This window comes from Ascaphus truei, chromosome 14, assembly GCF_040206685.1.
Source record: "Ascaphus truei isolate aAscTru1 chromosome 14, aAscTru1.hap1, whole genome shotgun sequence".
Lineage (NCBI taxonomy): Eukaryota > Metazoa > Chordata > Amphibia > Anura > Ascaphidae > Ascaphus > Ascaphus truei.
In genome coordinates this window covers 35,445,870-35,506,817 of record NC_134496.1, presented here as the reverse complement: position 1 = coordinate 35,506,817, position 60,948 = coordinate 35,445,870, and the positions used below count along the sequence as shown (strand labels likewise).

Genomic DNA, 60,948 nt, shown 5'->3' with positions numbered 1-60,948 from the left:
GTAAATCTACCATATCTGCTTCTAGTAAAAATAAGATCATAAATATTGTATAGTTCATTATCCCAAGTACACTCCATGTAGATGCACAGTAGCTGCTGAATAGATCCAGTCTAATCTCCACAATATATCTCAAGCTGTTAATCACATATGGAATATAGAGCCTATGGAACAATTAGGGGCCAGTTATCTTAGATAGGGACGGATGACTCCAGCGTTAATAACCGACCCTCAGGACAGAAGGGCCAGATGTGACAATGAAGCCCTCAAGCTACAGGAGACACCTGCTTGAAGTTTTTGGGGCCACGTTTAAGTCCTCCATGAGCACCAATGGTCCGCAGGCCACGTATTGAGAGCCCCTGAGAGTGTTGATAGGCACAAGAGACTGCTAGCCGGAATTATCTCGCTCATGTACACAAACACACAAATCTGAGAACTTTGTGACATCACCATATATTGTACATCTATGTATATTATGATAATGCATTTGTAAGTTCCTTGCAACTTGGCGTTACACTGAAGCCTAAATGCTGATGCACATTATCTAGCAGCATGCCATCAAAATCCCTATACCTGGAGTTGTTCCTCCTTCCATAGGCTGAGGCTGTCCGCGTGTGTGCGACGGAGCGCATGGCGTCACGCGCACCTGCAGCAGTGGCGATGTGTGGCCTAGGGGGAGATGCGACGGGAGGCGCGGCTGGGACGTCACGGAGCTGGTTCGCCCTCATTGGCTGAACTGCTCACGTGACCCGACCAAATCAAATAATTTTGTCTGCTCGGCAATCGCGCGCTCTATGACCTGCCTCATAGAGGCACGGCCTTTTTGTTCGCTCCACACGGTTGCACTAAGTATGGACGCAGTCTTAACTTACTCTTGGTTTTGTTTTGTTTTTTTAAAGAGGAAATGCGGCATTCAGTAAAGTTTTTATTTACTCAAAATGTAGTTAATTCAGCTGTAGTCCCCAGATATAAAGTAAAAAGTATTAAGTGCGCGCGGTCCCAAAAATCTTGCAATGTCCCAAAGTGTGTGTTAAAGTCTCTCTGCAGCTCCTCACTCTCCCGTGATCAGCGGGGCAAACAACCGAATATATATACACAGAAAGTGGAGCGCAAAAAAGAGAGAAAAGAAACACACTATTAGTATACATTTTTAAATATTAATATTTATAGTGTAAATAAAATGTAGAACTTACATAAAAATCGGATCACAATGAATCCAGGGAATCACTGTGGGAGCTCGAAGGAGGGGTAGGAGAGGGCACTAGTACAACCACCATAGCAGGGTCCCAAAATGCCAGATGATCTGGTGGGTATGTTATTCTGGCTCAAAATTCAAACCGCATCACCTCGCGCTCAAACACCACAGGGAAAGAACCACAGCCGCCCGAAGGAACGTAATGATGCTTCCTCTCTACTGCATATGACGTCACCTCTACGCGTTTCGCGTCATACGACGCTTCGTCAGGAGGTAAAGTAACACATAATATATACTGTTAAAATAGACACTTGAGGCGTATTGTTTATTGTCATTTTAATCTCAAGTCTGCGATCAACATTATGTGTATATTTCACATTGGGCCCATAAGTACTTATTTTATATACTAAGCAAATAACAGCCACCCCCATGTTGAAAAAGAGGAAACCCACATTATGTTGTGGGTACATTATAACATAGGCATCTTGATGCCCTGTTTCCTGTCTCTTTTATACAGGATTATATTATGTTTTGTTCATCCTCTTCCCATTATTCACAATGCAAAGACACTGTGTTGTTATAACAACATAAGCAATCAACATAAAATGTGTACCTAGAACTTACGAGCAAATGTTTGACAAGTTAAGCAAACACCTCAGACTCTTTAAACCCTCTCACTATCGAATACGTAGATAAAATATGACTTGCTGTCTTTTCACTAACAGCAATGTGATAAACATGCTATCAAGTGTGTGCTTACTCTGCGGTCATTCATGATACAGTGTATAGCAGACATAAAACTTGTGGGCACTTGCCTTGTTTGCAGTTTCTTTAAAGGTTGGGTGGAGATAATTTGCCTGTTCATTTTGGCAGGAAAAACAGCCTCACTAAGTTAAAGTCATTGTGGGAAAGACCCATCCCTTCAGCCCTATTCTTACCAGGCAGTAACAGTTCTTAGCTAGTATCCTTGGCTCTCGGCACTGATGTTGCCTACCGACAAATATTCCCCTTGCTTTGCTGTGCTAAAGTTACACATACTTTCTGCTGTTCGCAAGGTGTGAACATTGGGCTTTTCTGAGGCCAAGAAAATGAGAGTGTTCATAGCTTTCGATGGACTCTGTGAATCTTTTGACATTCTCCATGGCCAGACAGTGTATGATGTGAAACAGATGATAAAGGTATTTGTGTTTCTTATCTTTGTGCTGACAACAGTATAGCTTTGTACTCCACATTGACTCTAATGATTTACACAGCATCCAAAATGCCATCCTTCAGGCTTAAATCTTGATTTAATTAATTCTTCACTGCCAGAGAGGGAACACAGTGCAGAAACTGAAGCTTCAGGCAGGGAAGGGGTTAGGGGCCAAGTCCTTAAATTGCTTTTGGCTTTATAATATTTCCTTAACCGCTTCAGTGCTGGAGGTTCCTGCTTTGTAATCTGTTTATTTTACCCCATTCAGTGCTGTCAACAGCACTGATGAATGGGGTTAATGTACTTAATCATTACGATGCTACAAGACAGAACTGATACTATACTTCAGTTTCTTGGCGAGTCTAAACTATTTCATGATGACTTCCACACATTAAGTAACAAGTTGTATTGTTGTGCAAAGCCTTCAAATATAGCATATCCAGCAGGGTAATTGCTATAGGAATAATGGATGGTTCGCATGCAATAGCCGACTTGACAGGTCATTACCAATTGTAGTATTTACAGCCTATTTCTATCAGTGCTATTCTGTGTCGTTTACATCTCTGTCCACTTGAAGAAGGTATCCAGTTGATTATAAAAGCTATTTAAAATCAGAGACAGAACATAAAACACAGACAGAGCTCAGTTTTTAGCACATCCAGTGAAACTCATACACGGTACAGTGCCTAAATATATATGTATAAATATCGAGTAAAATGGTCTTTTAGTTTAACATTTTTGGCCAAAATTGTTGTAAGCCCCTGAGCCAACTGCACGGCAGACCACAATTCAGGGGTCCCTAACGCTAATATAAATTCTTAATAGCCTGTGTAGTAACAGGAAGAATGATTTATAGTAAATCTGTCAATATTAGTTGCAAAGTTCTAAGTCTGATTGAAGCCTTTATTAACCTGTACATTACCAGGAAAAGCACTCTGTATTAGAGTTGTCACAACCATACTGCAAGCCAGCAAGTTCCCCTGAGTGGAAGATGCTATGGAGTGAGCCCTTAACCATTTAAATGTGGGAGGGGGTGAGCTACAATTAGGTAGGAGGTTGCCACCCTCCAATCAGCCAGGACTAGCTGAACAACAATTGTAAAACATACTGGACACCCAACAAGCTTGTTGGGTGTCCAGATTATAAAAGCTAGTAACAAAGGAGAGATGGAGTAGGGGGTATGATAACTTTTCTTGGACCAACAAGTAGTTGATATGTTACAAGCTTTCGAACCTGTAACGGTCAGGGTAACCCGATGAAGAACCCGGAGAGGTTCGAAAGTTTGTAACAGATCAACTACTTGTTGGTCCAAGAAAAGGTATCCTACCATTTACTCCCTCTCCCCCCTTTGTTACTACATGGAAGACAGCACCAACACGGCTACCCACCCTTCTTTGCCCATTATAAAAGCTAGCATCATCGCATCTCATCCAAATGGTATTATCTTGATATAACCACACACGCCTTGACCAATTCTATCTTCCCCACTTGTTGATAATATGACCCTCAACCACTCCACCACAGCAACTGTTTCTGTGGAATGCCTTTCTATATGATGCTGTTTTTCTATACTATAAGACATCTTTGTTGCTTAGTGTGTATTACGATCTAGCACCACTTAGTAAACATGGCTTTAAAAGTTTCAAACCAACTGTGTCAGGTCCAGATATCCATTGTCTATTACTCTACATCCCTCTTATCAGTGCCACCTGCCTGCCTCTTAGCAGCTGTCACAACAATATTGGGATAAAAATCAACATAATTTCTGTCCATCTAAGTACAAGGCTGAGCAGCTTGTTTATATCAACTGGCTGAACATGTTTATGAATAGCTTCCCCAAACATCCTGTGGTATCTGTCTCAGTCAATGTTACCTCCTGTGCTGCAACGGACACTGATATGGCATTGCTCTATTTAAAACTTTGTCACAATAGTACCCCTTCCCTGCCAGTGTGTGCATTGCAGGCTCATTTAGCAGGGAAGTAGCACTCCTAGCAGCTAAGGTTTCGTGGTGCCTGTGACAGGTTGCCTTGTACTGTAGGTGAGGTCAGATAGGGGTCCACACAGTTGTTCTTTATCAAATGAAAGGATTTTATTTCCAGGACAGGGAAAACAAAGTTACCAAGACACTTAGATAGGCAGTGCAGCACAACATAATCACTCTTAAAGTCTTTATCTTGCTAGCTGGTAAGAGTCCCAGCGGTCTCCCAGTAACCTTTGTAGCAGGCTAGGAAGTACTGCTTTTCCTAGGAAGTCCCTCTGGGCAATTGCTGTCCTGTTTCCTTGTAGGTGTCTCTGTGATGCAGAGTTTTGAATCCCCGCTGTTCCTAAGTAAATCCCTCTGGTAACAAGAAGCCTGGGTCCCTGCAGGCTGGGTTTAACTCTTGCTTCAGGAACATTGACAGGGATCTAACTCTTCACCCTCTCACAGTGCCCCTGGTTCAAGAGATACCAGCAGTTTTCTCCTTGGCCGGTAGGCAAGGAAGTGGTCACCGGGACAGACTCGCCGATGGAATGTGGCGACATTATCTGGAGATGGCGTCGTGACTTTCTATTGGTGACCCGGTGGCAACAATTGTATTGTTTTTGTGTCAAACACCTGCACAGAAAACTCTTGGGAACTGAAGGGCGGGGAACCAGGGGATACCTACCCCTCCACGGATCAGGAATTGCAGGGGATACCTACCCCTCCCATACTGGAATTGCAGATTTAAGATCAATTCAGTGTTATTTTGGCTATACTGTATGTGTCAAGCTCCGAAACTGAACGTGTTGGGTTTAAAATGACCAGTAAAAAGTTTTTTTTTTTTTTTTAATCTCATCACCAATTCTGTCCTCTTTGTAGTTGCAAACATGGGAACTTGTTCCATTGTTATTGCACCGCAATCCTACGTTAACTGACAATCAAGTCAATGGCAGTTACCGCGGGATCGCAGTGGCTCACCGCGCACAGGTGCTTGGTGAATCCCGGTGTATATGGACAGAGCTATAAAGTTAGATCACAGATATCTCCACTTGACTTCAGGTGGCAATTTGTAGTGGGAAGTAAAGTATGGTTCAATTTTAGTATTTTCTCCATTTTTTTTAAATTAATTAAACAACCATGTCTAGGTGTAAGCCTAGTCTACAACCTTACCTGTGTATGGACCTTGAAAAAGGTATTTTTTAAAGGAGCAATTCAAGCTGGCCGTTATTTCTTTTTTACATAGAATTGAAGTATTGGGTTAATGGCTTCAGCTCCGGGACCCCCTGGTTCCCACAATACTTACCTCAGAGTAAGGGGGTGCTGGTATCTGCTGCAAATGTAAAGGTCTGGCTTCATGTAAGCCAATGGTACGCCGCACTGGATGACGTCACAACTTCCTATTGGCTCGCAGGACGCGGGAGCTTTGAAAAGCGGCCATTACGTGAACCCCAGCTAGTGATCCGGAGCAGCTACTGGCACCCCCTGTGGAGTAACTCCGGAAGCAGAGAGTCACCAAAGCTGAAATGAATGGGGTTCAGCTCCGGAGACCCGCCAATTCAATCCTATGTTAAAAAAAAATGGGGGGGAAAACGGCCAGCTTGGATTGCCTCTTTAAACTTTTGCCTCAGTAAACATAACTCAAGCAGCAAAGCAGTTAATTGTGAACATGTAGTTTGGTATCATAATTGTATGTATTTGACACTAATTGTGTCATATTGTCCTTCTGTAAATTCTAGTGACATTTTTTTTTTGGCGGGAAATACTTAAAAACATTTATTTTTCAGGATTATTTTCACATCCAGCTATCAAATGACAAACAAGGCAGACGATATCTGGAGCTCATATATGCAGGCGGAGCGCTGAGGGATGAGTGGGTTCTTGCAGATGTTGGGATTACTCTGTGTTCAACAATTAAATGTATTCTGAAGGTACAGTATAGCAAAATAACCATGACACTTTGACAACCAGTTAAACCGGGGGATCTCAACTCCAGTCCTCAAGACCCCCCCAGCAGGTCAGGTTAAAGATATCCCTGCTTCAGCACAGGTGGCTCCGCCACTGATTGAGCCACCTGTGCTGAAGCTGGGATTTCCTTAAAACCTCACCTGTTGGGGGGTCTGGAGGACTGGAGTTGAGATCCCCTGAGTTAACCCCTTGGCAAAGCAAATGCATTAATAGTTGCATATAGGGTCCCCTTGTGGTCCTTTTCAACATTGTGCTCATTTGTCTGAAGCTGGAAGCGGTGAGGGACACCTATAAACAGTGGTCAACAAATCACCAAAAAATCTACTCTCAGAACAAAAAAATCTACTCGCCACCTAGTACCACACCTGTGCTGCTTGGGTCAATAGGAGCTCGCCACGATGTTAAATCCACTCGCCCGGGGCGTGCAAATGTATAGGTTTGTCGAACACTGCCTATAAATGATGCTATGGGGGAGATTTGCTAAGTGCCAATGCAAGGTATTGCACCGCGATTCTGCATTAACTGCCAATGAAGTGAATGGCAGTTACCGCGGGATCGCAGTGGCTTTCCCCCTCTTTGGGGCTTGGTAAATCCCGGTGTATATGGACAGAGCTATAAGGTATGATTGGAGATATCGTCATGACTTCAGGTGGCAAATTGTAGTGTGAACTAATACAGATACGGAATTTTAAAATGTATGAGATGTGCACACGTGAAATCTGCTTGTTTGGCAGCTGAAAGGGAGTCTATGGTAAAAAGGCAAATGTCTCTTAACTCACCAAAGAAAAACCTTTTGCAAAACAAGTTGAAAATGTAACTAACATCTTCAATAAAACAACGTTATTTTACAGGTGTGGTCCTGCTGATTACCAAAGTAAAGTTATGGTAAATTTACTGGGATCATTTAGAGTGATGTGGTAGCATTTAGTCATAATGTATGTCTGGCTGTGTGCCTGTATGCTTGTGTGCCTATCTGGCTGTATGCCTGTATGCTTGTGTGCCTATCTGGCTGTATGCCTGTATGCTTGTGTGCCTATCTGGCTGTGTGACTGTGTGACTGTGTGCCTATCTGGCTGTGTGACTGTGTGCCTATCTGGCTGTGTGACTGTGTGACTGTGTGCCTATCTGGCTGTGTGACTGTGTGCCTATCTGGCTGTGTGACTGTGTGCCTATCTGGCTGTGTGACTGTGTGCCTATCTGGTTGTGTGCCTGTGTGCCTATCTGGCTGTGTGACTGTGTGCCTATCTGGCTGTGTGACTGTGTGCCTATCTGGCTGTGTGACTGTGTGCCTATCTGGCTGTGTGCCTGTGTGCCTATCTGACTGTGTGACTGTGTGCCTATCTGGCTGTGTGACTGTGTGCCTATCTGGCTGTGTGACTGTGTGACTGTGTGCCTATCTGGCTGTGTGACTGTGTGCATGTCTGGCTGTGTGACTGTGTGCCTATCTGGCTGTGTGACTGTGTGCCTATCTGGCTGTGTGACTGTGTGCCTATCTGGCTGTGTGACTGTGTGCATGTCTGGGCTGGCAGTGTGCCTGTGTGCCTATCTGGCTGTGTGACTGTGTGCCTATCTGGCTGTGTGACTGTGTGCCTATCTGGCTGTGTGACTGTGTGCCTATCTGGCTGTGTGACTGTGTGCCTATCTGGCTGTGTGACTGTGTGCCTATCTGGCTGTGTGACTGTGTGCCTATCTGGCTGTGTGCCTGTGTGCCTATCTGGCTGTGTGACTGTGTGCCTATCTGGCTGTGTGACTGTGTGCCTATCTGGCTGTGTGACTGTGTGACTGTGTGCCTATCTGGCTGTGTGACTGTGTGCATGTCTGGCTGTGTGACTGTGTGCCTATCTGGCTGTGTGCCTGTGTGCCTATCTGGCTGTGTGACTGTGTGCCTATCTGGCTGTGTGACTGTGTGCCTATCTGGTTGTGTGCCTGTGTGCCTATCTGGCTGTGTGACTGTGTGCATGTCTGGCTGTGTGCCTGTGTGCCTATCTGGCTGTGTGCCTGTGTGCCTATCTGGCTGTGTGACTGTGTGCCTATCTGGCTGTGTGACTGTGTGCCTATCTGGCTGTGTGCCTGTGTGCCTATCTGGCTGTGTGCCTGTGTGCCTATCTGGCTGTGTGACTGTGTGCCTATCTGGCTGTGTGACTGTGTGCCTATCTGGCTGTGTGCCTGTGTGCCTATCTGGCTGTGTGACTGTGTGCCTATCTGGCTGTGTGACTGTGTGCCTATCTGGCTGTGTGACTGTGTGACTGTGTGCCTATCTGGCTGTGTGACTGTGTGCATGTCTGGCTGTGTGACTGTGTGCATGTCTGGCTGTGTGACTGTGTGCATGTCTGGCTGTGTGACTGTGTGCATGTCTGACTGTGTGACTGTGTGCATGTCTGGGCTGGCTGTGTGCCTGTCTGGCTGTGTGGCTGTGTGACTGTGTGTATTTGTGGCTGTGTGTCTGCGTGTCTGCGTGGCTGTGTGGCTATCTGGCTGTGTGACTGTGTGACTGTGTGTATTTCTGGCTGTGTGTCTGTGTGTCTGCGTGTCTGCGTGGCTGTGTGGCTATCTGGCTGTGTGACTGTGTGACTGTGTGTATTTCTGGCTGTGTGTCTGTGTGTCTGCGTGACTGTGTGTCTGCGTGGCTGCCCCTCTTGTGTTGAGCTGGCAGTGTTTTAAATAACTAGGAGAGAGATTTCCAACCTACAAGAAAGTGATCGTTGTATAGCATGACATTACAAAGGCCTAGATACACTAAACTCAGTTACAATAGGAAACATAACATAAAGTTACCTAAAACAGGAGCAGACATTCTGTTCCCTTAGTTACCGCAGTATTAAGAAAGCTAATTATGTGCAAAAACAATGTCTTAACGTCATCTCATTACAATAGGGCTAAAGACACACGGGGTAACATTGCGTTATCTTCCGCTACTGTGACGTTATGTAAGTCTTGACATTACTCCCATCCTGACACTGAAATACAGTACCTGCTGGAGTGGGGAGTGAGACGAGGAGACGGAAATAACACCAGGAAATAACACCATGTTATTTAAATCATGCACTACACCCATTCAGACCTTGCAAAATCTCTGTTTCAGGGTCTGGATAGGAGTAAGACTAAGTTTAACTCTGACTTAAATAGTGTAACATTAAGTCCCTGCGTTAACCTTAACGGGCTTTACGTTATTGTCCTCAGGCGATACAGTGTTACTATTACATAATGGTAACGATCTTAGTTCATCTAGGCCTAAGTATCTATATACTGTACACTTCCCAAAGCTCACTGTCCGCTAACCCAGACGTTCTCAACTCAAGTCTTCAAGACCTCCCAACAGGTCAGGTTTTTTAGGATATCCCAGGTTCAGCCCACGTGGCTCAGTCTTTGACTAAGCCACTGATTGAGCCAACTGTGCTGAAGCTGAGATGTCCTTAAAACCTGACCGGTTGGGGGTCCTGAGAACTGGAGTTGATCATCCCAGCGCTAACCCATAATTATACCTAGTACTGTAGGCTGTTTTCTTTAGGTTGTATCAACATTTGATTTCACTAGTTGAATGATGTTCTATTTATGAGTGATTGTAAATATATATATTTTTTACTATTTTAGGAAGAAGATAAACCAGCAATGTATGTATTCAATGCCGTGACCAGGGAGCAAGTCCCCATAATGGGGAGCGTTTATCTCCTAACTGCAGCAGTTTCAAAACTAAAGACTTTAATATCCCTGAAATGCGGATTTCCAGTTAGCGTTTATTGTCTGAGGACTCTGCCAGGCAAGGAAATGTACAACTGCAACGCCCTCAGTGATTACAAATTAGATCTAGGTATGGAATACATCATTTAAGTCAAGTCCAACTCCTTCACAGCAATGCAGTGCTTGGCAAACTGTTGCTGCCCCCATTGGTAACAAATGGTTCATCTGTTGGTGCAGTTGTAAGCACATTTGCTATACGATGGGCCATGTGGGAAAAATAATGAAATATTAATGAGTCAAACCGTTTACATGGCAGAAAAGTACAATGTATTCCAATTATGTTTCACAAGGGAAAGAAATCTTACAGACTAATCGGCATTTCTCCCTAGTTTAATACTCTTCTTGTGTTTCAACCTGTTCAGCACATCCGTTGTATACCTGTTTTTCTAAAGCAATCTCTTAAATGTACCTTCCATCACTGTCTCCGGGGGTTGTAACCTTTTTGTTTTGGACTTTTCTTTGCGGCTTGTAAAAAATCTTATTTTCTCTGATCTCCATAGATAACCCAAAATCTCAGTGGATGACCTTTGGTGAACTGAAGTATTTTGTCCCAAAATATTTCTAGTTTGTGCTTTACTGCATGAATGTGTCGCTTTGTTGTGTGATTGTGTGATTGTGTGATTTCAACCTACCTGGGAATATAAAACGCCTACTCCATCTAACTTGACATTTTCTAACTAAATGGCAGGTATTGCAAGTCCAATCGAAGCATTTCATCAGTGTTGCTCCTCTGGCACCTAAGGCTGCGTTTATAGTAGGCGCGACGGTGCGTGCGATTTCGCGCTCTGCGAGAACAAAGTGCCGCAGTTGATACGGGCCGGCCATAGTGCGCGTGAGCATGATGTTGAGCAACCGGGCGGCAGATTTTTCAAAAGACAAATCATTTTGCTTTTTTCTTCGCGCGGAGGCCGCGTCACGTGAGTGGTTCAGCCAATGAGGGTGAACCAGCCTGGTGACGCCTACGCCACGTCTCCCCAATCGCTGGAAGCTCAGTTCACCCATCGCTCAGGCGACAGGTGTGCGCGACGCCATGCGCTCCGTCGCGTGCGCCTACTATAATCTCAGCCTAGTTTAGATCAAGCATTTAGACACCTTATTGGCACCTACATTGTTTTTCAAAGGAGCATTTTTTTCCAATGGATTTCTAGGTGTAACCTTGAGAATGGATGTGTGGGACGGGTGGAAGGAATTCCTTAGTGCCTGCATTATTGGGCACACGCACAATGTTCAACGTTACTTATCAAGGGAGGAAGCAGTGCTCAGGTATGGTAACTAATACATACGTTTATGGCCTTTATTCAGTATACTGTGCAGTGAAAATGTTTATTCCCCATGCTGACAACGATTCTAGTCACATTATTTACATGGAACTTATCTCTTCTTCAGGATTGTGACGCGTCTTCACAGCGTGTTAGATAGGGGCCTATGTATGGGCTATATTTTATTTATTTATAAAAATGTTTTACCAGGGAGTAATACATTGAGAGTTACCGCTCGTTTTCAAGTATGTCCCGGGCACAGAGTTATAACAATACATGGTTACATTAAAAGGACAGGGTTATACAGTCAATTCACAGACATTTCATGGACAGATTGAGTTGGAAAATTGGGTACTAAACATATGTTTAGTGGGTGACTTTACTTGATACTTTTGTTTCCAAGTTTGTCCCAACATAAGGTTCAAATGTGTTCACTGAGAAATAGGTTGGGCTGGTCAGCAGCTATGCCTTTTATTTATAGCTCCCTCTTAGATTAAAATGCCAGAAATTGTTATTTCAGGAAATATGATTTGATCCTTCTATTTCCTCAGTACAAGAAGTAATACTACAAATACCAGAATGTATTACAACATGAGAAAATGGTGCTGGCTCACCATCCTACCCACTTACAGCCATATGTCCACTCTCAATTATCCTATTCCATGTATAATTTGACACACAGTATTGTCAGCATCCTACTTTTTGTTTTAAGTTCTGCAATGACGTCTGCATTTTTGTCATTTACAACACAGATACCAGCAGAAAGTGGCCCTTTACATGGCGGCCTATTTTGGCCATCTGGAGCTTGCTGAATGGCTTCAGAAACAAGGTATTAGGGCAGATGAAGCAATTGGTGTCCATCCTTATAGAGAATGGTGCTGTGAGACTGATCATCCAGACATAGCCAAATGTGCCATCCACGCAGCTGCAGAAGCAGGTCAACTTCTTATACTGAAAGCCTTTGTTGCTCGCAATGTTTTGTGCCTTCTGTGCCAAAATCCATTAGGTCAGACACCACTGAGAATATGCATTCGGCACAGCCGTAAAGACTGTGTTTTATATCTGATCATGAAAATGTGGTCAGTGGTCTCCTATCCAAAAATCTCTCTTCCTATGAGAATCTACATTAAGGTTAAAAAATGGCTTTTTGTGGTTCAAAAACACATTTCTACAGCAAAGAACTTGAAGTGGGCTGCAGAATTCAAGACACGTGTTGGGGACACTGTTGTTGTGGATGGTTTCACAGAACCTAAGATGACATCTAGAGGTCTACATGGTCTACATCAAGATCAGTGGAAGAAAGTGATGGGGAAGTCCATCAATTTGCCGTTCCTCAATGATCAAGCATTTGGTAGCAAGGTATTAGGTCCTCAATATATCACTGTGAGAGATAGGAAGGGGGAAAAGTTAAAGTTGCCACCAGTTAAGCAAAAATCAACATATCCTGCCATAAAGAGCAATAAAGTAGCATGGAAATCTAAAGACGATGATATATTAAAAAATGTTTGGAACGCTCAAGTTCCACTTCCTCCCATTCCCAACACTTGTAACAATCGTCCTCGCCATTTAACTGCTCCTCGTGCTGCTTTTCTTCTGACCTCATCTCTGGAATCCTTCTCAAAGCATTGTGGAAGAACGCCAAGAGAGAATGCAATACACTGCTTGTGTCTAGCCAGGTAACTGTGCATTTTCTCATTGGCTTATCAGCTGCCAGTTTTGGTTATTTCATGTTGTCTTTCGTTAGATATTAACCAAATTATACATGGTGAGTTCTAAAATGGAGTTACGGAGAACGTTAGAATATGTGCTGATCCCACCCTGAACAGGGAGCTGCGGAGAAAATTTACGTTTGTCTCATCTACATTTCTTTTTCCTCCCACCTCCACCATATACATACCCGCACACTGATTCTAACACACACATACAGTATCATGACCAAGCTCTCCAGCGCACTCCAGACATCTTCTCCAACCTTCTTCTCCCCACTAACTCATGGCCTCCCCAATCATTATAGACCAGTTACATATAAGGCAATACTGCTAGCAGTATTATAGACAAGATATCATAGGGTGACCAGATGTCCCGGTTTAGCCAGGACAGTCCTGGTTTTTTCTGGCTTTGTCCCGATTTTTTGGGGCTCTGTCCCGGTTTTAGGATCCCCCCCTGGCTCTCGCCGACTGCGTATTTGCGAAGAGCACTTGCCAACTGTGCATCCGCGATCGGCACTTGCCGACTGCTTGTGTGCATGCGCAACCGGCAAGTTCCGATCGCGCATGAGCAACGGGCAAACACCGTTCGCACATGCACAGTTGACAAGTGCCGATCGAGCATGATGCGCACTAGCAGCCAGGAAGTGCCGATGGAGCATGTTGCGCACGTGCAGCCGGGAAGTGCCAATCGAGCATGCGCGGTCAGCAAATGCTTTTTGCGCATTTGTCCCGGTTTTTGCCGGGACAAATCTGGTCACCCTAATCATAGTATCACAGTATCATAGTCATATATTATATAGATCTATGATTATATTATGGGATATATTGTATACAATGCAAATATTTGGGGGTGGGGCATATAATTATGAGAGCACTGTATGCCAGTGATAAATACATAAACATACTTCCGTTGAGGGGATAAACATGCAATGCTGTTTCAGTTTCTTTATTTTGAGTACAAAAATAACCTTATTAACATGTTACCCTCTTTCCAGTGAGTTTAAAGAAAAACCATGGCTCCAGCAACTAGATGTGGCCAGGACACTAGCAAAGAAAACCATCTCCAATTTGTAAAGGTGACAGTCAAGAAAATACAGGGATGGAAACAAGTCTGAATGACTCATGTGTTTTTGGTTCATAACCTAAATGTAGTCCAAGGAACTTTGTACATGTACTTTGTTAAGTGTTTTCTTGCCATATTTACAAAGATATGCAATAGGATTGTTATAACATTTAAAACATGTCAGCCCTACAGTATGTAGAATGTTATACATATATATTTTACTGATGGACTAAATAAAGTGTATTGATTTCATCTGCTGGAGTGCCACGGAATTCTATGTGTGTGTATATATATATATATATATATATATATATATATATATATATATATATATATGTGTGTATATGTGTATATGTGTATATGTGTATATATGTATATATGTATATATATATATATATATATATATATATATATATATATCTAATGGAGATATGGTACCTGCTGATGTGATACCACCACCTCATCTTTTACTTTTATATATTTGCTGACAGCGCTTTACAAAGAATTTTACAGACACAGTCCCTGCCCTGTAGAGCTTACAATCTAATTTTGGTGCCTGAGGCACAGGGAGATAAAGTGACTTGCCCAAGGCGACAAGGTGTAACGAGTGCTCACCACAAACAGGAGGGGACCGCACGGCTGAGGTGGGGATGTTAGAATAAACCGACCAACAACTGCGCAACCGTGCCCGGATTGCAGAGTCGTAGTTGTCTAGTCGGGTCAGGGTAGGAGAGGTCAGAATAGTCGTGATACTCGCCGTGGTCTAGGATAGGAGAAGTCGGATGGTCGTTGTGCGTAGCCGGGGTCCAGGAGTAGAGAGGTCAGAATGGTCGTTGTGCGTAGCAAAGGTCCAGGGACCAGAGAAGGTAGAGGTCCGGGTACAAGCTGAGGTCAAAAGGTACAAGAGATCAAGCAGAATGCACTTCGTACATAAACACAAGTTTATCCTCAGCCAATTTGCCTAAGGGCTGGCTAAGCATATAAAGCACAGAGAGCCAATGGGAAGGCTGCAGGCAAAGAGTCATCACAGGTAGACTGTGTACTGATAGGCAGGGGAGGAGTGAATCGCAGCTGTGGAATAATTAATGTTGTTAGCATTAACACCTCGAGTGTTTCTGGTCATGCGACGCCGACGTGTAGTGGAGACAGGAGCGTCCTCAGTTGCGTCACGGGACGCGGGGTGGGGGCGGAGCCTAAGTACGATGCCGGCAGGAGTACTGCGGTGCTCGCACGCAGTGCACGTGCGAGGGGCGTCGCCCAAAGCATCACGGAACGCATCACGGGGGCGGGACTGAGGTCCAATCCTCACACAAGGAAAGGACACTGGGATTCGTATCAGGTTCAAAGCTTCAGCTTCATCATTTATTTACCACTTTAGCCCCGATCCACAATAGCGTGATAAGCTTCATAGCATAAGCTTAACTCCCATGTCCAGTATATGAATGGGAGCCGAGTCTAAAGCTTAGCACCCCTTTGTGGATCTGGGTCTACTTACAGTAGGTAGCTGAGAGTGTGATAGAAAGACTGGGTAGAATGAATTACTGTAACAAATCTGTACTAACTGAGAATACTGTGTTTGATGTCAGAAGTCTTTGCAAATCCCAAAAACAAAGGAAAGCAAAGTATTCTAGTGATGGAATAATTTTAATTATTATACTGTTGAAATGGATGATATGATATATTACTAAAATGGACTGGGGGGGGGGTCTCTGGAGAAGAATTGATGGTGATGTTCTGTTTCCATTTTGTCTGTTCTGTTATGTCTTTAGTGTCCATTTTGTGTGTAAGAATGTGTGTGTGTGGTATCAATGAGTTTCGCTCATAGTAGATTTACGACTGTGCCCAAAGTTTACGCCCACATTCCTGGTATCAAGAAGTACCTGGTTCCTATAGAGAGCTGTTTTAATTCAGTTTTAACCAGGTTTTAATGATCTGTAAGATGATTGGCTTTGAATAAGGGAGTATTTATTAGATTCTGCCTAGTAACCTATATTAAACAAAGAAATCTAAAATGTATAAAAAGCCTGCTTGGGTCCTCCCTTGCCAGAGAGTCTCATTGTTTTTTTGTGTCTATGATCATACTCTGTGTTGTACAGGCAATAAACTACTCATTATCTACGAACCCGAGTTTGCTCTTGTATATTTGGGTGTGCAAACAATGACACTAGTAATATATTTTGATTTGTTCCTTTTTTAATTGTATTCATCCCTAGAAATTCTATCATGCTCTGTAATATATATTGCATAGTACAGTGGTGTCAAAACTTTTTTTGGTTAAGGAATTTGTAGGAGACGCGTGCAGAGGTGAAGACAGGAGACATTTATTTCGTCAAAATGCCATAAACAAAAACATAGGCTTTTCCTCAGCCCAGATGCAGCAAAAACAGGGTAGCAAAAATAAAGCTTCGGGCTTTCCTAGGCCAAAGTTCAGTATCCCAGCGTATTGGAGTTCATGTAGGCCTGCATGCCCTGTGTCCCTAGAAGGCGAGGACACGAACGTGTGGTCTGTACTCAGACCAGAGAAGGACGCAGACTGCAGGGTGATCCAGGCTTTTAAACCCTCCTAACGAGCCAGATGAGAGCTGGTTAATCTCAGCCTGGGAGCAGGCTGAGGTAAATAATCAGCTCACTGCTGCATTCAGAAGCTACACATGTTTTCCCTGAATACTGTAGCTATTAGACAGGGAAACTACCCTGTCACAGAACCCTATAATTATATTGCGAAATTCTACGGAACCCTCTATAATAGCACTTCTGAGATCAGATGCATTGTAAGGAACCCCAATCCTCTCCAATATTGCATCTGAGATCAGATGCATTGTAAGGAACCCCAACCCTCTCTAATAGCGCGTCTGAGATCAGATGCATTGTAAGGAACCCCAACCCTCTCGCCCCATTTTTACTCACAACATCCTCTTGCCATTGCCCACCAAGGCGGCCGACACAGGAAGTTGGGCGTAACTTCTGGCTGAGCCTCACTTGCGGGGCCCCTCCACCACCAGCTAGATCTGACAAGGAAATGTGCACGGAATCCTTTAAGGATGCCCGCGGAACCCCAGTTGAAAAAGACTGGCATATTGAGACTGGACGAGTTGTATGTTTTTTTTCTTGTATTGCCTCTACCCTGGAGTAGAGAGAAACTGAATCTGAAATGCAGAACTGGTTCTTTCTAATTTTCTTTGTTTGTATGAATACAAAACACAAACACATATTCTTGGAAAATCTCCCCAGATGGTGGGTTAGGAGAAGTGTTGTGCGAACTGGTTGCATTCCAGCTTGCAAATCTTTTGCGTACATTTTTAACAATTCAGTTATTTTTAAATTTTGCAACATAAAAGTTCACATGACCTGTGACCTGCACATTGGTCAATTTGAGCCTTCAAATTTCCCCAGGTTCAGAGACTTTTTCGGGAAGGTTACGGGGGAGGAAAAGGGAGATTATTGCGGATTACAGACTTTTAAGAAGATGGTTTGATAGATTTTAAGCATCTGTTGGCTCTACATATTGCTGCCCTAAATGTACTGCTCCCAAACTTTTCTTTCTTGCAAGCATTTTTTTCAACCATTACGTTTTCACCAATTCCTGTTCTAAACGTGTAAAGTTTTTTTTTTTTTTTTTAGAAAGCCGTGTTTGTGTGTCTTGCTATTTCTATGTAGATAACTGTGCACATATACAGAAAATGAGTGACGTATTCTACTCTCATATCGTGCTACCATTGTTGGGCTGGCATGGGGGGTATGGGGAATATTGCCCCGTGGTCAGCTCAGAGTTTGAATAATTGGGCCGGTTGCAGGGAGGAGAGATGCAGTGTCTGTGTGCAGCTCTGTTGCGCTGCAGTGTGTGTGTGTGTGTGTGTGTGTGTGTGTGTGTGTGTGTGTGTGTGTGTGTGTGTGTGTGTGTGTGTGTGTGTGTGTGTGTGTGTGTGTGTGTGTGTGTGTGTGTGTGTGTGAAAACACATGCACTGCAGCAGGGAATCTCAGTAATTAACCTGAGGGAGGGGGACATCTGATGGGTCCAGCAGGGTGAGGAGGTATGTGCTGAAGGGATCCGAAGTTGTGGGGGGCAGAGGGTGTGGGAGAGACAATGATACAGGATAAATTAGCCAGAGGAATATGTTATTAATATATATATATATATATATATATATATATATAGACACACACATTGTGATGCCCACACCACGTTGCAGTCTCTTTTATCCCAATTTAAGGCCGGAAACACTGTATTTTCTATGCAGGGGTTTATTTACAGGGATTAAATCATATACCAACAGGCCCACCGTCCCTTTAAGAAAAAAACAAATAATAAAATAAACTCATATTCCCTTTAGGGAAAGCTAACTACACCGTAGCTTTCGCCCTCACTAACTGCATGGCCAGCTAAGCTGGTTCCCAAGCCAAAACATGCCCTGGCATATGCCACAGTGTAACACAGTCTCTGCATACAACAATAAAGTGTTTTTTCTTATCTGTCAGTCCTTTGGAGCAGACGTCCCTGTTCAGCACGGCCTTGTCGTCCTTCGTTCCTAGGGGAACTCAACCCCACGTTGAGCTCAGAGAAACTCCTCTGTAGGTCCACTGTGTCACTTCCACAGCTGGGGAGACCGCTCCTCTGTCCCCTTCTCTGAGGGAAAACAGCCAGTCTCTTTCACTCTCTGCGATTCTCAGTCTCTCAGCATGCGTCCCTCTGGCAGCAATCTGTCACACATGGCTTCACATTGTGTTTGCCTTAAACACTTCCTTATTCACTGAGGGAGTCCATCCTGATTAACTCCATTAGTTAGCAGCTGCTGCTGGCTTCTCTTTAAGGAATTAACTCTCTGTGGACTGGAAAGTACACTTACTGCACTGTTCCAGCCCCTAAAGGACAGTGATGGCGTCACTATATATGTTTAGGGTGGTAACCAGCTTAGCTACCCACCCAGTTAGAAAGGGCTGGAGTAAAGGTTTAGTTATTCTCCAAAGTGGAGTAGGCCTTTATTTTGTTTGTTTTTTGTATGTTTTGCCTTGTTAAATGAACAGGCGCAATACAACCAAGATATAATTTCACCCTAATCGGTCTCCATTAAATGTACCGCTACACACATCTCTTACAGGCTGGTACAACTACGCCTTGGGGCTGTGGCATGGGGGTCCTCTCTGGACATAGGCTGCCTCTCTGTGAACCGTTAGAGTAGTGTGGGAAGCTATCTAAACAGGGCACTGTCCAAACTAGGCAACAATAAAGAGGATCCTTACTATATACAATACATATGAACCTATACACACTATTCACAGTGAGATCTCTCTTCTTCAACTTCTCCTGGGACTGACCTTCCAGAAGTCTCTTCCCGCTATATATACATCCTGCAATTACATCACTATCACAGGACAGAAGAGCGTGGGGCCATGATTCTGCCGTGTCACCCAGAACCATGTGATTGGGAAGGGGTGTTACTCTGTGTGGGCATACACAGTTAACCCCTTAAGGCCATAGTAAGCCCCAGGGCCGCAGACAGCTTTCCCGGGGCCCAGGACTAATGTTTCTACCAGGGCCCCTATCCATGTTTCGGCGGCCTTGCGAGAACCGCCCCCCTGTTTTCTCTTACACCCCCCATTTTCACACACATCCTCACTCACCTCCCTCTTACACTCCCCCGTCACCCTTTCCTTCCCCTCTCTCTCTCTTACACCCACACCCCCATGTATTTTTCTCCCCTCCCCACACTCAATAACCTCCCTCCCCAATATACGCACACACACAAACACACACAAAGTCACAACACACACACAGTGACACACACCCAGTGACACACACACACACACATAGTCACAGTGACACACACACTGACACACACACTGACACACACACACAGTGACACACACACACACACACACACACACACACACAATAAGCCACCCTACCCAAACACACATAAAAATAAGCCCTTTCCCCCCTTGGGGTGGGTAAGGTGTCTGGGAGGGTGGTATAAGGGGGCATGTGGGCTTACCTGGGGCCCTTGGATGGGCCTGCTGTAGCAGCATGGCCACCACAAGGCAGAGAGCAGCAGGCCCGCGGAGGCCTGGGAAAGGAGGGACAGATGGGCGGTGCCGAGGAAAGGGGAGGGCCCTTCAGTCCTGCAGGAGAGAAGGGAGGGGGTGGCAGCCTGGAAATGGGAGGGCCCTGCAGTCCTGCTGGAGAGAAGGGAAGAGGAGGGCCCGACCTTACAATTGCATTATCACTACTACTATTAAAAATAATCTATGTCTCAAGTTTCCTGGGTTGGGAGTGTGTAGCTGGGTGGGGGGTAGGTTGCTGGGCTGGAAGTGGGTAGCTGGGTGGGGGGTAGGTTGCTGCGCTGGGAGTGGGTAGCTGGGTGGTGGTAGGTTTCTGGGCTAGGAGTGTGTAGCTGGGTGGGGGGTAGGTTGCTGGGCTGGGAGTGTGTAGCTGGGTGGGGGATAGGTTGCTGGGCTGGAAGTGGGTAGCTGGGTGGGGGTAGGTTGCTGGGATGGGGGGTAGGTTGCTGGGCTGGGAGTGTGTAGCTGGGTGGGGGGTAGGTTGCTGGGCTGGAAGTGGGTAGCTGGGTTGGGGGTAGGTTGCTGGGCTTGGAGTGGGTAGCTGGGTGGGGGTAGGTTGCTGGGGTGGGGGGTAGGTTGCTGGGCTGGGAGTGTGTAGCTGGGTGGGGGGTAGGTTGCTGGGCTGGAAGTGGGTAGCTGGGTGGGGGGTAGGTTGCTGGGCTTGGAGTGGGTAGCTGGGTGGGGGGTAGGTTGCTGGGCTTGGAGTGGGTAGCTGGGTGGGGGGTAGGTTGCTGGGCTTGGAGTGGGTAGCTGGGTGGGGGGTAGGTTGCTGGGCTTGGAGTGGGTAGCTGAGTGGGGGGTAGGTTGCTGGGCTTGGAGTGGGTAGCTGGGTGGGGGGAAAGTTGCTGGGCTTGGAGTGGGTAGCTGGGTGGGGGGTAGGTTGCTGGGCTTGGAGTGGGTAGCTGGGTGGGGGATAGGTTGCTGGGCTGGGAGTGGGTAGCTGGGTGGGGTGTTGTTTTCTTGGTGGGGGGTAGGTTGCTGGGTAGGGGGTAGTTGCTGGGCTGGGCGTGGGTAGCTGGGTGGGGGTTAGGTAGCTGGGTGGGGGTTAGGTAGCTGGGTGGGAGTAGTTTGCTGGGTGGGGGGTAGGTTGCTGGGTAACTGGGCTCCTCTTCACCCCATTGTAATGTCACCTGACTACATGACTAAGGCTGGGATGATGAAACTGCTGCAGCAGTGAAACACATATTTCCTTTGAGGAGGGTAAGGGGAGAGAGAGAAAACAGCTGTCTCTTCCTTATTTATGTTCTCCACTAGTTATTTTAAAGAAAAGGGTATTTATTGTAGAAAGTCTCTCTCCTTGCCCGATGTTACAGCATACATGTTACATACAGTATGTGTCTATAGCAGTGATCAGAGTTGCCACCTTCTACTGAAGGCTATCCCAGAGATAACTTTTTTACATTTAGCGCATACCTTCGGCGGCGTCTCCCGGCATCTTTCTGACATCCTCCTGAGTGCAGCGTTGTCGCTGCGACATTTTGCCACCACAACGAAAATTGAAATTTTGTGCTAGTCGCGTGACGTGAGCTGGTTCAGCCAATAATGGCGAACTAGCTCCGTGACGTGTTCGTTACGCCCCCAAACGTCGCGACCCAACTCCTGCAGTTTGAGCAGAGATCACTGGACTGCAGGAGCGTGTGGTGGAGGCGCAAACGCAAGCACGCTGAAGGAGCGGTCAGTCTGAGAGACCCCGACGACAGGTCTGCAACCGTGCCTTTCACCATTATCACCTAGCATACAGTGCTTCCTCCGCAGCAAGGGATTCTGGGAAATTACATGCAAATGAGCACACAATTTTTCTTTTCTAAAGTTATACAATAAAATACGCTGTTAGCTTTACCTAAAAGTGTGTGTGTGTATATACGTGTGTATATATATATATTTTGCAAGAGAAAAAGAAGGGACCCCGCATCCACAAGAAAAGTAAACACAGCTAAATACCGACACTGGATAAATCCAATATACAATGATGTGTCGGTGGTGCTATAAGGGCAGTTAAATAGGATGAGAGAGAAAAGAAGGCCCTAAAAAAGCACTCTAGTATGTGTTAAAGTACAAATCACATAATATTTATTGATGTATTGTCACAGAACAAAAATTGTTAAAACAAAGCACAGAAATAGTTAAAATACAGCATGGATCCCCTGTTCATTACAAAGCTAGACACATCCTCCAAAAAGATGCCCAAAATACACTCAGATAGTGTTCTGAGGTACCTGACAAGATAAACCTGGTGTGACACCCAACGGACTAAATAATCACGGCTAGGGCTTGTGATCATCAGCAAGAAATCAAATATGACTACTATCCCCTGCAGTATGGGGGTTGTCTATGGCGACAAAGAGTAACATGTGAGTAACAGCAGAGATACACAATATACAGCCTGCAAAGCACATGTAAGCCTGTAGCTGAAAGGAGTGATACATCACCTATGGTCAGGTACAATAAAGTCGGTACATGAAGGGGGAGACAAGGAGAGATGCTAGAGCATGGTAACGTGACCCAGAGAGGGGACAAACCAGGGGATCCTGAATGCTAGACCTGCTCCTACGCGTTTCGGCACACAGCCTTCTACTGGTCAGGTACCTCAGAACACTATGACAATACATCAATAAATATTATGTGATTTGTACTTTAACACATACTAGAGTGCTTTTTTAGGGCCTTCTTTTCTCTCTCATCCCGTATATATATATATATATATATATGTAGCCCTGGTAAGAAATGGGGCTATAGTTCTATCCTCCTCCTGGTATAATCCCTGGTAAGGGCAGGTTGCCAGGAGTTATCATGGGTTTCCCCCACTTCAAGCACTGGCCCTGAGTAGTGGAGGTAGGTCACCTGACCCTGCGTCAAAGCAAGAGACACAGGGGCGGTGCCTGCTGAGATCATAAAAGAGCAGTGCATTTCCTATTTAGTGTGTTCTGTCAGTCTGACAGTAGTGATAGTGAGTTAGTGAGGAGAGGAGTGATCAGCTCATGAGTAGAGCTGATATAGCTGTAATCAGTGAGGTGGACCAAATACCTCTCACCCTGCTTAGGGGGTGAGGGAAGAGCCAGCCCCACTCTGGATGACCTTTGGTCCAGAGTGGCGGCAGGATCATCACAAGGGAGAACAGTAGTGGACTGTGCATTACTGTACCTGTCGGCTGCTGCTGCTGCTGCTGCCCAAGAGAATAAAGAGACTGCTGCTTTTAAAGATAATCCTTGTGTGAGACTGGAATCTCTCAATCCCTGGGAGGGGGATTTCTGTGGTAGGGATTCCACCCCGCTTCCCTGGGGCTTACTACAGATGGAGGCGCTGCACCATTTAACAAAGACGAAGGCATCCACCCCAGTAACCTGTTCCTGTTGTCCCCCATGTCATCACGGGAGACTCAGGCCCTCCTGTTGCCAGCAGGTATGCACCACACAGAAACATCTAGCCAGACCCCAGAACACCTTAATGGACCCGATCTGCGATTAGGGGGGGGGGGAAGAGGATATATATATATATATATAGAGGATATATATAGCTATGCATATATGTGTATATAGCTATGCATATATGTGTATATAAACATATATAGGTAAATACACCTGTTATACCGCGAGGTGTCCAGCAGATGGCACTTGTATTCTGATATCACATTGAAAGCTATGTGAGGAAGAAAAAACAGCGGGGAACGCATGACTGTTGGTGCTTGTTTCCGGCCGGAGGACTTGCTGTAGTGCACACTCTGGGCTGGTCAGGTGACACACGGCTGCCGGGATCTCGGGAATATGCGGCTGGTACTGAGCGACGAGCACAGGGAGCACCTGCGCGTGCTGCGGCGCGAGGACAGCGCAGGTGCGTCATGTCAGAGGGAGCAGCACGAGGCAGAGCTGTCACTGTGCTGGGAGCAGAGTGTTACTATCCTGTGTATACTGATCAGCAGTGTGATACCCAGGAGCACAGTGTGATCTTATGTACAGATCTGCAGTGTGATCATATATACAGACAGGTCTGCATTGTGATACCCAGGAGCAGTGTGATATTATGTACAGATCGGCAGTGTGATATTATGTACAGATCGGCAGTGTGATCATATATACAGACAGGTCTGCAGTGTGATCTTATATACAGACAGGTCTGCAGTGTGATCTTATATACAGACAGGTCTGCAGTGTGATCTTATATACAGACAGGTCTGCAGTGTGATCTTATATACAGACAGGTCTGCAGTGTGATCTTATATACAGACAGGTCTGCAGTGTGATCTTATGTACAGACAGATCTGCAGTGTGATCTTATATACAGACAGGTCTGCAGTGTGATCTTATATACAGACAGGTCTGCACTGTGATCATATATACAGACAGGTCTGCAGTGTGATAACCAGGAGCACAGTGTGATCTTATGTACAGACATATCTGCAGTGTGATCATATATACAGACAGGTCTGCAGTGTGATCTTATGTACAGACAGATCTGCAGTGTGATCTTATATACAGACAGGTCTGCAGTGTGATAACCAGGAGCACAGTGTGATCTTATATACAGACAGGTCTGCAGTGTGATCTTATATACAGACAGGTCTGCAGTGTGATACCCAGGAGCACAGTGTGATCTTATATACAGACAGGTCTGCAGTGTGATAACCAGGAATGCAGTGATTTCATATACAGACAGAGGGAGGGCTGCAGGGTAATAACCAGAATAGCACCTTTAACCATTTGCTACCCATGAACATTACTGCATCTTTTTCCCCCGCCTAGCATTGCTTAGAGCAGTGTTTTTAAAAAAAAAACTATTTGGGGGTTAAAGAACCCTATAATTATATTGTGAAATTATGCAGGGAAACCCCAACCCTCTTTCATAGCGCGTCTGAGATCAGATGCATTGTAAGGAACCCCAACCCTCTCTAATAGCGCGTCTGAGATCCAATGCTTCCAACCATCTCTAAGGCTGCGTTTATAGTGCATACTCGCGTGACGCGACAGGGTGGCGGAGGCGTAGCCGTGACGTCACGTGAACAGTTTGCCCCCTCATTGGTTGAACCGCTCACGTGACGCGGCCTTCACGTGATAAAAAAAATCGTGTGCACAGTCATGCACACTGTGTGCCTTCATTGCTCTACATTTATTTTTTTTTGGCGTTGCGCACATGTGCGTCGCCATAATAATTGCGACCTAATAGCGCGTCTGAGATCGGATGCATTGTAAGGAACCCCAACCCTCTCTAATAGCGCGTCTGAGATCAGATGCATTGTAAGGAACCCCAACCCTCTCTAATAGCGCGTCTGTGATCAGATGTATTGTAAGGAACCCCACCCCTCTCTATTAGCGTGTCTGAGATAAGATGCATTGTAAATTCTTTTGTATTTGGTACAGTTTTCAAATAACACACAGAAGGCTCAGGGATTCCGAAAATGAGCTTGCTGGGTTCTGTGTGTTTGTTAACTTATTTTCAGCTTGTCTCAGCTGTTGGAACTTGTGGCTCCTCCTTCCCAGGGTTTAAGCTCGCCCCTCCTCACTTCCCAAGTCCATAGGTCTTTTTCATTCTACTGGATATAGATCCAATGTTGGTCTTTTTCCCTACTAATAGAGGTACATGAGAATTTTAATTATGGTAGAGGTATATTAGTATTTTATCTGGTAGTGTTAGGCCCTGCAAACTGGGTCTGCGTTGACATGGCTTGCAGACTTACGATGCTTTGGCCAAAGGGTTAAACTAAATGACCCTTTTTCAAGAGAATATATAAGTATTTTACTGTGTATTTTTGTCATATTGGATGTAGCATTGGGCTTCGCTGTCGCTTGATGTATACAGTTTACAAATAACCTGAAAATTACAGGGAACCCTTTAGGGATGTCTGGGGAACCCAAGGGTTCCTAGGAACCCCTGTTGAAGAACACTGGCGTAGTCCTGGCCTCATCTATTTTTAAATGAATTTTGTTGTGCAGTATTTTCCTTCTAAATTCCACATAGTTGATTCCCATTTGGCAGCTAAAAAAAATGTGTAAATACAGAGAATAGATGAACAAACAGCACTCGCTGTAAAGCAGCTAATCTTGGTTTCATTAGCTTAACTCTGTGATACTGGTATTAAGCAGAAGTTGGCAAACATCGAAAAATCTCCTGCCAAGAAAGGCAATGTATGGTAGCACAGATATGCGTGCAACATTATACACTTAAGCACAGATTCCTATCTGTGTTTATAGTTTTCTGTGTCCTGATTTAACCCGTTCTACGCATAAAGGCGGTTATTTATTAAACTGCAACAGTGCCGATCATGTCGCACGGAAACGCCGATCGACTTCAATGGGAGTTTCGGTGCAATGGTGCCAGGTCGGCACTATCTCAGTTCAACCCTTAAGCGGTCTCTCTGGTGACTAAATAGCAGCATGGCTGGGTTGAAAAGTAACATCAGCAGTGGGTATCCTCCTGTAACAAAGTACAAGAGGGAGCATAAAGATGTATAGAAAATAAAGTGTTGAGGAGGTTGTGACGGTGAGGGGGTAACCAGGCTCACTAATAAAGGTTTAAGCCTGTTTGGTTACCTCTGATCCATGTATTGGGGTTCAGCAGTGTCAGCTTTTGAGCCCAGTGATTGTAAATGCATTGTATGAAATTATGCGACAATAAAGAATTTGTGTTTTTACCTCTCCAAGAGTGCCAGCGAGCAGAGATTGCTGGGCTATGAGTTTCAAGGGGCGGGTTTAACGGAGAAAGTCTTGTCAGAATGTGTCTAGCTAGCCAGGTTCCAGAGTTGCTGGATACCCCAAAAATGTACCCGGGAATCAGGTCGGATTCTCGGATGCATTGAGACACATTGCTCAGGCAAAATCTCCCCTTGAAAACACTTGTGCGACTCACCGCTAGGTTTCCCTGCTTCAGCACAGACCAGAAAGGTAAATGGGGCATAGGGATGTGTGGTATCGCTGGAACGGTAAAGGGGTCCCTAGTTTAAGGGGGGATGCCCAGGTCACCCAGAACACAGTATAGGCGTTCTGGGGGTCTGGGTGAGTCACTGGGCTACCAGCTTGGTGCCAATGTGTCTATCCAGACATCGGACATGAAAGCCACAGAGGATGCCAGAGGTGTGAAGAGCATTTGGGCAGGAGGTTTAGGCTGAGCACCCACGTCCTGGGATGAATGGAAGTTCTTGGACTACCATTTCCCTTCCCAGACTGAGGAGCCTAAACCAGCGGGTGGCTTCTGCATGCCAAGTGGCTGAGGTGCCAGGTTGGCGCATGCCCTTGGCTGATGCAGAGGATCCGCTTGCCCGGCTTTAGAAGACTGGCATCGCTCTGATTGGCTGGTAGGAAATTTCCCACGCTCAGATTGGCTGTAGTATTTCATGAATGAACTCTGAAATACTATAAGGATCCCTCAGCCAATCTGGAGGTCAGATTGTAAGCGCCAGAACAGCAGCGGCAAATTTGAAACGACCAAAAGATGCTCTTGGAGAAATAGCAGCGAGACGGCTATTTCAAGGCAGAAAAGTCCCACTTTTCAGGGCCAAGTTCTGAGAATTGAACCTAGCGGTTACGGCTAGGATTGCAAGCCGGAACCGGTTCCAGGATGTTTGGGACTAACACCCGGTCAACGGATTTCAGCACCTCCAGAAGAAAGAGTGGTGCCGTCAGGAACTTCAAGACGGTTTGGGTTCCAGGACATTTCGGGCTAAGTCCCGGTCAACTAAAAACTTTGGTTCTTTGCTTATTCAAACTAGGAAAGGATAGTTATTTGCCCCAAACTCCCAGTAAGTGTGTCTTTCTCATGTATTTTGTGTTTCACTGTGCGATAGCCTATTTTAAGTGAATAAATGACAATTTGTTTTGCTCAATGTTATGATAAAAGGTGTAAATGCCTGGTCTCCCGTGACAGAGGTGCAAAACGATATCCCAGAGAAAGATCGGGCATAAACCTCAACAGCTGCATACAAAAAAATTTAGCATCATATATATTCACAAAACAGGAGAAATGTGAACAAATATTGAAGCGTGGATCTGATGAAGGGAGCTGTCCTCTCGAAACATTAGGCCGCGTCATGGATAGTGCTTGCGGGCTGAGGCGCGCTTCCGCTCGGCACTGAGCCCCTACAGCCGCAATGAGAGCGGCTTTAGTAGGGGCTCGCCTACGCTTCCGCAAGCGCGCGGTAGCGTAGGTCTTAGGGAAATTTAAAATTTTCCCGCTTGCCGGAGCGCAGGGCCGGTCACGTGAGCGGTTCGCCCAATGAGGGCGAACCAGCTCCGTGACGTCACTGGCCCGCCCACCGACACGCCCCCGGATGGCACGCTGCCTAAGGCCACGGAAAGCACCCGCTTTCCCTGAGCCTCAGCGCGTCTCCCCCGCCCGCCAGAACCATGGCCGAGGCCTTATACACATTGCTCATGGATTTTGTTTATCTGGTCTGTGTTGCTGCTTATTCTGTACACTTTTTGGTATATTTATTCTTCTGTTTAATAAATATATTTTGAAATGTTGCTATTTATTGAGTGTCCTCTATTAGTGTTACTATTTTTTTTAAATGTAATATTCTGGTACAATACCCACTGGCAGCTCCTTGCGATCATGTCTCGGTCCCGATGTTTGTAAAACAGTAGATTGAGATCTTTGGTGGAGACTTAAGGCCGCTGACGGGACGGGTGACGTCGCCGTTGCCGCTAGCGAAAGTTATATTTCGCTTTGCGGCGCGGGCGTACTGGCATTTGATTCGTTCAGGGGCTGTCACATGAGGCGACAGCCCTTGAAAATCAAATATTGCCAGCTACCAAAATTTACTATAAGCACACGCAACGGTGGCAATGCATTTGTTTTTGAGCTATACACGCGGCCTTATGGTGAATGTACTGCATTTTGTGATATGTAACACTATTTCACAATAAAATATGATACTTTTGTTGCTGTGTCCGGAAGTAGAGTGTGTTTTACATTCCTACGGTGAGATTTCTCCTATGGAAATGTCAGCAACTCTTAATAAGAAAATAAACACTTGTTTACAAAAACAAACCCCATCAGAAATAACTTCCCTTTTCACGGGAGAGAAGCACGTTATGGTGAGTGCAATAAGTGATGAACACCCTCCATCGTACACCACCAGATTTTTTTTTTTATAAAACACACCTATGAGCATATTCACATCTCAGATAGATCCACAACCTTTAGCATACAGCGCTTCCACTGAAGCCAGGGATTCTGGGTAATGACATGCAAATGAGCAGCATGTGCCACTTCCAGCTTCACATTGCAAGGTCGGTAACCATCCTCCATTGATGAGATGTTCCTGGCTATGCACTTTAACCCATGCTGTGCCAAAAAAGCTGTGTAATTCGGCAGGCATAAGCTTGCAAGGTCCATGTATAAGAAGCAAAAAAGTGACAGTGTGTGCTCATTTGCATGTAATTACCCAGAATTGCTTACTGCAGTGGAAGCACTGTATGCTGGGAGATAATGGTGAAAAGCAGGGCTGCAGACCTGTCGGAGATGTGAATGTGCTCACAAGTGATTTTTTTTTCATTTGCTGTATGCTATACGGTGGAGGGTTTTTGTAACTTTTTTTTTCCCACCTTAAATTAAACATGTAATTACCCAGAATCCCTGGCTGCAGTGGAACCATTGGATGCTAAGGCTAAGTCCCCAGTAGTGGATGCTGCACGCGCGCCTGGCGGCACATGCACAGCTTAAAACCGCGATCTGCGGTTTGTGCTAAAGCTGCAGGGGGATAGACGGGGGGAGGGGGACGATGACGTCACCCGGCTGGTTCACCCTCATTGGCTGAACTGCCGGGGGCGTGGCCAGCGCTCCGTCGCCAGTTCTGAATACAATTTCCTAGTGTTCAGAAAATGTGGTCGTGCATCGCGGCGGCAAATTGCGCGCTGGGGTAGCTAGCGGCCCCAATGAGGGGCGGTTCTTGCCCCTGCAGCGCACGCTATAGCGCGCGCTGCAGCAGGCACCGGGGACCTAGCCTAAGAGATAATGGGGAAAGGCAGGGTTGTGGACAGAATAAATGTCATTGGTATATGTTATGTCAGGGGTGCGCAAACTGGAGGGCGTGCCCCCCAGGGGGGCTGTGCAATTTTCTAGGGGGGGAGGGGCGCCGCTAACAGAGGTCCCGCGCTTTCCCCCCCCACAACATTTAAATAAAATGCCGGGGGAGCGTGCAAGGCCTCGAACTGCCTCTTACCTGCTCTCCGGCGGCTTCTGACAATGCAGAGTCAAATGGCGCCGGAGAGAAGGTATGACAAAAGGAGCGGGCTGCTTTGCGCTCCTGGCAGCAGATGGGTTAATGTATGGCTATCTGAGTTGGCGGTTATCGCAAGCCGATGTGCAGAAAGTGAGCTGGAAACCAAGTACTGGAAGAAAGCCTCCTTTGTCTGAGATGTTCCTAGCCAGGAGCTGGGAGCATTTCCTAGGGAAGAAACGCGCAGCAGTAAAAGCAGCAGGATTGCTTGTTACTTGCCCTGCAAGATGTATTATTTTCCCTAATTAAATCAAGGATTTAGGAGGGTGTTTTCATGTCTCCCTTCAAACTGCAGGAGGGAAGGGAGGTTTCTGTCTGGCGTTATTTACCGTTTTCCAGGAAATTAGCAGAAACCCCTCCAAAACACACAGTTCCTAATGCTCCCCAAATGTTCATATTTTTTTTTGTATTCAGTTTATTTAGGCAGTTTTGTATTGGGAACGCTAGCAATATATTATACCTCCTCTTACCCAGCAAAAAATAATTCTAAGGCATATCTGGATTTATAGCATTTGAAAAAAAAGTGTGTATATGTATGTGTTTTATATGTATGAGAGAGTATATATATATATATATATATATATATATATATATATATATATATATATATATATATATATATATATATATATATATATATATATATATATATATATATATATATATATATATATATATATAGCAACTGTAAATATTCCTGTATATTCATTTGCATGTCTTAGACAGGTCTGCAACCCTGTCTTTTACCATTATCACCCAGCAAACAGCACTTCTACTGCAGCAAGGGATTCTGGGAAATGACATGCAAATGAGCACACAGTGCCACTTTTTATCTCATGCTCACATTACATGAGCAACCCTTAGTCAATGCATGCTGCTTTAAACACAGCTTTTAAGCAAGGACTTGGGAGATGCAAAGTCAGTTAACCCACTCACAGACCTGTTTCAACCTTGATGGGTATCATCAGTGTGAGGTTGGCTTGCTGACATTTGCTCAAATGAGATAAGAGTAGGTAATCACCACCACTATTAAGGTCCACAGTAAAGCATATAGGAATATTTACAGTTGCTTTATGCTTTACTGTGGAGGGTTTTAGTAACTTTTTTTTACCCACCATAACCTTAATAGTCGTGGTGATTACCTACTCTTATCTCATTTGAGCAAATGTCAGCAAGCCAACCTCACACTGATGATACCCATCAAGGTTGAAACATGTCTGTGAGTGGGTTAACTGACTTTGAATCTCCCAAGTCCTTGCTTAAAAGCTGTGTTTAAAGCAGCATGCATTGACTAAGGGTTGCTCATGTAATGTGAGCATGAGATAAAAAGTGGCACTGTGTGCTCATTTGCATGTCATTTCCCAGAATCCCTTGCTGCAGTAGAAGTGATGTTTGCTGGGTTATAATGGTAAAAGACAGGGTTGCAGACCTGTCTAAGACATGCAAATTAATATACAGGAATATTTACAGTTGCTTTATGCTTTACTGTGGAGGGTTTTAGTCACTTTTTTTACCAACCATAACCTTAATAGTTATATATATATATATACACTGTATGCTCATTTGCATGTCTTAGGCAAGTCTGCAACCCCTTTCACCGTTATCACAGCACTTCCACTGCAGCAAGGGATTCTGGGATGACATGCAAATGAGCACACAGTGCCACTTTTTGCTTCAATATATATATATATATATATATATATCATGGCACCAGGCAATTTTGGATTCTCTAACAGGAGGAGTGCTTTCTCTTTTGTTTAATATATAATATATATACTGTATATATCCGCTCAGCCAGCAGGGATCAATGGCAGCATTTCAAAGCTCCCACGCCCTGCGGGCCAATAGGAAGCCGTGACGTCATCATGGTTCGGCTTCCTATTGGTCGCTTCCTATTGGTAGAGCTTTAAACTTTGCCGAAATACCGGCACCCTTTTTTGGAGGTCTGTATCTCGGGGAGGGTCCTCGGAGCTGAAATGAATGGGGGTCAGCCCAAGAGACCCCCCCCTGCTTCAACCCCATGTTAAAAAAATAAAATAACAATCATATTTAAAAAAATAAATTAAAAAAACGCCTGAATTGGTCCTTTAAGTGTTCTTATGGCATGTCTTAGATCTGTTGGGCCCATTGGATCTATTTGCAGGAATGCATGTATTTAAAGTATTCTTGGTAATGCAGCTGGGCACTGTCTTGATGCATAACATATGGAATAGTTATACAAGCAATCTGCAAGTCTGTTTTACTTTTTTGTTGATTGCTCTCAGGGTCCCAGTGGCCAGAGACAAACAGCCCATGCTGGTTATTATGCAGAGTTAGCCATATTTCGTTTACGGAGATTATTCTCTCAGAAATATCATGGAGCATATTAGATTGGGGAGGGTTTTCCCCAAAGCCTGCAGTTGCTTGAGGATGAATGGTTCCATCCATATAATATTATGATTGAATAATGCCTATAAAAAGATACGTTGAAGTACTAACTTGTTTTTGTGCTTGTTTCAGTTGTAGGGGAATTTGGCCGAATAGCTGTTGAATTTTTAAGAAAAGGTTCAAATCCCAAAATCTATGAAGGCGCTGCAAGTAAGTAAGCAAAATATCAGAGTTGAATAACTGTTATACTGTAACAAATGTGCAAAAGTCAGTACTCTGCATTTGGAAATCATTGATCTGCTCCACTGTTTAATACTTTTACTAACTTTATTTCAATGATAACTTTATTTAATGTAGTGCTTTTCTCCCAATGGGACTCCAAGCGTTTCACAATTACATTATAGTGTGAGGTATGCAGCATTGTACGTAGGAATGTTACAGACAAAGTCCCTGCCCTGCAGAGCTTACAATCCATGTTTTTGGTGCCTGAGGCACAGGGGGATAAAGTGACTTGCCCAAGGTCACAAGGAGCCGACACTGGGTTTTGAACCAGGCTCCCCTGCTTCAAACTCAGTGTCATTGTTTACAGTCAGTGTCTTGACTCACTGAGCCGCTCCTACTTGAGTTGCAATAAAGTCAAAGCACAGTTTCAAAATGTAAGATGCATTTTGTAAGATGTATAGTTAGATGTATATGTGACTTTTCAGCTTTAGGGCTCGAATCCTTGCTGCATGGAATATACATATACTAGTTTTGGCCTAGTCATTATAGGACAGAGTGGCCTACGCATTCCAACGTTGTAGAAACGATGGTGTCCACAGGTCTCAAGATGCTGGTAAAATCGCGGCGCATTTCTGTAGATGGCTCAAAGCCTGAGGCGGGGTTCTTAACTCCAGTCCACAGGATCCCCCCCCCCCCCCCCCCCCCCCAACAGGTCAGGTTTTAAGGATATCTCCGCTTCAGCACAGGTGGCTCAGTCTGCTGAAGCTGGGGTGTCTTGAAAACCTGACATGTTTGAGGGGTCTTGAGTACTGGAGTTGAGAACACCTGGCCTAAGGGCTTCAGAAAGGGCCATTGTGGAGCAAAATGTTGCTCTTTTCATTTTTGTTGGCCCGCGGATGTTGCTGTTTTTGTTCCATATAAATAAATGTAGGCCAAATTTCACTGCATCTTGATTCCTGTGAACATGTGACCTGGTGGTGGAGTCTCCTTCAATGGATACCAATTACTTCAGCACGGCTGATTATCTTCACGTCTCTTTTTACTAAGGTGCTATTCACTATTTGGGACTTTATATAGGGTCTCCAAAAGTGCAGTTCTGGGCATGAATTCTTGTTTCTTGTGTACGCTAACCAGGGAAGCTGGAAGTCAGCAGTACCACCATTCAGCAAGCTGTGGAGGGCCTAACATACCTTCTTACGGAGAGCTCCAAGCTTATGGTAAGTAGGTCTGTCACATGTGGAAGCTCCCACCTTCTCTGCCGTCTGCTGGGTAGATACTTTCTGCTCTTTATCCACAGATTTCAGAGGTGGATTTCCAGGACTCTGTGCTTGTTTTGGGTTTCCCTGAAGAACTGAATACGTTGCTGCTCCAGTTTTATCTGGACAACAGAAAAGAGATCCGCAGAATTCTGAGTGAATTGGAACCAGCCCTCCCTCACTATCACAACATGGAATGGCGATTAGATGTTCAGGTAGATGATACTCTATCCTACGGGTCCTTAACTCCAACTCCCCCTTCTCCCACCTTCCCCCTTCTCCCCTCTACCCTCCTCCTTCCCCCCCTCCTTCTCCCCCCCTCCCCCCCTCCTTCTCCCCCCCTCCCCCCCTCCTTCTCCCCCCCTCCCCCCCTCCTTCTCCCCCCCTCCCCCCTCCTTCTCCCCCCCTCCCCCCCTCCTTCTCCCCCCCTCCCCCCCTCCTTCTCCCCCCCTCCCCCCCCTCCTTCTCCCCCCCTCCCCCCCTCCTTCTCCCCCCCTCCTTCTCCCCTCCTCCCCCCCCTCGCCCTCCTTGCCCTCCTTCCCCCCCCCTTGCCCTCCTATCCTCCCCCCTTGCCCTCCTATCCTCCCCCCTTGCCCTCCTATCCTCCCCCCTTGCCCTCCTATCCTCCCCCCTCGCCCTCCTATCCTCCCCCCTCGCCCTCCTTTCCCCCCCCTTGCCCTCCTATCCTCCCCCCATTTAACAACAACGAAAGTACAAACCTGAGTTTTGTCCGGTCACTCATTGGTGTGATTGATAAATGATGCTTCTCTTTCTACTTATTCAACAACAAAATAATCTACATTTGTAATAATTACAACCAGAATTAGCTGGTAGGAGGCGCTATCATTTCCTTTATTTATTTATTTTTTAATTTTGGCCAATGGTTTTTTCACTTTTTCCCCCTTTTATTATACATTGAAATATATCACGGTTTGCTGTGCGGTCTTGTCACAATGTATATGTTTGGTTCACATCAAATAAATCAAAAGCCTGCCCTGCTTTCTTCGTGTAACTAGACGTTTTGCAGTATGTTTGCCATCACGGCTTTGTGTAAAACCTTAGATCAGCGGTGCGCAAACTGGGGGGCACGAGACTGACTGCGGGGGGCACGGGCTTTAGAGAGGCCCCGTGCGCTTCCCGAAGGCACTTAAATTAAGTGCCGGGGGAGCTGCAGGGCCTCTGTAAACCTTACTTACCTTGGCTCCGGTGGCTTCTTAGACGCGCTGCCATGGCAACGCGGCATCAAATGACGCCGCGCGGTCATGTGACGTCACATTGCTATGGCAACGTGTCGTCATGACGCCGGAGCCGAGGTAATCGGGGGGTGGGGCACGGAGAGAGGGGAACCATTGGCAGGGGGCGCAGGGAAAAAAGTTTGCGCCCCCTGGCTTAAAAGCTATCATGGTGCTAAACCGTACAGGTGAAATTGTTTGGAGAAAGGAGAAACTGACTTTTCCCCTTTTTTATTATTTGCCCACCTTTAGCTTGCAAGCAGAAGTTTGAGACATCAGATAAAGCCTGCAATTACCATGAAACTCCACCTGCAGCAAAACGATGATCTTAGCACCAAAGTCTTGCAGACAGATCCAGCCACGTTACTTCATCTCATCCAGCAACTTGAACAAGCTCTCGCAGAAATGAAAACCAATCACTGTCGGCGAATAGTCCGCAATATTAAATAGAGGAGTAATATTGGTGTGTGTTACCAAGACCTCTCTCTTAAAGGGGCGTTCACTTTTCCCAAAAACACATACCAAAAAGCCTGTATAAGAATTCCGTGCACATATGTTTAGATAACTTTTGTATTTTACAAATAAATGTCTTTGCTTGCGTATGATTAGCGAACATATTAAAGTAGGCCCAAAAAGTATAATTTAATGCATTTTTAGGGACACCTCCAAAGCGTGCTCTCATTATGTCTGTCTTGCTTGTAAGCCAATGTGAGGCCAAGTTTAGAGTGTGTGGACCAATTAGAATAAGTGTGTGAATAACCGAATGTGTTTGTTTAATATCTCTGCCAATACGCTCCCATATTGAAAAGCACAAGATGCAACGTTTTTAAGCCAGTTCATGCTACTATAATGCTCCCGCCATGTGCCATAATAAACTAAACCCTTGCCTAAGATTATGTAACAAAGTGAGTTTGTATATAGATATCCTTTGTGTATGTGGTCTTCAGAAATAAAATGTATTGTTTGTCCTAGCATAGTATGTACATGTTCAGTATCTATTCTGTAAGATGTTGTTTGTTTTCTAAATATGATTGAAGCGCTCTATATACTGTATAAGGAAAAAAAAGTGGTTTGATTGGAATTTGAAAGCACCAACTGCAAGAAAGATAATGCAAATGATAACTGCTATTTAAGGAGGCAATCCCCCCTCCTAAGACCAAGTAAACTAATTCCAGGGATATATTTAAGGGGTCACATCTTGGTGATTGAGACAATTTTTCTCAAATCGGAAAAGTATTTTTTTTAAACAGATGTGGGAGGGGTTTGATTTCCTCTGGCTCCTCCCTTAGTGACATCACACAATGTTCCGCAAGTGATTGATTATACGGCCAGAGTTCCCCCTCACGTTATTGGTTTATTTATAAGGATAGGGCGGGATCAGGGTAAATAAAACACTTGATTGACAAACACTTCCCCATTCAAAGGCCTCTAAGAAATTCAACTGTCCGACTATGTGGGATTGCATCTTTACTTTAAGGACACTCCCCAGAAAAAGGTAACCTTCTATTTAAGGCGAATACGACACCGGTTTCATGTAGGTTTTGTTTAGTTAATATGATGGTCCAACAGATTTTGTGAAATCAATAATTGGTCACTGTTCAGCAAATCTGGATAGGAGTCATTCTTTTCCAGGCAACTCGTTTCCATAACACTTTTTCCTTGTGCTTTATTTTGAGGGACATGTACATTACAATTTTATTGAAAGCAGAAGGCGCCTCCATAAGTTAGTGGCACAAAAGTTAAAGTAAGGCAATAAAGTATGTATAATCTTTATTTCTATAGCGCCATCCATGTACTTAGCGCTTCATGGCAGTAATACACGTTGACCAAACAATAGGAGACCTAATGGGAATAAGCTCAACAGACCTAAAACATTAGGAAAAGGAGTCCCTGCCCTGAAGAGCTTACAATTTAAGTGGGGAGAAATTTACACAGACTAGGAGGGTGCTCTGTTAAGTGGTACCCCTGTGAATCATACTTCCGATGTACTCAAACAATCTTGTAATCATAAATATCAAGACATTCATGTAATTGGAAGGTAGAGTGTATGCTGCTGAACAGATGCATCAGACGGGTAGGTATATTCTAGACCCTGTGCATTAAAGATGCCATTCCACCTAGTCGGCCAGTTGAATTTCTTAGGGGACCCTGGATTGGGAAGTGTTTACCAATCCAGTGTTTTCTTTACCCTTATCTCACCTTGACCTTATCAGAGAACCAATACAGTTGTGGGGAAGGGGTCTCTCAAAGTAGCTTGAGGCCTATCACAGCCTACAGAGAGAATACACCCTGAATACAGAGGGTAAATGACCAAAAGCAGAGAGAGAACTTGTGCCAGTACAGAATAAGTGCCCACGACCTGGAAATAGAAACAGGCAGCCACAGAAAGATCTGGGAGCCCAGGGAGATGAGACTGCCAGCGATGTGAGCTAGGAGAGGTAGAAGTTTAAACACTTCCTGCTGCGAGCATACAATACTCTGAGGTGAGGAGTGTCCACTTCGGGAAATTCAAAGCTCTTGTGCAGAACTTTAATAATATAGAAGAGAACCAAAAAATAGCGATCCTCTTGGGAGAAGACAAAACCCTCGCAGAACTGGCTGTCACAGACTGCGAGTCCCCCACTAAATCTCACATCCCTGTGTGTAACTTACCCACGTATTGCATACATATTACACCATACCTCCTGTTATTCATGCTTTGGCGATAATTACATGTGTTTCTGTTATTCAAATAAAGCTGATTTGATTTGACCTTTGCTGAACACTGTCATCACACAAAAGGGAGCAGCGAGAGGAAATCAAACCCCTCCCCAAGTCTAACTTCTAGGTGTCAGATTCCTTCTCACTGGAATGAGTTCACTTTGCTCCTAGGGGAGATAGCCCCTTTAAGCTATTAAACCATTCAGGTAAGTGCAAAAGAAGTGGAGCACAGTCAAATAGGAGAAAGGAGAGGATCCAAAGGTACAAAAATAACTTTATTGGTGTTCCCAAAGCATAAGAAAAAACCTCCTACGCGTTTGGAACGTGATGTTCTTTGTCAAGGAGTAAACCATTCCGCCTGTTAAACGGATGTAAAAATAGTCATTTAAAATATGTGCAGTGTATCAATGTAATTGATTTAGCTTGGCGTATATGGTGAGTTCTAGTAGATGTTATATCGAACAATATAAATAGTTGGGTTAATTGTGCACACATTTGCTTGTCATGGTCTATATCCGTTGCTGTCAGTTTTGCATAATTTCCTTGAGCATGTGAATTAAATTGCAGACATAAGCTGGAGTAACCCCAATCTGCTTGCAAAACATATTAATATGGATTAGAACTTCGAAAATAAATTCTGATGCAGACATTCAATTGCATGTGCTGCATTCAGATAGGTCTGTTTGATATGTATAACTCATCAAAACTGAGCGTAGAACGAGTGTATAATTAGATCTGGGCTTTAAGCAGCAGAGGGCAGACATCGAACACTTAGCTGCAATACACGGAATCAAATTAGATTTGTCATACCACATCATAGGAATATATTGGTTCAATGCTGAGTAAGAGTCCCGTTTTGGTGTTTTTCAGCTGCACACCTACAACTTCAAATGGTTGTTTAGTGTCTTACATCCTTTGTGTCATGGTTTTCAACAGCATAACAAAATCAAAAGGCGTGCACGCTAAAAAAAGAAAGATGATTGGTGTATTTGTACAATATAGTAACACAAAAAGGATTGGAACCAGCACTCCGATATATGAAAAAAGACTCACTTTTCAACTGCAAGAAGCTCTGGGTTTAATGTGGAAGAGCAGTGTTTTTCAACGGGGGTTCCCCGGCCATCCCTAAAAGGTTCCCTGCAATTTTCGGGTGATTTGAAAATGGTATCAAATACAGAATAATTTATAATGCATCTGATCTGAGACGCACTATTAGAGAGGGTTGGGGTTTCCGCAGAATTTCACATAGGGTTTCCTTAACCAACTAAGGTTGGAAACCACTGTGGTAGAGCAAGGGCATACATCTAAATGTAATGCAAATGCACCACAAGTGGTATTTTTATTTTATTTATTTCTAGAAGGGTTACACATGATGGATATTACACTTTTGTACGTCCCACCTTCCAATTGCAGATTTTCACAGATCCTAAGATGATTTGGGGATTTGAGAAATCTTTGGGCAAACACTAGACATGAATGAAGCATTTCATATGTGAGGGGAAATGTTCTCCTTTAGTTAAGTAAACTTGCAGAGCTGTATAATATTACTAAGTATTTCTGTAGAGCGGGACTCTTGCAACTAGTTTTCCAAAGGGGCCAGATCAGAAAAGATTTAGGAGTAGAATGGCCACAAGCCGACGGTAATGTAATGTTATACGCATTTAAACACTTAAAAATGGTTATATTTAATCATTTTGCAAACAAGGTCCTTCACAGGCCATATTTGGCCCCGGAACTGCCAGTTGAAGAGTCCTGCTGCAGTAGAATATCAAACCACACAATTACCTCTCCCAATGGACAATAGACCTTACGTGTGCCCTGTCACTAAAGCCCTTGCCATATTGACAAACAATGTTAAATTAATGTAAAAATACACCTGTTATTGCGGAAATATACTGAAAATACGTTTTTACGGTATTAATCCCCAAATAAGCTACATTGTATCTTGAAAACATAAAGAGTACCTGATGATGACCCAAAGCTCGAATACAACGAGAAGTTTATATATAGATATCCTGGTCTGATTCTGGTCCTCTGAGAAACTGTCATGTGTATTTTGACAGCAGTTCTCTTGCCATCTGCATATCTGGGCCTTTAAATTAGCGAGCAGCATTTGCTAGCTCCTGTAAGTAAGGCAACAATTGCTGTCGGGGTCAGTTGCCAAGAATGAAAGGTAACACTGGGTAAAAATAATTTGCACCAGGTCTGCTGTGTCCATTTGTCAATAGTCAGCTGTCCTGAGCTCTTGCAGGACATCAGATATGGGGTTTAATATACATAGAGAACTGCTCAACAAGGCAATACATGAGATATAGACCATTCACCACTGTGCAGCCACGATATGTAACTTTTGGTCAAAGACCAATGTTAAAAGTGCAATGCTATGTACACAGCTGACCGTGGAATCTTTACGGGGACTGTCACGGACGCGACGGAGCAAAGAACCAGCCCCCGTAAAGATTCCACAGTCAGCTGGAGGCATCCGACTGAAGGGAGGCGGTGAGAGACATTGCGGTGACCCTGTTATTCACTATTGAGTGATATATGCATTATTTTTTATGCACAATTGTGAGTGCGCATTTTATATTTTAAACATAAAGACTTCATTTACATAATTGATCTGTGCTATGTAGTCTTTCTATCTCTTCTTATTGGTGACTTATCCCCCTCTGTGCCATTGGATGGGAGTCCTGATCAGCACATATCCTCTGAAAACCACGGGCAGTAGCTCCCCTTGCAAGTGCCTTTATACCTCCTGTATACTGTGAGTAGGCTGTGCATAGAGCCAAGATTACGGACATTATCATTTCTCAGATACTCAAAACACCTGCACTTATATCGTTTGCGTTGTCTTCTTTTCCCCTTACATGCTCCCCCTGGATTGTTTGAGAATTTATTTATATCGCGCCATTAGTGTACATAGCGCTTCACAGCAGTAATACTCGTGACAATCGTATAAATAACAAATAACACATCATGGGAATAAGTGCATCAGACATAAAAGTAACATTGTGGAAGAGGAGTCCGTGCTCCGAAGAGCTTACAATCTAATTGGTAGGGAGAACGTACAGAGACAGTAGGAGGGAGTTCTGGTAAGTGCGTCTGCAAGGGGCCAAGCTTTATGTATCGTGTATAGTATTAGCCACAGTGCTACTCATATGCTTCTTTAAGCAAGTGTGTCTTGCTGTGCTGTGGAGACATCTCAGTGCTAGTGAAGATTTTAGCTACATTCAAATGCAAGTAACTAAAATCTTCTCCAACTTGAAAGCATTCTGAAGTGTGTGCGGCCTATGAGAAATAAGGATATACAGTCCAAGCAAAGCATAAATGTAACAATAATAACCAGCTCCATCCTAACCCACCACAGATTGGAAAAGTAGATTCTTCCTCTAATCGCCATGCAAAGAAAAAGACTGTTGACCCGTTTCCTTAGTAAACAGTGAGCATTCTCAGTGTCAGCAAAACAAAGAAGCACATTTTTTTTCAAAGTAGCAACCCCCCATCTCTTTGTTTTACCCCCCATTTTACAGTATGGAAAACCGGGGGTCTTCTGGAGCTAAACCTCGCGATTCCCAGCTCCGGTGACACGTAGTTCCTGAGATACATACAGGCGAAGTTACCAGGTTTAAATGTCCTTTCGAGAGAAATAAATTGGCTGCCAAATTTCTGGCCAATAGGAATTCGCAACATCATTTTGTTTTGGCTTCCTATTGGTCAGCCCTATAAATCCCCTTTAACAACCAGGAAGTAATACCGGTAACTTCACCAGGAGGTGTCTTGGGAACTAGGGGCTCCCTGTGGCGGAAAATAGTGAGGTTCAGCTCTGGCGGATCCCACTGTTCCAATCCTGTACAAAAAGGAGCAGTTAGTTCTGGGACGATTGATGTTTTTAATTAATTACATACTAGACTCCCTCTAGAACTAAATATGCCGCTTTATCCTACAATGTAATTAGAATACTAATCAATGCAAAATGCTCCAAGAACTAGATTGGCTATACCTTAAGTCCAGACGTAAAGTACATTTCTTGTATCTTGCCTTCAAATACTTTCTGGGTACGCTACCTGGCTATCTGAACAAGCTCCTCACCATTACCACGCGCAGGGCCGGCGTGATGACGGTGCTATCTGTGCCACTGTACTGAGGCCCGTGGTTACAGAGGCCCTGCGTTGTTCCCCACAACAATTAAACTGATTGCCAGGGGAGAGCACGGGGCCTCTGTAACTCTCTTACCTTCTCCTTCGCAATCTCCTCCTGTCAGTATCCCTAATCATAGCGCCGCAATGTCAAATAGCGTTGCGTTGCTATGACAATGGGACATCACGGGCCATGATGTTGTCATGGCAACGGGGCGCCCGGTGGTGCCTCGTTGCCATGACAAGGTCAAGCCATATGACGTTCCGACAGCACGGGACATCCCGTTGTCATGGCAACACGACACCATTTGACGTTGCGGCGTCATGGGGAGGGACACTGACAGGAACAGATCGCGACAGAGAAGGTAAGAGGCCCTGCGCCACTGCCCTGCCCCCCGCAATTTTCCTAGCCAGCCCTGACCACATGCAGCACCTATCACCTGAGATCTGGCTCCAAAAGACTGTTCACCGTCCCACGGTTTAACAAGGAATTCAGTTACTCGTCCTCTTACGGTGCATCTCACAACAAACAACCTACCAGAAATTGTCACAGCTGCCTCCAGTTTAAGCAATTTCAAGACTTCAGCTGTCTCTCATTGTAATCTTGTCTGTAACTGTCACATACGCCCATAATCATGTTATCTCTAACTGTCCATGAAATCTCTGTAAATGTAATGTATAACCTCTGAATATTTAATGTGACCATGCATTGTTAGCAATACTCTGTGCCCAGGACATACTTGAAAAACGGGAGGCAACTCTCAATGTATTATCTTCGGGTAAATCATTTTATTAATAAAAAAATAGTCTACGTATGTGTGGTTCAGCACATTTCTCTTCTTGATACAGAATCAGAATCCACAACATCTCCAGACCTTGTTCTATACTAGCTGAGAGACCCGGCGTTGCCCGGGATGTGAACCCTGAATAATTATGTGTTAATGTTGTATAATAATGTGTAGTGTAAAATTGTAAATTAATGTAAATGTTCTGTAATATTTTTCCAAAGTGTGTTTGTAAACCAACAACAGTACAAAGAACATGCATCTGAGCACAATTTTGCAAAGTGTATGTTACTTGTTACGGTTGTTAGTTTAAAAAAAATGTTCTTCTTGGAAAGCCTTGGTGAAAGATGGGTAGCTCCATTGTTGAGAGTAGTGTATTTCACGGCAGCTGTAAGTGGGTGTTGGCGAAATTGTTGGTAACAAAAGATGAGTGCACTACATTGAGTGTGTTTGTGCAAGAAATGACACAGACGTCTCAATTTGCATTGTGTTCCGAATATCTTTTATTTCAACGAAGAGCTGAGTTCTTGTGGGAGGTGTGGTGCCAGCGGAGGGGGTGTGGTGCCTGCGGAGGGGGTGTGGTGCCAGCGGAAGGGGTGTGGTGCCAGCGGAGGGGGTGTGGTGCCAGCGGAGGGGGTGTGGTGCCAGCGGAGGGGGTGTGGTGCCAGCGGAGGGGGTGTAGTGCCAGCGGAGGGGGTGTGTTGGTGCGCACGTTTGGGGTTGGGTGGGTGGTTGAGGTGCTGTGGAGGAGTGGCCCAGACCTGTCACTCTGCATTGTGTTGAGTGTAGTGTGGCTGGCAGGACGATGAAGGGGAGGTGTGTTTCCTGCGGCGTGGGTGTGTTTTTGCGTCCGTGAGGGTGTGTGTTGAGGCGTTGTGTAGGGGAGGTGTGTTGAATATGCCGCAGCGTCCGTTGTGTGTTGCGGTGTTTGTGGCGTGGGGGATAGGTAGGGGTGTGTTGAAGTGTTGTTTTGTGTGGCGTATCAGCACAGGAGGGTTGGGTGTGTGTGAGGCCATGTTGCGTGGCTGAGGGCATGTGTGTGTGCGTGTGTCGTGGCTGAGGGCGTGTGGTGTGGCTGAGGGCGTGTGTGTGCGTGGTGGGTGGCTTAGGGCATGTGGCGTGGCTGAGGGCGTGTGTGTGCGTGGTGGGTGGCTGAGGGCGTCTGGCGTGGCTGAGGGCGTGTGGCTCGGCTGAGGGCGTGTGTGTGTGCGTGTGTCGTGGCTGAGGGCGTGTGTGTGCGTGGTGGGTGGCTGAGGGCATGTGGCGTGGCTGAGGGCGTGTGGCGTGGCTGAGGGCGTGTGGCGTGGCTGAGGGCGTGTGTGTGTGCGTGGTGGGTGGCTGAGGGCGTGTGTGTGTGGGGGCTGAGGGCGTAGGGCGTGGCTGAGGGTGTGTGGCGGGCTGTTGGGTGTGTGGCTGAGTGTTGTGTGTGTTTGTGTGTAAGTGACACTGTGAGCCTATATTGTTTGGCAAGCAGACATGTGGCAGGATGTGTTGTTGAATGGAAATCAGTGCTATATTATATTGTGAAGCAGTGATGTGGCAGGAGGGTGAAGGTGAGGTGTGTGGCCCCCGGAGGGGGGTTGTTGCGTCCTACGGGAGGTGTTGGTGAGTTTGCGGGCTGCGTAGGGGTGGGGGGGGGGGGGGGTTGTGGGCCACGGGAGTGTTTGGGGGGGGGGTGGAGGGGGGGTTGTGGGCTACGGGAGTGTTTGGGGGGGGGTGGAGGGGGGAGATTGTGGGCCACGGGAGTGTTTTGGGGGGGGGGTTGTGGGCCACAGGAGTATTTTGTGGTATGGGTGGGGGGTTGTGGGCCACGGTAGTGTTTGGTGGTGGTGGGGGGGGGGGGGGGGTGAGCCACGGGAGTGTTTTTTGGGGGGCGGTTGTGGGCCACGGGAGTGTTTTGGGGGGGGATTGTGGGCCACGGGAGTATTTGTTGGGGGGGGCCACGGGAGTGTTTGGGGCGGGGTTGTGGGCCACAGGAGTGTTTGGTGGGGATGGGGTTGTGGGCCAAGGGTAGGGTTTGGGGGGGTGCGGGCTACGGGAGTGTTTTGTGGGTGGCGGCCGGGCTACAGGAGGGCTTGCGACGTCCGGTGAAGCAGTGATGTGGCAGGAGGATGAAGGTGAGGTGTGTGGCCCCCGGAGGGGGGTTGTTGCGTCCTACGGGAGGTGTTGGTGAGTTTGCGGGCTGCGTAGGGGTGGGGGGGGGGGGGTTGTGGGCCACGGGAGTGTTTGGGGGGGGGGTGGAGGGGGGGTTGTGGGCTACGGGAGTGTTTGGGGGGGGGTGGAGGGGGGAGATTGTGGGCCACGGGAGTGTTTTGGGGGGGGGTTGTGGGCCACAGGAGTATTTTGTGGTATGGGTGGGGGGTTGTGGGCCACGGTAGTGTTTGGTGGTGGTGGGGGGGGGGGGGTGAGCCACGGGAGTGTTTTTTGGGGGGCGGTTGTGGGCCACGGGAGTGTTTTGGGGGGGGATTGTGGGCCACGGGAGTATTTGTTGGGGGGGGCCACGGGAGTGTTTGGGGCGGGGTTGTGGGCCACAGGAGTGTTTGGTGGGGATGGGGTTGTGGGCCAAGGGTAGGGTTTGGGGGGGGTGCGGGCTACGGGAGTGTTTTGTGGGTGGCGGCCGGGCTACAGGAGGGCTTGCGACGTCCGGTGAAGCAGTGATGTGGCAGGAGGATGAAGGTGAGGTGTGTGGTCCCCGGAGGGGAATTGTTGCGTCCTACGGGAGGTGTTGGTGATTTTGCGGGCTACATGCGGCTTTGGGGGAGGGGGGGCGGGTTGTGGGCCACGGGAGGGTTTGGGGGGGGGGGTGCGGGCTACGGGAGTGTTTTGTGGGTGCGGCCTGGGCCAGGGGAGGGTTTGGGGGGGATGCGGTCTACGAGAGTGTTTTGTGGTTGCGGCCTGGGCCGGGGGGGGGGGGGGTGCGGGCTACGGGAGTGTTTTGTGGTTGGCGGTCGGACTACAGGAGGGCTTGCGGCGTACGTGAGGGTTTTTCGCTCCACGGGAGTGGTTGTGGTGTGTTGCGGGCTACGGGAGGCTGTGGGGGGGGGGGGGTGTTGCGGGCTAGGTGAGGGTGTGTTGCGGCCTCTGGAGGGGGGGGGACTGTGTTGAGTGATAGTGGAGGAGATGCGGGCGTTGTCCGGTGGCGATGAGGTTATGTGGCGGTGAAAGTGAGTAGCAGAGTGATGGGGGTGTGTCGTGTTTTGGCGGTGAACGTGCGGTCCGGCGTGGTTGTGTTGAGGTGAAGGGGAGGGGTGTTGGCAGGGTAGGCAGGAGTGTATGCGGGTGGTAGAGGGGCTGCGGTACCGGGAGAGGTCTGGCGTGCGATCGTGGTCTGCATTGGTGGGGGGGTGAGATGGGGCGGGGGTTTAAGAGGCGGTGGCCGTCGTTGTGCGCTCCGTGAGCGTGCGGTGTGTGGAGGTGATCGTGCGCTTTTGTGTGAGGGTGGGGAGTGTTGCAGTGGTGAAAACAATATATATAGATAAGAGCCTGTACCTGATTCCGCAGTTCTTTTGGTGGTATCAGGCGGTGAGGGTTTTGTGGTTTGAGAGGTGAGAGCTGTGAAGCATCGTCCCAGAGCAGTGAGAGTTAGGTGCTGGAGAGTGTGGCAGTGGTGTCGGTGTGTTGGCCGCAGGCCAATGAGAGGTGTGCGGGGACGGGCGGGCGGGCGGGCCAAGGGAGCCATCTCATTGGCCTGAAGCAGTGGTGTCAGTGTGTTGGCCGCAGGCCAATGAGAGGTGTGCGGGGGCGGGCGGGCCAAGGGAGCCATCTCATTGGCCTGAGGCGGAGTGACGGGCCAAAGGTCCAATGTGATTGCCCCTAGACACAGGGAGACACAGGACAAACAGACTGACATACATACAACGGTTTGAGAAATATAGATATAGATACGCCGAAGCAACCATCAGAGACGTTTTTGGCCGAAAATCCCCCGTTGACTTCAACATATATAGAAGTACCTGAGTAGTCCTGAGACATTGCATTTTGTATACATCTATGTAGTTTACACTGGTTTCATTACATGCGTGTCAACTACAAACAGTATCAAAGGTGAGTGTATGATTAACAAAATACTCCCCATCACAATAATATTATTCTGCATGTTGTATGTATGCATGTATGTCTTTATGTTCCATTACTCCATGTGTATTTTGATGACGAAATTTCTACAACAGCAATAAGGCAGCGGTATGGCCTGTAATGCTTAAGCTCCGTCCCGTAGTCATACGCACTATAGCTTTATATTGCAGCACATCTATTTCCAGAGGATGGAATCATTAAATGTGCTTTGCAAATACAGAGAGTAGACTTCCAGACTTTTTTTCTTTTTTTACGGCGCAGGGATAAATGTCAGAATTAGTTACTTGATTGTATTTGTCAAGTAGCCAACTCGTGACTGGATGATTCCACATGCTGCCTATTATGGTAAGAATTAAACACACTACACACTTTTTTTTAGTACAGTCTGTATGTAATTAGAAGGATATGACAGCAGCTTTGAACTATTAGGAAAAAGCAGGCAGATGAACCTAAGAGAAAGGCCAAGAAGCTGCATTGTATCCTTGGTGCACGGTTTGCTACAGCAAAGAGTGTTTATGTTCCGCTGACTGAGAAACCTTCAGCCCCTCTGGGCTCTCCTCTTTCTCTCTTCTCTTACACAAGTTGTTTTGTTTTGTTTTCCTCCGTCCCTGACGCCACCGCTCACACACAGGCCTAAGCCCTTCCAGAAAACCTTTTTTTTTTTTTTTTTTTTAACGTTTGCCAGGAAATCCCTTTAAATCAGAAGGCAGAACAAAAGAGCCGTCATGGGCCAAAGGTTTGTGGGGTCCCAGCACCTCTCTATGCATCAGTCTTTCACTGGCCTAAGTGCATTAATAAAAGTGGTGGAACTGTGCCTAGTGTTAAAGAATAAATCCTGCTGAGGATTGCAGCCCTACTTGTCAGCAGAGTAATCTAATGGGAGCCACAGGTTTAGTGGGTTAACCTCTTTGCTGCCAGTAGGGTCTGAGAGCAATGTTGTCACATGGATTACTGCTGTGAAGTGCTATGTACATAGATGGCGCTGTATAAATAAAGATATACATAGAAAGGGATTAAAAAGTAATTTTTTTTAAAATCAGCTTTGAAAGATGACAATGTTTCCCTTTACTTTCAGATGCAATGTGGGACTTTGAACAGAGGGAAAGGGGATTTATTATTAATGTTTGTTTGCTCCACCTCAGTGATAAGGCCGTGTTTATGGATGCCCACTTCATGGGTACGAGCCAAATCGGAAAGGGAACAATGATAAGATAAGGACAGCGAGTTCGAACCAAAAGTTCAAGTTTCAATATTTACAAACACGGTCAGGACCAGCCTTGCAAAATGACTTAAAAAGGCTTATACTTAAGCTATTTTAAACATCTTCAAAAATGTGTTGTACAATACTCATGCTCTAAAAACAAAAATGAGGCAATTATTTTTTAAATAAAGCACGTGTTTTTAAAAAAAAAGTAAGTAGAACCTCCAGTTTGTAAATTAAAAACAAATGGTGGTATTTTACGTTTTTGTATATAACACAAACTAGTTGTACTCCTATTTTGTAAATACGAGTGGTACTGCAGACTAGCAACACATATGGACCGCTGGTCAAAGTCTGTTTTTTACCTCACTTTCCAAAATAAAATCTTCTGGTTAAATTTTTTTATATTTATACACACATAAATATTTTAGAAAATTGTGTAACAAGGAAACTATATACAGTATATATATATATATATATATATATATATATATACTGTATATATTACAAAGAACAGAGGCACTCCTTAAATTAAAGCAAAAAGCCATGGGCACGCATGGCCATGAATATGGAACATATATTGGCCATAGCGAAGCCCGGAGAAGTGATGATACAGCACCCGGTTGTACATCTGTTGTACTTATTGCACCTATCATTTTTCAATATAGAACCGTGTTGCTGTATCACCATTGCTCTGAGTTCGGTTTTGGAAATGTAAGATGTGTGTGTATGTATAAACAGGTGGTCCGCGCTTATCCAACGTTAATGCGTCCAACAGACTGCATTATGCAGCGTCGGATAACGCATTTGATGGACAGCGGGACGTCAGACACAGAGGACTCTCTGTATATATATACATATATATATACACACACACAAACACATCATCTTCAGCCCTTGTCAATGCTGGATGAAGGCCTCCCCAATGATATTACAGGTACAGCATTGTCTATAATTTGATGATACTATCGGGAATACCACAATGTTTTAATTTTCATCCCTAGAGTACCACTCATTTTATATACAAACTTACAATATCATTTTCTTTTTAGAGAAAGGGGATTTGTTTTAGAAAGCCTCTTTCCCTTCCTATTTTTTCAGGATAGAAAAATGCTATTTAAATCACAATATCACTGGTTTTCTGTAAGTCTCTCCAGTATGTGTATATAAATAAATAAATATATATATATAATTTTTTTCTAAAAAGGGGATGCACCTCAGGTCTTCCAAATTGTTTACATGTATTGTTACAATTATTTACGTTTCCAGAAAAGGGTGGACCTTTATCAAGATATAGGACCCTTGACAATAGTCCAGGTTTGGACCGAAACATCTATCATTGTTTGTATCAATAGATGTAAACACTTTGGAAGATCTGAGAGTGCATCCTCTCTTTGTAAAACTTCTGTTCAGATCGTGTCCCCGGCAATTTCTCTGTGTAAACCCCGAGTCACCCCCTTTCCATATTCTAATATAATATATAAATATAGATAAGAAAGTCATGTGTGCTCTCCGGCTCCAGTAAGAAAGAGTGTATAGAAAGTGATCTCTAGGCTGACTCCGGCACGTTTTCACCCACACGTGTAACCCGAACTGTACGTGGGAGTGAAAGCCTGAGGCTGTTGCCCTGTAAGGTAAAGTCCCGGTCTGTGAGGAGGAGGTTCAGTAGGGCAGGGCAAGCTCCGGCTGTTCTCCTTCCTACGCACAGATTGCAGCTCATGCATAATTCAGAGCAGGGAAGGAAAAAAAAAAAAAAGTTTCTGCCCAGAGACGCCTTGCCGTCCTGTACTGCAAGTTGACATTTTCTTTACTGTTGTTTGGGACAGCTCGTGTGAAGGCAGAAGCTGGGGGTGGGGGGGAAGCTGAGACCTGAACCATCCCAATGCAGATCTGTTAACCAGAAGGAAAACTTTTATTGAGCCATTTATTATTCGGGCTTCACTCTCTTCCCTGGGAGCTGATCCAGGTCAGGGACAGAGAAGAGATACTTTTCCCCTCTGTGACGTCACAATGAGAATGCTTCTGCACTTCATTGGAACTCTCAGACTCTCAACGTTCTAATTGTTCTTCCAAGTGCCAGTCTTCATCTTATTGTTATTGTTGTTATTATTATTGCTGTACAAGTCACTTTTGAAAGATCTGTTTAACTTTTTAATTTATATTTTTGTTGGGTGACGAAACCAACACCTCCCCCACTCCTCCCATTTGCTGTCCTATCTTGACACTAACTCCTAGAAGACTTTTTGTGGTTTGGGTGAGACGGGCTTGTATTCCCCCCACCCACCCCCCCTCCTTCCGTTTTTATTCGCACTGCGAGGATGAACCCGACTACAGGTCTTCCTCCACCGGGACAGCAAGTGATCCATGTCACCCAGGATCTGGACACCGATCTGGAGGCTCTGTTTAACTCGGTGATGAACCCGAAGCCCAGTTCATGGAGGAAGAAAATTCTACCCGAATCTTTCTTCAAGGAGCCTGATTCCGGGTCTCATTCCCGGCAGTCCAGCACGGATTCGGGCAGCCACCCCCCAAGGTTCGGGATTCAGCACGTTCGATCGCACTCGTCCCCCGCTTCCTTGCAGGTGGGCGCCGGTACCGGGGCCGCACCGAGCCCGGCTCAGCAGCACGCTCACCTCCGCCAGCAATCTTACGATGTGACCGACGAGCCCCCCCTTCCACCCGGCTGGGAGATGGCATTTACCCACACCGGCCAGAGATACTTCCTCAAGTAAGTGAGGAATCGGTGGGGAGGGGGGTAGGAATCTGGGATTCACAAATGTGACCCTTGTGTTACTTTCTCATATACATCTGTTTAACCTTTTCGTGGCCAGAGTGGACAGGAATGCTTTAACCCAGGAGTTCTGGAACTGTTTTTTGGTTGGGGGGTGCTGCACATACGAAATATGTTACATACATATATCACCATCTTGTAAACATGTACTAACCCAGAGGGGTGGGAGGTTCCAACCTCCCCCCCTTTGCTGCCAGAGATACTAGTAACGTAATGCAATGGCAGCAAAGGGGTTAAAATAGTAGGAAGAATTATTGTTGTCCATGAATCTATCAAATGTTGGAGGCGATGCGTCAGCGCTAGGAAAAGTTATGTTGACGACTGCACAGTATTCTTACTTCAAATGTAAGCATCTTGTCCTCCAATGGACACATATTGGTAGCCAGGTTTCCACCAACTCAGTCCTGGCAGAGGCTTTTCATGCAAATAAAACAGAAAAAATGCTGCCCGGATTTAGAATTCCCATTATAATCTGTGTGTCATTTATCTCTTCCCGTTACCCCTTCACAAATCGCCATCTGACGCTCACAGAGCTGGATTAGAGTATTGCTAACAGACGTTACATGAAAATGATTCTCTTTGCATTTATTATCATACTAATATTATTTATTATATTGCGCCAACAGTGAAACAACGCTGTACATTGAATTTTTCAGGAACAGGGAGTCGTTGACCGTAGAGTTTACAATTTAATTTTGGTGCTGGAGGAGGTAAAGTGACTTGCCCAAGGTTACAAAGCGAGGACGCTGGGACTCAGACTGGGGTCACCCTCTTCACAGGAAGTGACTACCACTGAAATACTGCTTCAGCCTGGTGGCTTCAAAATTGCCTTGATACGTGTATCCCCTCTTCAGTTCTTTGTGGTTATGCAATAGACTGGAGATTGTGTTTTTGGAACTGTTCCTTCCTCAGCTGAAAATTGATTACAACATTTTCCATATTCAGTTGACCATTACAATGGTAATTCAACTGTTGAAGTACTGTACATGATGTACACATAATTACACAATTAGTGTAAAAATAAGTGATCAACATTGGATGATGTGGAGACACCAACATATTCCAGAATGCAGTACCAATTGGGGTGGTGTATATTTGAGACTGCTTTTGAGTAGGCTTCTGCATGATTTTAATACAGGGTCTTCACACTAAAAGACCAAGAGGCACGGAGTAAATGCACTGTGCTTTTTTAAGTGTAGACACCCTGTATAAGCCTTTAGACACCTGGTTTCCTTCTGAGAACTGATGCAGCTTCATCCAGTGAATTACTTGCTGGAAGAGGCTGAGATGGGAAGTCAGATGATATCAGCAAGTTATGAGGATCCAAGTCTAGACCTAGTACTGTATACTGATATAGAAACATCATTGCAATCTCTGAAATCCGTTTGAGAATCTGATTGTCCATGTAGGTGCATAGATTGGGGTGTCCAACACCAGTTCCAAGGCTGCACAGAGCAGACCCAGAGTCTCTTCTTTTAGAGGCAATTGTCCCAACCGCAGGGACTCCTCCTCCCTTAGCATTGTCAAGGTGTTGTAAGCTGAGACATGTTTGGGCCTACTCATTTAAAAGCCTATACAACAGCAAGACATTGCTGTCCATGTAAAAAGGCATTTCAGCGTGCACTATGTGTCAATGTTTAAGCAGAGAAAGTGAACTTTGTGATAGGTCAGGCAGCCTCTAACTGGGAGATATGACACTAGAAATTTGGTTTCTAGCACTTTTATGACAGCAAACACTTCACAGAGCAGTCGATTTAGCAAAGGCTTTAATCTCTTCCACTTCACACATTCCTTAATCGCCACCTGTAAATAAATGGAACAATCTACATTTTCTCTAGTACGGTGGGTACAGATCGCTGCACTCAGTGGAGATGCGCTGGGGCGATGTCATCGGAAAAGTCTTTCAGCAGAGGTGAACTGAGGGTGAAAGTGTTCCATGAACCTCTGTTCTAGTTTGAGATAACTTATGTTCAGATACAAAACATGTCATAAGGCTGACGATCCATCAACCTTTTACTCCATGTTTGAATACAGTATTGTTGCACATTTTCACCAGTTTGTTAGACTAGAAATATGATATATATATATAATAAAAGTATCTTTGCACCCTACATCTGAACCTTTCTGCTGTAAACGTGGCCAACAACACATCACATATGGATGTCTGTCATTTTGAACATATATTTACTTGCCATGGAAATAGGGGTGACATGGAGAATAATTAATGAAATGTTGGGGTGCAGCTTTAAAAAGAGAGAGGAAAGTGCCCACTGAGGAGGAATTTTAGAGGTCTGCTACCTCAAGGAAGGCCCAATGTCACAATGTGAAAGAGAGAAAGACGAGACAGAGAACGGACATTGCAGGGGGCGATATACAATGTTTTCATCCTTGGAACGGAGTGTGAGCTACCTTGACAGATATCGTAATCCATTGGGGATGGCCAGTTGGGTTAGAGAGACTGTCACCGTTATGACCAGTAAAACAGTATTTGGGACAGTGAACTACTGGATAGATATATAAAATAGTATTTTGCAATGGCAGAGCTCCTTGTGAAGTCTTTTCTTCCCTTCAAGGTTCAACTTATATAACTGGCGCTTACCTTTTATTGTATGGGATGTGAGTGGGACCTCACTACGAGTTTTGTCTATCAACTACATGATAGTGGTTGTCTTGTGGTTAGAGCATTAGGCATCGTCCATGATAAGCGCTTGCTCGCTGAAGCGTGCTGACGCTCGCTCATGCTTGGCACTGAGCCCCTACAGCCGCAATTAGAGCGGCTTTAGTAGGGGCTCGCCTACGCTTCCGCAAGCGTGCGGAAGCGTAGGTCTTAGCAGATTTTGAAATTCACGCGCTTGCCGGAGCGCAGGGCCGGTCACGTGAGCGTTTCGCCCAATGAGGGCGAAACAGCTCCGTGACGTCACTAGCCCGCCCCCTGACGGCGCGCAGGGCAAGCAACCGCAAGGCCAGGGAAAGCACCCGCTTTCCCTGAGCCTCAGCGCGCCTCAGCACGCAAGCGAAGAGCCTGGCCGAGGCCTTAGCCTCTGATGTAAGAGCACTAGGTTTGAGATATGGGAAAGTCATTTTATCCCTCAACTCATGCACCTGGATTCACTAAGGTGCGATACAAGGTCTCGTACAGCGATCCTGCGATAATTGCCATTGACATGAATGGCAGTTAACGTTGGATCATGGCGCGGTAACCTGCATCACACCTTAGTGAATCTCCCGCATAGTGAACTTGAATGAGTGCTTTATTCCTTACTTTTCCTAATTGATGTCCAGTGCAGCAGCTCTACATAAAAGTACATATTTTAAAATAAAAGCACATTCATCCATTGCCAAAAATGAAAACCTCAACCCAACAAATTTGAGTTGTGAATATAATTTTATTTTCTGTTTCCTGACGATGGACAGCTACAAGACATTGAGTCTCCTACAAGCAAGACAAACTGTGACTATCATGTTGATTATGCAGAAAGTAATGTTAGCGATGGAGTAATAACATGAGCCATAAACAATTGTGGCGCCAGCGTGATGGCGAGATGTGAAAGATAATGTGATGGGGATACAGTGTGTGCAGACTGTACGTCCATTTACACTCGGGGAGAGATAAAAAGCAAAACAAAAGTGAGACGCATTTTCCTAGGACCACACTTTGTATATAATAGGGGGTGACCAACTCCAGTCCTCGAGCTACCAACAGGTCAGCTTTTAAGGATATTCCTGCTTCAGCACAGGTGGCTTAATCAGTGGCTCAGTCGAAGACTGATTGAGCCACCTGTGCTGAAGCAGGGATATCCTGAAAACCTGACTTGTTGGTAGCTCTTGAGGACTGGAGTTGGCCACCCCCTGTTGTATACAGTGGTTGAGGATTGAAAATGAACAAATTGTGGAATACATTTGGGGTTACCTTTAATATACTTTGCTACTGGGGAAGCAGCCTTAAAGTAGAAATGTTACCTAACGAATATGTTATCAGTGCTCATGAAGCTCGAGGCAGTGGCTTCCAACCTTCTTTTGGTAAAGGAACCCTGTGTGAAATTTCGAGGAACCCCAACCCTCTCTAATAGCGCATCTGAGATCAGATGCATTGTAAGGAACCCCAACCCTCTCTAATAGCACGTCTGGGATCAGATGCATTGTAAGGAACCCCAACCCTCTCTAATTTCCCTAGCCAATTCCAATCTGGCTTTCGCCCCAAACACTCCACCGTAACTACCCTGCTAAAAGTTTGCAATGAAATCCAGTGTGGAATGGAACGGGGACAACTCACTGGTGCAATATTCCTAGATTTTGCAAAGGCTTTTGATACTGTTGATCATGCTATCCTGCTTAACAAACTCCAGAGCTCTGGAATAGGGAAGCATGCTTTAAACTGGTTTCAGTCCTACCTATCAGGTAGATCCCAACATGTGTCCATCTCAGGCTCTAACTCCAACCGCCTGGATATCACCTATGGTGTCTCGCAAGGCTCTGTTCTGGGGCCCCTACTCTTCTCAGTGTCCATTAATGATCTTCCCACAGCTTGTAAGGAAGCCTCAATACACATGTATGCAGATGACACAATCCTATATGCACACAGCCATAGCCTCTCTGACCTTCAACACATACTTCAGTCTGACTTTTTGAGACTCGAAAACTGGATTTCCCAAAACAAACTGTTTTTAAACATTGAGAAGACTGTAACAATGGTATTTGGGACCAAGACTACATTTTTAAAGCTTCCAATGACTGAGCTCCAGATTAGAACCAACGCTAACACCACCCTAACCCATGTCACTAGTTTTAAATACCTGGGCATATGGTTTTACTCCCACTTAACATTCGGGATGCACATTGATACCCTGACAACCAAGACCTATGTCAAACTAGGGGTACTTACAGGAACAAATCCTCCCTAAGTCTCCTGGTCAGAAAGCGTATTGCACAGCAGATGCTAATGCCAATTATTGACTATGGAGACATAGTATATGGCTCGGCACCTCAAACCCACCTTAGCAAACTTGACACCCTCTACAATTCAATTTGTCGTTTTGTTCTCCAATGCAACTACAACACACATCACTGCGAAATGCTCAAAGAACTAGATTGGTCATCACTAGAGTCTAGGTGCAAAGTTCACCTTTGTTGTCTTGCCTTTAAATTCTTTATGGGCAAGCTACCCAGCTACCTGAACAAGCTCCTCACCCCTACCACTTGCAGCACTTATCACCTGAGATCAGACTCCAAAAGACTGTTCATGGTCCCAAGGCTCAACAAAGTATCTGGCCGTTCCTCCCTTCTCTTACCGTGCACCCCAAAACTGGAACAACCTACCAGAGACTCTTACATCCACCACCAGTTTAAGTTCTTTCAAATCTAAGGCTGTCTCACATTTTAATCTGGTCTGTATCTGTTTCATAAGCCCATAATATATATTTTCTTTAACTGTGCATGCAATGTCTTGTATATAATGTATACCCTGTTCATTTATGTAACTGTATTTGTAACCATGTATTATTTGTCTTAACTCTGTGCCCAGGACATACTTGAAAACGAGAGGTAACTCTCAATGTATTACTTCCTGGTAAAATATTTTATAAATAAATAAATAATAGCGCGTCTGAGATCAGATGCATTGTAAGGAACCCCAACCCTCTCTAATAGCGCGTCTGAGATCAGGTGCATTGTAAGGAACCCCAACCCTCTCTAATAGCGCGTCTGAGATCAGATGCATTGTAAGGAACCCCAACCCTCTCTAATAGCGTTTCTGAAATCAGATGCATTGTAAGGAACCCCAACCCTCTCTAATAGCGCGTCTGAAATCAGATGCATTGTAAGGAACCCCAACCCTCTCTAATAGCGCGTCTGAGATCAGATGCATTGTAAGGAACCCCAACCCTCTCTAATAGCGTGCCTGAGGTCAGATGCATTGTAAGGAACCCCAACCCTCTCTAATAGCGTGTCTGAAATCAGATGCATTGTAAGGAACCCCAACCCTCTCTAATAGCGCGTCTGAGATCAGATACAGTGTAAATTCTTCTGTATTTGGTCAAATTTTAAATATAGCCTGAACATTACAGGGAACCCTTTGGGGATGCACGGGGAACCCTTTGGGGATGCCTTGGTAACCCAAGGGTTCCTAGGAACCCTGGTTGAAAAACACTGGTTTAAATGAGTAAAAAAAAAATATCTGAGCCAGCTAGGTACAGTATTGCAAACAATCTGCTTTTAAATAGATATTTTCTTCTTTACACCATCAAATATAGCTTTTTTTTAACAGGCACTTGGTGATGGAACATTTGATTAAAAAAATTAAATAATGCATTTAGTTTACATCCTCATCACACAGTTTATAAATAATTAAATATTTCAGGAGTTTCTGTTTTTAGCGAAAATTTTATGTAAATACAACTATCTCAGGCCACTGCTTTATAACTTAATCCTGCTCAGTTTCATTTTGGAAACCATTTTGTTCGTTTGAGGCATGAGCCCAGTAGTAGCTCAAAGTATTCGTACCCAGAATTATGAAATTGTTATAATGTGTAAATTCTATATCATCTGAAGCGGTTTGGGGCTAAAAACTGTATGAGTGACCACTTCGGAGTATATGGAATTTACCCCTAAGCCTTAGCTCAATCAGATGGGTTTTACGATGCTCTAAGGATTTGCACCAATAATAAGGCCTGGGACAGGGTCAGCGCTTATGCGCTGACCCGTGCTGCTGCTCGGCACTGAGCCCCTGCAGCCGCAATGAGAGCGGCTTTAGCAGGGGCTCGCGCACGCGTCAGCACGCTTGGGGAAGCGTGTGTCTGACGGCGTTTTGAAAGTTCCCCGCTTGTCGGAGCGCAGGGCCGGTCACGTGAGCGGTTCACCCAATGAGGGCGAACCAGCTCCGTGACGTCACTGGCCCGCCCCCGGCCCGCCCCCTGATGGCGCCCTGTGTAAGGCCAGGCCCCCTGAGCCTCAGCACGTTTGAGAGGCACTATGTCCCAGGCCTAAAGCTAGGCCTCAATTGCACAACAAATGAGCATAATTTGGATTATGGAACAATATTTATTGAACGTTGCTCTCCACCTTTACAAAATAAGTGTCTGTTTCGTTTTAACTAAGGCTAGGTATATAAAAAAAAAGATTACTTTATTAATGCCTTTGTGTACAAGAGATCACATGTGTGTGTTTGTGTGTGTGTGTGTACAACATTTAGTTGAAGAATGAAGGGATAACAAACTTCATTTGGCCAATCAACTTACAGTTTAATTTTTAGTATCTCATGCATTGGTTTTGCACAGCTTCTCGATTTCCATTTATGGTTTTTCCACTTCAGAGGACTCTGCCTTCCCCCCTCCTCCATGCTATTGCATGATCGTTTTCCCTTTAATTTGTTTCTTTTTTTAAGGTCGTCTCACATGGTCCCAAAGTCAGCTGAGCCGAAATGCAGGGAGGGGAGAAGCAAGTGTCCCAGAGTGGTCTTTCTATAATTATAACAAGACTCACATTAGAGGTCGAGAGACAACTGCCCCACACAGTTGCTAGAGCTGCTTCGATTTACAATCTTGCGTTTGAAGTGGTGATCAGTGGAATGCCATGAAGCCAGTCTTCACATAGCAGATGCTTCCTCTCCAAAGCAACAGCAGAGACAAATAGGGGCAGTAGTCCATCCTAATTTTAATGTGATATTTTCACATCTGTGGGTAGTAGCCAGTTGACACACATGACATTTTTACCAATCCATCCATTCCAGCTTCCTCTGTCCCGTTTTACAAATGATCCGTACTTGTCTCTTGATCACATCACTGGTTGTTTAAATATTCCGAAGATTACTATTATGAAAAAAAAATACCCGTGTCATGTATGTATATTATACAGGCATACCCCGGTTTAAGGACATTCACTTTAAGTACACTCGCGAGTAAGTGCATCTCGCTCAATAGGCAAACGGCAGCTCACGCATGCGCCTGTCAGCACGTCCTGAACAGCAATACCGGCTCCCTACCTGTACCGAAGCTGTGCGCAAGCGGGGAGACTATAGAGCCTGTTACAAATGTGTTATTTACATCAGTTATGCACGTATATGACAATTGCAGTACAGTACATGCATCGATAAGTGGGGGGAAAGTAGTGCTTCACTTTAAGTACATTTTCACTTTACATACATGCTACGGTCCCATTGCGTACGTTAATGCGGGGTATGCCTGTACACTACATGTTACAGCTGCAAAGTGGCCACAAACACGATAATCGAGAAATAGCCGATTAAGAGTTTGATCAAGAGTTCAAGAACAAGTGCAGCTTCGGATGACCGTGTGCAATTCACTTTTATCTCCTGCGTCTCAGACACAAGATGATAAAACTTTCGGTCTGTGGAATAAATGTTCTTGGATTATTTATCCATGTTGAGCGCTGCTGTATTTGTACGTGTACTTGTACCGTATGAGAATAGAAAATGAATATTCCTGAGAGCCGTGCTTCCCAACTCCAGTCCTCAAGAACCCCCCAACTGGTCAGGTTTTAAAGAATATCCCTGCTTCAGCACAGGTGGTTGAGTGAAAATGACTTGGCTACTGATTGAGCCACCTGTGCTGATGCAGGGATATCCTTCAAACCTGACCTGTTGGTGGCCCTTGATGAATGGAGTACCCCATGTATAGAGATTTACCACTTTGACATTGTCTAGCAGTGATCACTTGTGTCACCATGTGACTTGCCCAGCTCACTCACTGTCCATTGGTCTGACAATGTCCCATATGACACAGGTATCACTGGGGATATATCTGTGTGTCGATATAAATTGTAGTAACCTGGGATGGGTGGCTTTTTAAAACTGAGGAAAAATACTTAATATTGAAGATATACTCGTGTTATCCGCAAGAGGTTGCCAATGTCTTGCAAAATATGTATAGTAGTTATGGACATGGTTTGTACTCCGTTAGGCCTCGGCCATGGTTCTGGCGGGCGGGCGGAGGCGCGCTGAGGCTCAGGGAAAGCGGGAGCTTTCCCTGGCCTTAGACAGCGCACCGCCCGGAGGCGCGTCGGGGGTGTGTCGGCGGGCGGGCCAGTGACGTCACGGAGCTGGTTCGCCCTCATTGGGCGAACCGCACACGTGACCAGCCCTGCGCTCCGGCAAGCGGGAAAATGAAAAAATCCCCTAAGACCTACGCTTCCGCAAGCGCGCAGAAGTGTAGGCGAGCCCCTACTAAAGTCGCTCTCATTGCGGTTGTAGGGGCTCAGTGCTGAGCGGAAGCGCGCCTCCGCCCGCAAGCACTATCCATGGATGCGGCCTTCGCTTTGACCAAGTTCTTTTGTCGCCTGCTGAGAATATAGAGGAATAGGACGTAAACGCCCAATTTTTAACATTACAGATTTATCGGGAACCTTAGGTACAAAGTATAAACTTACATGATTTTACTCCAGTCACGAATCCAAATTCCTGTTTTGAAGCCGTAGTTTCATGTGCCCGTTACTTGCTTTTAATAAATGGAAGATAAAGTAGCACTTTGTCTGACCAGTCTAATTGCAGCAGATGATTACTTTCAATTTCGGGGGCACCATATTATCTCATAACTTTATAATACATGAGGTTATCCCAGGGGTGTTTACAAGAAGGGTCCCCCAGTGATGCACACTGTCACGCAGAAGGACCCTTTTTGGAGGATCCACAGGGGACTCTTTGTAAATATTTGACTGTAACCAGCTCCCTGATAGCACCCCTCCAGTTACCAGTTATTGCATGCTGAGCAGGCACCCCTCCTACCATCATATCCCAGGGGTGGGCAACTGAAGTCCTCAAGGGCCACCAACAGGTCAAGTTTTAAGGATATCCCTGCTTCAGTCTTTGACTGAGCCACCTGAGCTGAA

General features: G+C 45.4%; 3 protein-coding genes across 3 annotated transcripts in view; all 3 read left to right on the top strand.

The window, feature by feature from the left end:
* The first annotated feature begins 2,163 nt into the window (after positions 1-2,163).
* On the top strand, positions 2,164-14,348 carry ANKUB1 (ankyrin repeat and ubiquitin domain containing 1). The gene is made up of 6 exons (XM_075569367.1): positions 2,164-2,370; positions 6,134-6,277; positions 9,906-10,122; positions 11,201-11,315; positions 12,064-12,987; positions 14,016-14,348. The coding sequence occupies exons 1-6, from the start codon at positions 2,281-2,283 to the stop codon at positions 14,092-14,094; spliced, it is 1,569 nt and encodes a 522-aa protein (XP_075425482.1). The 5' UTR covers positions 2,164-2,280; the 3' UTR covers positions 14,095-14,348.
* A 9,468-nt stretch (positions 14,349-23,816) lies between these two features.
* COMMD2 (COMM domain containing 2) lies at positions 23,817-38,175 on the top strand. The gene is made up of 5 exons (XM_075570428.1): positions 23,817-23,968; positions 32,847-32,924; positions 34,071-34,153; positions 34,234-34,407; positions 35,677-38,175. Exons 1-5 carry the CDS (start codon positions 23,902-23,904, stop codon positions 35,872-35,874), a joined length of 600 nt encoding a protein of 199 aa, XP_075426543.1. The 5' UTR covers positions 23,817-23,901; the 3' UTR covers positions 35,875-38,175.
* An 11,896-nt stretch (positions 38,176-50,071) lies between these two features.
* Positions 50,072-60,948, top strand: part of WWTR1 (WW domain containing transcription regulator 1) — a 63,245-nt gene continuing 52,368 nt past the window's right edge. The window contains exon 1 of the mRNA XM_075569416.1: positions 50,072-51,048. Within this exon, the coding sequence (XP_075425531.1) occupies positions 50,639-51,048 (410 nt within the window). The 5' untranslated portion in view covers positions 50,072-50,638. The remainder of the gene's footprint in view (positions 51,049-60,948) is intronic.

Bases quoted from the DNA above. Each gene is read 5' to 3' on its own strand.
- ANKUB1 (XM_075569367.1), top strand. From the start codon at position 2,281: ATGAGAGTGTTCATAGCTTTCGATGGACTCTGTGAATCTTTTGACATT. The intron at 2,371-6,133 runs GTATTTGTGTTT...TTTATTTTTCAG, and splicing joins ATGTGAAACAGATGATAAAG to GATTATTTTCACATCCAGCT. The intron at 12,988-14,015 runs GTAACTGTGCAT...CCCTCTTTCCAG, and splicing joins CACTGCTTGTGTCTAGCCAG to TGAGTTTAAAGAAAAACCAT.
- COMMD2 (XM_075570428.1), top strand. From the start codon at position 23,902: ATGCGGCTGGTACTGAGCGACGAGCACAGGGAGCACCTGCGCGTGCTG. The intron at 23,969-32,846 runs GTGCGTCATGTC...TGCTTGTTTCAG, and splicing joins GCGGCGCGAGGACAGCGCAG to TTGTAGGGGAATTTGGCCGA. The intron at 34,154-34,233 runs GTAAGTAGGTCT...CTTTATCCACAG, and splicing joins CGGAGAGCTCCAAGCTTATG to ATTTCAGAGGTGGATTTCCA.